This window comes from Miscanthus floridulus, chromosome 18, assembly GCF_019320115.1.
Source record: "Miscanthus floridulus cultivar M001 chromosome 18, ASM1932011v1, whole genome shotgun sequence".
Lineage (NCBI taxonomy): Eukaryota > Viridiplantae > Streptophyta > Magnoliopsida > Poales > Poaceae > Miscanthus > Miscanthus floridulus.
The window spans coordinates 68,966,993-69,039,081 of NC_089597.1; positions in this window are offsets into that span (position 1 = coordinate 68,966,993).

Here is a 72,089-nt window from a genome sequence, read left to right on the forward strand (position 1 = left end):
GCAAGATAGGTGCATGGTTTGTGCCGAGTGTACCATAGGCTCAGAAATCATTTTAGACGCACCTAATGGTAATCGAAGGTGATGAGGCTCAAGCGGAAGCTCGTTTTGGTCCGTTTGGAGGTGGTGCTAATCTTGACACAAGAGAGGTGCATGGTTTGCGCCAAACGTACCGTAGGATCAGAAATCATTTTGGACGCACCCGATGGTACACCTAGGTGACGTGGGTCATGTGGAATCTCGTTTCGGTCTGTTGGGAGCCAGTGTCGGTGCAAGATAGGTGCACGGATTGTGCGGAACATACCATAGGCTCGGAAATCATTTTGTACGCACCCGATGGTAATCCTAGGTGACATGGGTCAAGTGGAATCTCGTTTCGGTTTGTTGGGAGCCAGTGTCAGTGCAAGATAGGTGCACGGTTGGCGCCGAACATACCACAGGCTCGTAAATCGTTTTGGACACACCCGATGGTACACCTAGGTGCCGTGGGTCATGTGGAGTCTTGTTTCGGTCCGTTGGGAGCCAGTGTCGGTGCAAGATAGGTGCACAGTTTGCGCCGAACATACCATTGGCTCGGAAATCATTTTCGACGCACCCGATAGTACTCCTAGGTGACGTGGGTCATATGGAATCTTGTTTCGGTCTGTTGGGAGACAGTTTAGTGTCGGTGCAAGATAGGTGCACGGTTGGCGCCGAACATACCATAGGCTCGGAAATCATTTTGGACACGCCCGATGGTACTCCTAGGTGACGTGGGTCATGTGGAGTCTTGTTTCGGTCCGTTGGGAGCCAGTGTTAGTGCAAGATAGGTGCACGGTTTGCGCCGAACATACCATAGGCTCGGAAATAGTTTTGGACGCACCTAATGGTACTCCTAGGTGACGTGGGTCATGTGGAATCTTGTTTCGGTCTGTTGGGAGACAGTTTAGTGTCGGTGCAAGATAGGTGCACGGTTGGCGCCGAACATACCATAGGCTCGGAAATCGTTTTGGATGCACCCGATGGTACTCCTAGATGATGTGGGTCATGTGGAATCTCATTTCGGTCCGTTGGGAGCCAGTGTCGGTGCAAGATAGGTGCATGGTTGGTGCGGAACATACCATAGGCTCGTAAATCGTTTTGGACACACCCGATGGTACTCCTAGGTGACGTGGGTCATGTGGAGTCTTGTTTCGGTCCGTTGGGAGCTAGTGTCGGTGCAAGATGGGTGCATGGTTTGCGCCGAAAATACCATAGGCTTGGAAATCATTTTGGACGCACCTGATGGTACTCCTAGGTGACGTGGGTCATGTGGAATCTCGTTTCGGTCTATTGGGAGATAGTGTTAGTGTCGGTGCAAGATAGGTGCACGGTTGGCGCCGAACATACCATAGGCTCAGAAATCATTTTGGACACACCCGATGGCACTCCTAGGTGACGTGGGCAAGTGGAATCTTGTTTCGGTCTGTTGGGAGCCAGTGTCGGTGCAAGATAGGTGCACGGTTGGCACCGAACATACCATAGGCTCGCAAATCATTTTGGAAACACCCGATGGTACTCCTAGGTGATGTGGGTCATGTGGAGTCTTGTTTTGATCCATTGGGAGCCAATGTCGGTGCAAGATAGGTGCACGGTTTGCGCCGAATATACCATAGGCTCGGAAATCGTTTTGGATGCACCCGATGGTACTCCTAGGTGACGTGGGTCATGTGAATCTTGTTTCGGTCTGTTGGGAGACAGTGTTAGTGTCGGTGCAAGATAGGTGCACGGTTGGCGCCGAACATACCATAGGCTCAGAAATCATTTTGGACACACCCGATGGTACTCCTAGGTGACGTGGGCAAGTGGAATCTTGTTTCGGTCTGTTGGGAGCCAGTGTCGATGCAAGATGAGTGCACAGTTTGCGCCGAGTGTACCATAGGCTCAGAAATCATTTCAGACGCACCCAATGGTATTCGAAGGTGATGAGGCTCAAGCGGAAGCTCGTTTTGGTCCGTTTGGAGGTGGTGCTAATCTTGACGCAAGATAGGTGCATGGTTTGCGCCAAACGTACCATAGGATCGGAAATAGTTTTGGACGCACCCGATGGTACACCTAGGTGACGTGGGTCATGTGGAATCTCGTTTCGGTCTGTTGGGAGCCAGTGTCGGTGCAAGATAGGTGCACGGATTGTGCGGAACATACCATACGCTCAGAAATTGTTTTGGACGCACCCGATGGTACTCCTAGGTGACGTGGGTCATGTGGAATCTTGTTTTGGTCTGTTGGGAGCCAGTGTTGGTGCAAGATAGGTGCACGGTTTGTGCCGAGTGTACCATAGGCTCAGAAATCATATTAGACACACCCAATGGTACTCGAAGGTGATGAGGCTCAAGCGGAAGCTTGTTTTGGTCCGTTTGGAGGTGGTGCTAATCTTGACGCAAGATAGGTGCATGGTTTGCGCCAAACATACCGTAGGATCGGAAATCATTTTGGACGCACCCGATGGTACTCCTAGGTGACGTGGGTCAAGTGGAATCTCGTTTTGGTTTGTTGGGAGCCAGTGTCGGTGCAAGATAGGTGCACGGTTGGCGCCGAACATACCATAGGCTCCTAAATCATTTTGGACGCACCCAATGGTACTCCTAGGTGATGTGGGTCATGTGGAATCTTGTTTCGGTCTGTTGGGAGCCAGTGTCGGTGCAAGATAGGTGCACGGTTGGCGCCGAACATACCACAGGCTCGTAAATCGTTTTGGACACACCCGATGGTACTCCTAGGTGCCGTGGGTCATGTGGAGTCTTGTTTCGGTCCGTTGGGAGCCAGTGTCGGTGCAAGATAGGTGCACAGTTTGCGCCGAACATACCATTGGCTCGGAAATCATTTTCGACGCACCCGATGGTACTCCTAGGTGACGTGGGTCATGTGGAATCTTGTTTCGGTCTGTTGGGAGACAGTTTAGTGTCGGTGCAAGATAGGTGCACGGTTGGCGCCGAACATACCATAGGCTCGGAAATCATTTTGGACACGCCCGATGGTACTCCTAGGTGACGTGGGTCATGTGGAGTCTTGTTTCGGTCCGTTGGGAGCCAGTGTTAGTGCAAGATAGGTGCACGGTTTGCGCCGAACATACCATAGGCTCAGAAATTGTTTTGGACGCACCTAATGGTACTCCTAGGTGACGTGGGTCATGTGGAATCTTGTTTCGGTCTGTTGGGAGACAGTTTAGTGTCGGTGCAAGATAGGTGCACGGTTGGCGCCGAACATACCATAGGCTCGGAAATCGTTTTGGATGCACCCGATGGTACTCCTAGATGATGTGGGTCATGTGGAATCTCATTTCGGTCCGTTGGGAGCCAGTGTCGGTGCAAGATAGGTGCATGGTTGGTGCGGAACATACCATAGGCTCGTAAATCGTTTTGGACACACCCGATGGTACTCCTAGGTGACGTGGGTCATGTGGAGTCTTGTTTCGGTCCGTTGGGAGCTAGTGTCGGTGCAAGATGGGTGCACGGTTTGCGCCGAAAATACCATAGGCTTGGAAATCATTTTGGACGCACCCGATGGTACTCCTAGGTGACGTGGGTCATGTGGAATCTCGTTTCGGTCTGTTGGGAGATAGTGTTAGTGTCGGTGCAAGATAGGTGCACGGTTGGCGCCGAACATACCATAGGCTCAGAAATCATTTTGGACACACCCGATGGTACTCCTAGGTGACGTGGGCAAGTGGAATCTTGTTTCGGTCTGTTGGGAGCCAGTGTCGGTGCAAGATAGGTGCACGGTTGGCACCGAACATACCATAGGCTCGCAAATCATTTTGGAAACACCCGATGGTACTCCTAGGTGATGTGGGTCATGTGGAGTCTTGTTTAGATCCGTTGGGAGCCAATGTCGGTGCAAGATAGGTGCACGGTTTGCGCCGAATATACCATAGGCTCGGAAATCGTTTTGGATGCACCCGATGGTACTCCTAGGTGACGTGGGTCATGTGAATCTTGTTTCGGTCTGTTGGGAGACAGTGTTAGTGTCGGTGCAAGATAGGTGCACGGTTGGCGCCGAACATACCATAGGCTCAGAAATCATTTTGGACACACCCGATGGTACTCCTAGGTGACGTGGGCAAGTGGAATCTTGTTTCGGTCTGTTGGGAGCCAGTGTCGATGCAAGATGAGTGCACAGTTTGCGCCGAGTGTACCATAGGCTCAGAAATCATTTCAGACGCACCCAATGGTATTCAAAGGTGATGAGGCTCAAGCGGAAGCTCGTTTTGGTCCGTTTGGAGGTGGTGCTAATCTTGACGCAAGATAGGTGCATGGTTTGCGCCAAACGTACCATAGGATCGGAAATAGTTTTGGACGCACCCGATGGTACACCTAGGTGACGTGGGTCATGTGGAATCTCGTTTCGGTCTGTTGGGAGCCAGTGTCGGTGCAAGATAGGTGCACGGATTGTGCGGAACATACCATACGCTCAGAAATTGTTTTGGACGCACCCGATGGTACTCCTAGGTGACGTGGGTCATGTGGAATCTTGTTTTGGTCTGTTGGGAGCCAGTGTTGGTGCAAGATAGGTGCACGGTTTGTGCCGAGTGTACCATAGGCTCAGAAATCATTTTAGACACACCCAATGGTACTCGAAGGTGATGAGGCTCAAGCGGAAGCTTGTTTTGGTCCGTTTGGAGGTGGTGCTAATCTTGACGCAAGATAGGTGCATGGTTTGCGCCAAACATACCGTAGGATCGGAAATCATTTTGGACGCACCCGATGGTACTCCTAGGTGACGTGGGTCAAGTGGAATCTCGTTTTGGTTTGTTGGGAGCCAGTGTCGGTGCAAGATAGGTGCACGGTTGGCGCCGAACATACCATAGGCTCCTAAATCATTTTGGACGCACCCAATGGTACTCCTAGGTGATGTGGGTCATGTGGAATCTTGTTTCGGTCTGTTGGGAGCCAGTGTCGGTGCAAGATAGGTGCACGGTTGGCGCCGAACATACCACAGGCTCGTAAATCGTTTTGGACACACCCGATGGTACTCCTAGGTGCCGTGGGTCATGTGGAGTCTTGTTTCGGTCCGTTGGGAGCCAGTGTCGGTGCAAGATAGGTGCACAGTTTGCGCCGAACATACCATTGGCTCGGAAATCATTTTCGACGCACCCGATGGTACTCCTAGGTGACGTGGGTCATGTGGAATCTTGTTTCGGTCTGTTGGGAGACAGTTTAGTGTCGGTGCAAGATAGGTGCACGGTTGGCGCCGAACATACCATAGGCTCGGAAATCATTTTGGACACGCCCGATGGTACTCCTAGGTGACGTGGGTCATGTGGAGTCTTGTTTCGGTCCGTTGGGAGCCAGTGTTAGTGCAAGATAGGTGCACGGTTTGCGCCGAACATACCATAGGCTCAGAAATTGTTTTGGACGCACCTAATGGTACTCCTAGGTGACGTGGGTCATGTGGAATCTTGTTTCGGTCTGTTGGGAGACAGTTTAGTGTCGGTGCAAGATAGGTGCACGGTTGGCGCCGAACATACCATAGGCTCGGAAATCGTTTTGGATGCACCCGATGGTACTCCTAGATGATGTGGGTCATGTGGAATCTCATTTCGGTCCGTTGGGAGCCAGTGTCGGTGCAAGATAGGTGCATGGTTGGTGCGGAACATACCATAGGCTCGTAAATCGTTTTGGACACACCCGATGGTACTCCTAGGTGACGTGGGTCATGTGGAGTCTTGTTTCGGTCCGTTGGGAGCTAGTGTCGGTGCAAGATGGGTGCACGGTTTGCGCCGAAAATACCATAGGCTTTGAAATCATTTTGGACGCACCCGATGGTACTCCTAGGTGACGTGGGTCATGTGGAATCTCGTTTCGGTCTGTTGGGAGATAGTGTTAGTGTCGGTGCAAGATAGGTGCACGGTTGGCGCCGAACATACCATAGGCTCAGAAATCATTTTGGACACACCCGATGGTACTCCTAGGTGACGTGGGCAAGTGGAATCTTGTTTCGGTCTGTTGGGAGCCAGTGTCGGTGCAAGATAGGTGCACGGTTGGCACCGAACATACCATAGGCTCGCAAATCATTTTGGAAACACCCGATGGTACTCCTAGGTGATGTGGGTCATGTGGAGTCTTGTTTAGATCCGTTGGGAGCCAATGTCGGTGCAAGATAGGTGCACGGTTTGCGCCGAATATACCATAGGCTCGGAAATCGTTTTGGATGCACCCGATGGTACTCCTAGGTGACGTGGGTCATGTGAATCTTGTTTCGGTCTGTTGGGAGACAGTGTTAGTGTCGGTGCAAGATAGGTGCACGGTTGGCGCCGAACATACCATAGGCTCAGAAATCATTTTGGACACACCCGATGGTACTCCTAGGTGACGTGGGCAAGTGGAATCTTGTTTCGGTCTGTTGGGAGCCAGTGTCGATGCAAGATGAGTGCACAGTTTGCGCCGAGTGTACCATAGGCTCAGAAATCATTTCAGACGCACCCAATGGTATTCGAAGGTGATGAGGCTCAAGCGGAAGCTCGTTTTGGTCCGTTTGGAGGTGGTGCTAATCTTGACGCAAGATAGGTGCATGGTTTGTGCCAAACGTACCATAGGATCGGAAATAGTTTTGGACGCACCCGATGGTACACCTAGGTGACGTGGGTCATGTGGAATCTCGTTTCGGTCTGTTGGGAGCCAGTGTCGGTGCAAGATAGGTGCACGGATTGTGCGGAACAAACCATACGCTCAAAAATTGTTTTGGACACACCCGATGGTACTCCTAGGTGACGTGGGTCATGTGGAATCTTGTTTCGGTCTGTTGGGAGCCAGTATCGGTGCAAGATAGGTGCACGGTTTGTGCCGAGTGTACCATAGGCTCAGAAATCATTTTAGACACACCCAATGGTACTCGAAGGTGATGAGGCTCAAGCGGAAGCTTGTTTTGGTCCGTTTGGAGGTGGTGCTAATCTTGACGCAAGATAGGTGCATGGTTTGCGCCAAACATACCGTAGGATCGGAAATCATTTTGGACGCACCCGATGGTACTCCCAGGTGACGTGGGTCAAGTGGAATCTCGTTTCGGTTTGTTGGGAGCCAGTGTCGGTGTAAGATAGGTGCACATTTGGCGCCGAACATACCATAGGCTCGTAAATCGTTTTGGACGCACCCGATGGTACTCCTAGGTGATGTGGGTCATGTGGAATCTTGTTTCGGTCTGTTGGGAGCCAGTGTCGGTGCAAGATAGGTGCACAGTTTGCGCTGAACATACCATAGGCTCAGAAATCGTTTTGGACGCACCCGATGGTACTCCTAGGTGACGTGGGTCAAGTGGAATCTCGTTTCGGTCTGTTGGGAGCCAGTGTCGGTGCAAGATAGGTGCACGGTTTGCGCCGAACATACCATAGGCTCGGAAATCATTTTGGACGCACCCGATGGTACTCCTAGGTGATGTGGGTCATGTGGAATCTCGTTTCGGTCTATTGGGAGCCAGTGTCGGTGCAAGATAGGTGCATGGTTTGCGCCGAACATACCATAGGCTCGGAAATCATTTTGGACGCACCCGATGGTACTCCTAGGTGATGTGGGTCATGTGGAATCTCGTTTCGGTCTATTGGGAGCCAGTGTCGGTGCAAGATAGGTGCACGGTTTGCGCCGAACATACCATAGGCTCAGAAATCATTTTGGACGCACCCGATGGTACTCCTAGGTGACATGGGTCAACTGGAATCTCGTTTTGGTCTGTTGGGAGCCAGTGTCGGTGCAAGATAGGGGCACGGTTTGCGCGAAACATACCATAGGCTCGTAAATCATTTTGGATGCATCCGATGGTACTCCTAGGTGACGTGGGTCATGTGGAGTTTTGTTTTGGTCTGTTGGTAGCTAGTGTCGGTGCAAGATAGGTGCGATGGAACTCCAAGGTGATGTGGGTAATGTGGAATCTCTTTTCGGTTCATTTGGAGACAGTGTTGGTGTCGGTGCAAGATAGGTGCACGGTTTGCGCCGAGTGTACCATAGGCTCAGAAATCATTTTAGACGCACCCAATGGTACTCAAAGGTGATGAGGCTCAAGTGGAAGCTCGTTTTGGTCCGTTTGGAGGTGGTGCTAATCTTGACGCAAGATAGGGGCATGGTTTGCGCCAAACATACCGTAGGATCGGAAATCGTTTTGGATGCACCCGATGGTACTCCTAGGTGACGTGGGTCATGTGGAATCTCGTTTCGGTCTATTGGGAGCCAGTGTCGGTGCAAGATAGGTGCATGGTTTGTGCCGAGTGTACCATAGGCTCAGAAATCATTTTAGACGCACCCAATGGTAATCGAAGGTGATGAGGCTCAAGCGGAAGCTCGTTCTGGTCCGTTTGGAGGTGGTGCTAATCTTGACACAAGATAGGTGCATGGTTTGCGCCAAACGTACCGTAGGATCGGAAATCGTTTTGGACGCACCCGATGGTACACCTAGGTGACGTGGGTCATGTGGAATCTCATTTCGGTCTGTTGGGAGCCAGTGTCGGTGCAAGATAGGTGCACGGATTGTGCGGAACATACCATAGGCTCGGAAATCATTTTGGACGCACCCGATGGTAATCCTAGGTGACGTGGGTCAAGTGGAATCTCGTTTCGGTTTGTTGGGAGCCAGTGTCGGTGCAAGATAGGTGCATGGTTGGCGCCGAACATACCACAGGCTCGTAAATCGTTTTGGACACACCCGATGGTACTCCTAGGTGCCGTGGGTCATGTGGAGTCTTGTTTCGGTCCGTTGGGAGCCAGTGTCGGTGCAAGATAGGTGCACAGTTTGCGCCGAACATACCATTGGCTCAGAAATCATTTTGGACGCACCTGATGGTACTCCTAGGTGATGTGGGTCATGTGGAATCTTGTTTCGGTCTGTTGGGAGATAGTTTGGTGTTGGTGCAAGATAGGTGCACGGTTGGCGCCGGACATACCATAGGCTCGGAAATCGTTTTGGACACACCCGATGGTACTCCTAGGTGACGTGGGTCATGTGGAGTCTTGTTTCGGTCCATTGGGAGCCAGTGTTAGTGCAAGATAGGTGCACGGTTTGCGCCGAACATACCATAGGCTCGGAAATCGTTTTGGACGCACCTAATGGTACTCCTAGGTGACGTGGGTCATGTGGAATCTGGTTTCGGTCTGTTGGGAGACAGTTTAGTGTCGGTGCAAGATAGGTGCACGGTTGGCGCCGAACATACCATAGGCTCGAAAATCGTTTTGGATGCACCCGATGGTACTCCTAGATGATGTGGGTCATGTGGAATCTCATTTCGGTCTGTTGGGAGCCAGTGTCGGTGCAAGATAGGTGCATGGTTGGCGCGGAAGATACCATAGGCTCATAAATCATTTTGGACACACCCGATGGTACTCCTAGGTGACGTGGCCTAGTGGAATCTTGTTTCGGTCTGTTGGGAGCCAGTGTCAATGCAAGATAAGTGCACAGTTTGCGCCGAGTGTACCATAGGCTCAGAAATCATTTCAGACGCACCCAATGGTATTCGAAGGTGATGAGGCTCAAGCGGAAGCTCGTTTTGGTCCGTTTGGAGGTGGTGCTAATCTTGACGCAAGATAGGTGCATGGTTTGCGCCAAACGTACCGTAGGATCAGAAATCGTTTTGGACGCACCCGATGGTACACCTAGGTGACGTGGGTCATGTGGAATCTTGTTTCGGTCTGTTGGGAGCCAGTGTTAGTGCAAGATAGGTGCACGGATTGTGCGGAACATACCATAGGCTCGGAAATCATTTTGGACGCACCCGATGGTAATCCTAGGTGACGTGGGTCAAGTGGAATCTCGTTTCGGTTTGTTGGGAGCCAGTGTCGGTGCAAGATAGGTGCATGGTTGGCGCCGAACATACCACAGGCTCGTAAATCGTTTTGGACACACCCGATGGTACTCCTAGGTGCCGTGGGTCATGTGGAGTCTTGTTTCGGTCCGTTGGGAGCCAGTGTCGGTGCAAGATAGGTGCACAGTTTGCGCCGAACATACCATTGGCTCAGAAATCATTTTGGACGCACCTGATGGTACTCCTAGGTGACGTGGGTCATGTGGAATCTTGTTTCGGTCTGTTGGGAGACAGTTTGGTGTTGGTGCAAGATAGGTGCACGGTTGGCGCCGAACATACCATAGGCTCGGAAATCGTTTTGGACACACCCGATGGTACTCCTAGGTGACGTGGGTCATGTGGAGTCTTGTTTCGGTCCATTGGGAGCCAGTGTTAGTGCAAGATAGGTGCACGGTTTGCGCCGAACATACCATAGGCTCGGAAATCGTTTTGGACGCACCTAATGGTACTCCTAGGTGACGTGGGTCATGTGGAATCTGGTTTCGGTCTGTTGGGAGACAGTTTAGTGTCGGTGCAAGATAGGTGCACGGTTGGCGCCGAACATACCATAGGCTCGAAAATCATTTTGGATGCACCCGATGGTACTCCTAGATGAGGTGGGTCATGTGGAATCTCATTTCGGTCTGTTGGGAGCCAGTGTCGGTGCAAGATAGGTGCATGGTTGGCGCGGAAGATACCATAGGCTCATAAATCATTTTGGACACACCCGATGGTACTCCTAGGTGACGTGGGTCATGTGGAGTCTTGTTTCGGTCTGTTGGGAGCCAGTGTTGGTGCAAGATAGGTGCACGGTTTGTGCCGAGTGTACCATAGGCTCAGAAAATCATTTTAGACACACCCAATGGTACTCGAAGGTGATGAGGCTCAAGCGGAAGCTCGTTTTGGTCCATTTGGAGGTGGTGCTAATCTTGACGCAAGATAGGTGCACGGTTTGCGCCAAACATACCGTAGGATCAGAAATCGTTTTGGACGCACCTGATGGTACTCCTAGGTGACGTGAGTCAAGTGGAATCTCATTTCGGTTTGTTGGGAGCCAGTGTCGGTGCAAGATAGGTGCACGGTTGGCGCTGAACATACCATAGGCTCGCAAATCATTTTGGACACACCCGATGGTACACCTAGGAGACGTGGGTCATGTGGAGTCTTGTTTCGTTCCGTTGGGAGCCAGTGTCGGTGCAAGATAGGTGCACGGTTTGCGCCGAACATACCATAGGCTCGGAAATCATTTTGGACGCACCCGATGGTACTCCTAGGTGATGTGGGTCATGTGGTGTCTTGTTTTGGTCCGTTGGGAGCCAGTGTCAGTGCAAGATAGGTGCACGGTTGGCGCCGAACATACCATAGGCTCGGAAATCATTTTGGACGCACCCGATGGTTCTCCTAGATGACGTGGGTCATGTGGAATCTCGTTTCGGTCTGTTGGGAGCCAGTGTCGGTGCAAGATAGGTGCACGGTTTGTGCTAAACATACCATAGGCTCAGAAAAATCATTTTGGACGCACCCGATGTTACTCCTAGGTGACATGGGTCATGTGGAGTCTTGTTTTGGTCCATTGGCAGCTAGTGTCAGTGCAAGATAGGTGCGATGGAACTCCAAGTTGATGTGGGTAATGTGGAATCTCGTTTCGGTCTGTTGGGAGCCAGTGTCGGTGCAAGATAGGTGCACGGATTGTGCGGAACATACCATAGGCTCGGAAATCATTATGGACGCACCCGATGGTAATCCTAGGTGACGTGGGTCAAGTGGAATCTCGTTTCGGTTTGTTGGGAGCCAGTGTCGGTGCAAGATAGGTGCATGGTTGGCGCCGAACATACCACAGGCTCGTAAATCGTTTTGGACACACCCGATGGTACTCCTAGGTGCCGTGGGTCATGTGGAGTCTTGTTTCGGTCCGTTGGGAGCCAGTGTCGGTGCAAGATAGGTGCACAGTTTGCGCCGAACATACCATTGGCTCAGAAATCATTTTGGACGCACCTGATGGTACTCCTAGGTGACGTGGGTCATGTGGAATCTTGTTTCGGTCTGTTGGGAGACAGTTTGGTGTTGGTGCAAGATAGGTGCACGGTTGGCGCCGAACATACCATAGGCTCGGAAATCATTTTGGACACACCCGATGGTACTCCTAGGTGACATGGGTCATGTGGAGTCTTGTTTCGGTCCGTTGGGAGCCAGTGTTAGTGCAAGATAGGTGCACGGTTTGCGCCGAACATACCATAGGCTCAGAAATCATTTTGGACGCACCTAATGGTACTCCTAGGTGACGTGGGTCATGTGGAATTTGGTTTCGGTCTGTTGGGAGACAGTTTAGTGTCGGTGCAAGATAGGTGCACGGTTGGCGCCGAACATACCATAGGCTCGAAAATCATTTTGGATGCACCCGATGGTACTCCTAGATGATGTGGGTCATGTGGAATCTCATTTCGGTCTGTTGGGAGCCAGTGTCGGTGCAAGATAGGTGCATGGTTGGCGCGGAAGATACCATAGGCTCATAAATCATTTTGGACACACCCGATGGTACTCCTAGGTGACGTGGGTCATGTGGAGTCTTGTTTCGGTCCGTTGGGAGCCAGTGTCGGTGCAAGATGGGTGCACGGTTTGCGCCGAACATACCATAGGCTTGGAAATCATTTTGGACGCACCCGATGGTACTCCTAGGTGACGTGGGTCATGTGGAATCTCATTTCGGTCTGTTGGGAGATAGTGTTAGTGTCGGTGCAAGATAGGTGCATGGTTGGCGCCGAACATACCATAGGCTCAAAAATCATTTTGGACACACCCGATGGTACTCCTAGGTGATGTGGGCAAGTGGAATCTTGTTTCGGTCTGTTGGGAGCCAGTGTCGGTGCAAGATAGGTGCACGGTTGGCACCGAACATACCATAGGCTCGCAAATCATTTTGGAAACACCCGATGGTACTCCTAGGTGATGTGGGTCATGTGGAGTCTTGTTTCGATCCATTGGGAGCCAATGTCGGTGCAAGATAGGTGCACGGTTTGCGCCGAACATACCATAGGCTCGGAAATCATTTTGGATGCACCCGATGGTACTCCTAGGTGACGTGGGTCATGTGGAATCTCATTTCGGTCTGTTGGGAGACAGTGTTAGTGTCGGTGCAAGATAGGTGCACGGTTGGCGCCGAACATACCATAGGCTCAGAAATCATTTTGGACACACCCGATGGTACTCCTAGGTGACGTGGGCTAGTGGAATCTTGTTTCGGTCTGTTGGGAGCCAGTGTCGATGCAAGATAAGTGCACAGTTTGCGCCGAGTGTACCATAGGCTCAGAAATCATTTCAGACGCACCCAATGGTATTCGAAGGTGATGAGGCTCAAGCGGAAGCTCGTTTTGGTCCGTTTGGAGGTGGTGCTAATCTTGACGCAAGATAGGTGCATGGTTTGCGCCAAACGTACCGTAGGATCAGAAATCGTTTTGGACGCACCCGATGGTACACCTAGGTGACGTGGGTCATGTGGAATCTCGTTTCGGTCTGTTGGGAGCCAGTGTCAGTGCAAGATAGGTGCACGGATTGTGCGGAACATACCATAGGCTCGGAAATCATTTTGGACACACCTGATGGTAATCCTAGGTGACGTGGGTCAAGTGGAATCTCATTTCGGTTTGTTGGGAGCTAGTGTTGGTGCAAGATAGGTGCACGGTTGGCGCCGAACATACCACAGGCTCGTAAATCATTTTGGACACACCCGATGGTACTCCTAGGTGCCGTGGGTCATGTGGAGTCTTGTTTCAGTCCGTTGGGAGCCAGTGTCGGTGCAAGATAGGTGTACAGTTTGCGTCGAACATACCATTGGCTCGGAAATCATTTTGGACGCACCCGATGGTACTCCTAGGTGATGTGGGTCATGTGGAATCTTGTTTCGGTCTGTTGGGAGACAGTTTAGTGTCGGTGCAAGATAGGTGCACGGTTGGCGCCGAACATACCATAGGCTCGGAAATCATTTTGGATGCACCCGATGGTACTCCTAGATGATGTGGGTCATGTGGAATCTCATTTCGGTCCGTTGGGAGCCAGTGTCGGTGCAAGATAGGTGCATGGTTGGCGCGGAACATACCATAGGCTCGTAAATCGTTTTGGACACACCCGATGGTACTCCTAGGTGACGTGGGTCATGTGGAGTCTTGTTTTGGTCCGTTGGGGGCCAGTGTCTATGCAAGATAGGTGCGTTGGAACTCCAAGGTGACGTGGGTAATGTGGAATCTCTTTTCGGTTCATGTGGAGACAGTGTTGGTGTCGGTGCAAGATAGGTGCACGGTTTGCGCCAAGTGTACCATAGGCTCATAAATCATTTTAGACGTACCCAATGGAATCTTGTTTCGGTCTGTTGGGAGACAGTGTTAGTGTCGATGCAAGATAGGTGCACGGTTGGCGCCGAACATACCATAGGCTCAGAAATCATTTTGGACACACCCGATGGTACTCCTAGGTGACGTGGGCAAGTGGAATCTTGTTTCGGTCTGTTGGGAGCCAGTGTCGATGCAAGATAAGTGCACGGTTTGCGCCGAGTGTACCATAGGCTCAGAAATCATTTTAGACGCACCCAATGGTATTCGAAGGTGATGAGGCTCAAGCGGAAGCTCGTTTTGGTCCGTTTGGAGCTGGTGCTAATCTTGACGCAAGAGAGGTGCATGGTTTGCGCCAAACGTACCGTAGGATCAGAAATCATTTTGGATGCACCAGATGGTACTCCTAGGTGACGTGGGTCATGTGGAATCTCATTTCGGTCTGTTGGGAGCTAGTGTCGGTGCAAGATAGGTGCACGGATTGCGCCGAACATACCATAGGCTCGGAAATCATTTTGGACGCACCCGATTGTACTCCTAGGAGACATGGGTCAAGTGGAATCTTGTTTTGGTCTGTTGGGAGCCAGTGTCGGTGCAAGATAGGTGCACAGTTGGCGCCGAACATACCATAAGCTCGCAAATCATTTTGGACACACCCGATGGTACTCCGAGGTGACGTGGGTCATGTGGAGTCTCGTTTCGGTCCGTTGGGAGCCAATGTCGGTGCAAGATAGGTGCACGCTTTGCACCGAACATACCATACGCTCGGAAATTGTTTTGGACGCACCCGATGGTACTCCTAGGTGACGTGGGTCATGTGGAATCTTGTTTCGGTCTGTTGGGAGCCAGTGTTGGTGCAAGATAGGTGCACGGTTTGTGCCGAGTGTACCATAGGCTCAGAAAATCATTTTAGACACACCCAATGGTACTCGAAGGTGATGAGGCTCAAGCGGAAGCTCGTTTTGGTCCATTTGGAGGTGGTGCTAATCTTGACGCAAGATAGGTGCACGGTTTGCGCCAAACATACCGTAGGATCAGAAATCGTTTTGGACGCACCTGATGGTACTCCTAGGTGACGTGAGTCAAGTGGAATCTCATTTCGGTTTGTTGGGAGCCAGTGTCGGTGCAAGATAGGTGCACGGTTGGCGCCGAACATACCATAGGCTCGTAAATCATTTTGGAGGCACCCGATGGTACTCCAAGTTGACGTGGGTAATGTGGAATCTCGTTTCGGTCTGTTGGAAGCCAGTGTCGGTGCAAGATAGGTGCACGGTTTGTGCCAAACATACCATAGGCTCAGAAATCATTTTGGACGCACCCGATGGTACTCCTAGGTGATGTGGGTCATGTGGAATCTCGTTTCGGTCTATTGGGAGCCAGTGTCGGTGCAAGATAGGTGCACGGTTTGCGCCGAACATACCATAGGCTCACAAATCGTTTTGGACACACCCGATGGTACTCCTAGGTGACGAGGGTCATGTGGAGTCTCGTTTTAGTCCATTGGGAGCCAGTGTCGGTGCAAGATAGGTGCATGATTTGCGCCGAACATACCATACGCTCAGAAATCATTTTGGACGCTCCCGATGGTACTCCTAGGTGATGTGGGTCGTGTGGAATCTTGTTTCGGTCTGTTGGGAGCTAGTGTCGGTGCAAGATAGGTGCGATGGAACTCCAAGTTGATGTGGGTAATGTGGAATCTCTTTTCGGTTCATTTGGAGATAGTGTTGGTGTCGGTGCAAGATAGGTGCACGGTTTGCGTCGAGTATACCATAGGCTCAGAAATCATTTTAGACGCACCCAATGGTACTCGAAGTGATGAGGCTCAAGCGGAAGCTCATTTTGGTCCGTTTGGAGGTGGTGCTAATCTTGACGCAAGATAGGTGCATGGTTTGCGCCAAACGTACCGTAGGATCGGAAATCATTTTGGACGCACCCGATGGTACTCCTAGGTGACATGGGTCATGTGGAATCTTGTTTCGGTCTGTTGGGAGCTAGTGCGGGTGCAAGATAGGTGCACAGATTGCGCCAAACATACCATAGGCTCAGAAATCATTTTGGACGCATCCGATGGTACTCCTAGGCGACGTGGGTCAAGTGGAATCTCGTTTCGGTCTGTTGGGAGCCTGTGTCGATGCAAGATAGGGGCACGGTTTGTGCCGAACATACCATAGGCTCGTAAATCATTTTGGACGCACCCGATGGTACTCCTAGGTGACATGGGTCATGTGGAATCTTGTTTCGGTCTGTTGGGAGCTAGTGCGGGTGCAAGATAGGTGCACAGATTGCGCCAAACATACCATAGGCTCAGAAATCATTTTGGCGCATCCGATGGTACTCCTAGGCGACGTGGGTCAAGTGGAATCTCGTTTCGGTCTGTTGGGAGCCTGTGTCGATGCAAGATAGGGGCACGGTTTGTGCCGAACATACCATAGGCTCGTAAATCATTTTGGACGCACCCGATGGTACTCCTAGGTGACATGGGTCATGTGGAATCTTGTTTCGGTCTGTTGGGAGCTAGTGCGGGTGCAAGATAGGTGCACAGATTGCGCCAAACATACCATAGGCTCAGAAATCATTTTGGACGCATCCGATGGTACTCCTAGGCGACGTGGGTCAAGTGGAATCTCGTTTCAGTCTGTTGGGAGCCTGTGTCGATGCAAGATAGGGGCACGGTTTGTGCTGAACATACCATAGGCTCGTAAATCATTTTGGACGCACCCGATGGTACTCCTAGGTGACATGGGTCATGTGGAATCTTGTTTCGGTCTATTGGGAGCTAGTGCGGGTGCAAGATAGGTGCACAGATTGCGCCAAACATACCATAGGCTCAGAAATCATTTTGGACGCATCCGATGGTACTCCTAGGTGACGTGGGTCAAGTGGAATCTCGTTTCGGTCTGTTGGGAGCCAGTGTCGGTGCAAGATAGGTGCACGGTTGGCGCCGAACATACCATAGGCCCGGAAATCATTTTGGACACACCCGATGGTACTCCTAGGTGACGTGGGTCATGTGGAGTCTTGTTTCGGTCCGTAAGGAGCTAGTGTCGGTGCAAGATCGGTGCACGGTTTGCGCCGAACATACCATAGGCTTAGAAATCATTTTGGATGCACCCGATGGTACTCCTAGGTGATGTGGGTCATGTGGAGTCTTGTTTCGGTCCGTTAGGAGCCAGTGTCGGTGCAAGATAGGTGCACGGTTTGCGCCGAACATACCATAGGCTTAGAAATCATTTTGGACGCACCCGATGGTACTCCTAGGTGACGTGGGTCAAGTGGAATCTTGTTTTGGTCTGTTGGGAGCCAGTGTCGGGGCAAGATAGGTGCACGGTTGGTGCCGAACATACCATAGGCCCGGAAATCGTTTTGCACACGCCCAATGGTACTCCTAGGTGACGTGGGTCATGTGGAGTCTTGTTTCAGTCCATTAGGAGCCAGTGTCGGTGCAAGATAGGTGCACGGTTTGCACCGAACATACCATAGGCTCAGAAATCGTTTTGGACACACCCGATGGCACTCCTAGGTGATGTGGGTCAATTGGAATCTCGTTTCGGTCTGTTGGGAGCCAGTGTCGGTGCAAGATAGGTGCACGGTTGGCGCCGAACATACCATAGGCCCGGAAATCGTTTTGGACACACCCGATGGTACTCCTAGGTTACGTGGGTCATGTGGAGTCTTGTTTCGGTCCGTTAGGAGCCAGTGTCGGTGCAAGATAGGTGCACGGTTTGCGCCGAACATACCATAGGCTCAGAAATCGTTTTGGACGCACCCGATGGTACTCCTAGGTGACGTGGGTCAAGTGGAATCTCGTTTCGGTCTGTTGGGAGCCAGTGTCGGTGCAAGATAGGTGCACGGTTGGCGCCGAACATACCATAGGCTCGCAAATCATTTTGGACACACCCGATGGTACTTCTAGGTGACGTGGGTCATGTGGAGTCTTGTTTCGGTCCGTTGGGAGCCAGTGTCGATGCAAGATAGGTGCACGGTTTGCGCCGAACATACCATAGGCTCGGAAATCATTTTGGACACACCCGATGGTACTCCTAGCTGACGTGGGTCATGTGGTGTCTGGTTTTGGTCTGTTGGGAGCCAGTGTCGGTGCAAGATAGGTGCACGGTTGGCGCCGAACATACCATAGGCTCAAAAATCATTTTGGACGCACCCGATGGTACTCCTAGGTGACGTGGGTCAAGTGGAATCTCATTTCGGTCTGTTGGGAGACAGTGTTACTGTCGGTGCAAGATAGGTGCACGGTTGGTGCCGAACATACCATAGGCTCGGAAATCATTTTGGACGCACCCAATGGTACTCCTAGATGACGTGGGTCATGTGGAATCTCGTTTCAGTCTGTTGGGAGCCAGTGTCGGTGCAAGATAGGTGCACGGTTTGTGCCAAACATACCATAGGCTTAGAAATCATTTTGGACGCACCTGATGGTACTCCTAGGTCACGTGGGTCAAGTGGAATCTCATTTCGGTCTGTTGGGAGACAGTGTCAGTGCAAGATAGGTGCACGGTTTGCGCCGAACATACCATAGGCTCGGAAATCGTTTTGGACGCACTCGATGGTACTCCTAGGTGATGTGGGTGATGTGGAATCTCATTTCGGTCTGTTGGGAGCTAGTGTCGGTGCAAGATAGGTGCACGGTTGGCGCTGAACATACCATAGGCTCGCAAATCGTTTTGGACACACCCGATGGTACACCTAGGAGACGTGGGTCATGTGGAGTCTTGTTTTGTTCCGTTGGGAGCCAGTGTCGGTGCAAGATAGGTGCACGGTTTGCGCCGAACATACCATAGGCTCGGAAATCATTTTGGACGCACCCGATGGTACTCCTAGGTGATGTGGGTCATGTGGTGTCTTGTTTTGGTCCGTTGGGAGCCAATGTCAGTGCAAGATAGGTGCACGGTTGGCGCCGAACATACCATAGGCTCGGAAATCATTTTGGACGCACCCGATGGTTCTCCTAGATGACGTGGGTCATGTGGAATCTCGTTTCGGTCTGTTGGGAGCCAGTGTCGGTGCAAGATAGGTGCACGGTTTGTGCTGAACATACCATAGGCTCAGAAATCATTTTGGACGCACCCGATGTTACTCCTAGGTGACATGGGTCATGTGGAGTCTTGTTTTGGTCCATTGGCAGCTAGTGTCAGTGCAAGATAGGTGCGATGGAACTCCAAGTTGATGTGGGTAATGTGGAATCTCGTTTCGGTCTATTGGGAGCCAGTGTCGGTGCAAGATAGGTGCACGGTTTGTGCCGAACATACCATAGGCTCGGAAATCGTTTTGGACGCACCCGATGGTACTCCTAGGTGATGTGGGTCATGTGGAATCTCGTTTTGTTCTGTTGGGAGCCAGTGCCGGCGCAAGATAGGTGCACGGTTTGCACCGAACATACCATAGGCTCAGAAATCATTTTGGACGCACCCGATGGTACTCCTAGGTGACGTGGGTCAAGTGGAATCTCGTTTTGGTCTGTTGGGAGCCTGTGTCAATGCAAGATAGGGGCACGGTTTGCGCCGAACATACCATAGGCTCGTAAATCATTTTGGACGCACCCGATGGTACTCCTAGGTGACGTGGGTCATGTGGAGTCTTGTTTTGGTCTGTTGGCAGCTAGTGTCGGTGCAAGATAGGTGTGATGGAACTCCAAGGTGATATGGGTAATGTGGAATCTCTTTTCGGTTCATTTGGAGACAGTGTTGGTGTCGGTGCAAGATAGGTGCACGGTTTGCGCCGAGTGTACTATAGGCTCAGAAATCATTTTAGACGCACCCAATGGTACTCGAAGGTGAAGAGGCTCAAGCGGAAGCTCATTTTGGTCTGTTTGGAGGTGGTGCTAATCTTGACGCAAGATAGGTGCATGGTTTGCGCCAAACGTACCGTAGGATCGAAAATCGTTTTGGACGCACCCGATGGTACTCCTAGGTGACATGGGTCATGTGGAATCTCGTTTCGGTCCATTGGGAGCCAGTGTCGGTGCAAGATAGGTGCATAGATTGCGCCGAACATACCATAGGCTCAGAAATCATTTTGGACGCATCCGATGGTACTCCTAGGTGATGTGGGTCAAGTGGAATCTCGTTTCGGTCTGTTGGGAGCCAGTGTCGGTGCAAGATAGGTGCACAGTTTGCGCCGAATATACCATAGGCCCGGAAATCGTTTAGGACACACCCGATGGTACTCCTAGGTGACATGGGTCATGTGGAGTCTTTTTTCGGTCCGTTAGGATCCAGTGTCGGTGCAAGATAGGTGCACGGTTTGCGCCAAACATACCATAGGCTTAGAAATCGTTTTGGACGCACCCGATGGTACTCCTAGGTGACGTGGGTCAAGTGGAATCTCGTTTCGGTCTGTTGGGAGCCAGTGTCGGTGCAAGATAGGTGCACGGTTGGCGCCGAACATACCATAGGCTCGCAAATCATTTTGGACACACCCGATGGTACTCCTAGGTGACGTGGGTCATGTGGAGTCTTGTTTCATTCCGTTGGGAGCTAGTGTTGGTGCAAGATAGGTGCACGGTTTGCGCCGAACATACCATAGGCTCGGAAATCATTTTGGACGCATCCGATGGTACTCCTAGGTGACGTGGGTCAAGTGCAATCTCGTTTGTTTTGGTGTGTTGGCAGCTAGTGTCGGTGCAAGATAGGTGCAATGGAACTCCAAGGTGATGTGGGTAATGTGGAATCTCTTTTCGGTTCATTTGGAGACAGTGTTGGTGTCGGTGCAAGATAGGTGCACGGTTTGCGCCAAGTGTACCATAGGCTCAGAAATCATTTTAGACGCACCCAATGGTACTCAAAGCTGATGAGGCTCAAGTGGAAGCTCGTTTTGGTCCGTTTGGAGGTGGTGCTAATCTTGACGCAAGATAGGGGCATGGTTTGCGCCAAACATATTGTAGGATCGGAAATCGTTTTGGATGCACCCGATGGTACTCCTAGGTGACGTGGGTCATGTGGAATCTCATTTCGGTCTATTGGGAGCCAGTGTCGGTGCAAGATAGGTGCATGGTTTGTGCCGAGTGTACCATAGACTCAGAAATCATTTTAGACGCACCCAATGGTAATCGAAGGTGATGAGGCTCAAGCGGAAGCTCGTTTTGGTCCGTTTGGAGGCGGTGCTAATCTTGACACAAGATAGGTGCATGGTTTGCGCCAAACGTACCGTAGGATCGGAAATCGTTTTGGACGCACCCGATGGTACACCTAGGTGACATGGGTCATGTGGAATCTCATTTCGGTCTGTTGGGAGCCAGTGTCGGTGCAAGATAGGTGCACGGATTGTGCGGAACATACCATAGGCTCGGAAATCATTTTGGACGCACCCGATGGTAATCCTAGGTGACGTGGGTCAAGTGGAATCTCGTTTCGGTTTGTTGGGAGCCAGTGTCGGTGCAAGATAGGTGCATGGTTGGTGCCGAACATACCACAGGCTCGTAAATCGTTTTGGACACACCCGATGGTACTCCTAGGTGCCGTGGGTCATGTGGAGTCTTGTTTCGGTCCGTTGGGAGCGAGTGTCGGTGCAAGATAGGTGCACAGTTTGCACCGAACATACCATTGGCTCAGAAATCATTTTGGACGCACCTGATGGTACTCCTAGGTGACGTGGGTCATGTGGAATCTTGTTTCGGTCTGTTGGGAGACAGTTTGGTGTTGGTGCAAGATAGGTGCACGGTTGGCGCCGAACATACCATAGGCTCGGAAATCGTTTTGGACACACCCGATGGTACTCCTAGGTGACGTGGGTCATGTGGAGTCTTGTTTCGGTCCATTGGGAGCCAGTGTTAGTGCAAGATAGGTGCACGGTTTGCGCCGAACATACCATAGGCTCGGAAATCGTTTGGGACGCACCTAATGGTACTCCTAGGTGACGTGGGTCATGTGGAATCTTGTTTCGGTCTGTTGGGAGACAGTTTAGTGTCGGTGCAAGACAGGTGCACGGTTGGCGCCGAACATACCATAGGCTCGAAAATCATTTTGGATACACCCGATGGTACTCCTAGATGATGTGGGTCATGTGGAATCTCATTTCGGTCCGTTGGGAGCCAGTGTCGGTGCAAGATAGGTGCATGGTTGGCGCGGAAGATACCATAGGCTCATAAATCATTTTGGACACACCCGATGGTACTCCTAGGTGACGTGGGTCATGTGGAGTCTTGTTTCGGTCCGTTGGGAGCCAGTGTCGGTGCAAGATGGGTGCACGGTTTGCGCTGAACATACCATAGGCTTGGAAATCATTTTGGACGCACCCGATGGTACTCCTAGGTGACGTGGGTCATGTGGAATCTCATTTCGGTCTGTTGGGAGATAGTGTTAGTGTCGGTGCAAGATAGGTGCATGGTTGGCGCCGAACATACCATAGGCTCAGAAATCATTTTGGACACACCCGATGGTACTCCTAGGTGACGTGGGCAAGTGGAATCTTGTTTCGGTCTGTTGGGAGCCAGTGTCGGTGCAACATTGGTGCACGGTTGGCACCGAACATACCATAGGCTCGCAAATCATTTTGGAAACACCCGATGGTACTCCTAGGTGATGTGGGTCATGTGGAGTCTTGTTTTGATCCGTTGGGAGCCAATGTCGGTGCAAGATAGGTGCACGGTTTGCGCCGAACATACCATAGGCTCGGAAATCGTTTTGGATGCACCCGATGGGTACTCCTAGGTGACGTGGGTCATGTGAATCTTATTTCGGTCTGTTGGGAGACAGTGTTAGTGTCGGTGCAAGATAGGTGCACGGTTGGCGCCGAACATACCATAGGCTTAGAAATCATTTTGGACACACCCGATGGTACTCCTAGGTGACGTGGGCTAGTGGAATCTTGTTTCGGTCTGTTGGGAGCCAGTGTCGATGCAAGATAAGTGCACAGTTTGCGCCGAGTGTACCATAGGCTCAGAAATCATTTCAGACGCACCCAATGGTATTCGAAGGTGATGAGGCTCAAGCGGAAGCTCGTTTTGGTCCGTTTGGAGGTTGTGCTAATCTTGACGCAAGATAGGTGCATGGTTTGCGCCAAACGTACCGTAGGATCAGAAATCGTTTTGGACGCACCCGATGGTACACCTAGGTGACGTGGGTCAAGTGGAATCTCGTTTCGGTTTGTTGGGAGCCAGTGTCGGTGCAAGATAGGTGCATGGTTGGCGCCGAACATACCACAGGCTCGTAAATCATTTTGGACACACCTGATGGTACTCCTAGGTGCCGTGGGTCATGTGGAGTCTTGTTTCAGTCCGTTGGGAGCCAGTGTCGGTGCAAGATAGGTGCACAGTTTGCGTCGAACATACCATTGGCTCGGAAATCATTTTGGACGCACTCGATGGTACTCCTAGGTGACGTGGGTCATGTGGAATCTTGTTTCGGTCTGTTGGGAGACAGTTTAGTGTCGGTGCAAGATAGGTGCACGGTTGGCGCCGAATATACCATAGGCTCGGAAATCGTTTTGGATGCACCCAATGGTACTCCTAGATGATGTGGGTCATGTGGAATCTCATTTTGGTCCGTTGGGAGCCAGTGTCGGTGCAAGATAGGTGCATGGTTGGCGCGGAACATACCATAGGCTCGTAAATTGTTTTGGACACACCCGATGGTACTCCTAGGTGATGTGGGTCATGTGGAGTCTTGTTTTGGTCCGTTGGGGGCCAGTGTCTGTGCAAGATAGGTGCGTTGGAACTCCAAGGTGACGTGGGTAATGTGGAATCTCTTTTCGGTTCATGTGGAGACAGTGTTGGTGTCGGTGCAAGATAGGTGCACGGTTTGCGCCAAGTGTACCATAGGCTCATAAATCATTTTAGACGTACCCAATGGAATCTTGTTTCAGTCTATTGGGAGACAGTGTTAGTGTCGGTGCAAGATAGGTGCACGGTTGGCGCCGAACATACCATAGTCTCAGAAATCATTTTGGACACACCCGATGGTACTCCTAGGTGACGTGGGCAAGTGGAATCTTGTTTCGGTCTGTTGGGAGCCAGTGTCGATGCAAGATAAGTGCACGGTTTGCGCCGAGTGTACCATAGGCTCAGAAATCATTTTAGACGCACCCAATGGTATTCGAAGGTGATGAGGCTCAAGCGGAAGCTCGTTTTGGTCCGTTTGGAGCTGGTGCTAATCTTGACGCAAGAGAGGTGCATGGTTTGCGCCAAACGTACCGTAGGATCAGAAATCATTTTGGATGCACCAGATGGTACTCCTAGGTGACGTGGGTCATGTGGAATCTCATTTCGGTCTGTTGGGAGCTAGTGTCGGTGCAAGATAGGTGCACGGATTGCGCCGAACATACCATAGGCTTGGAAATCATTTTGGACGCACCCGATTGTACTCCTAGGAGACATGGGTCAAGTGGAATCTTGTTTTGGTCTGTTGGGAGCCAGTGTCGGTGCAAGATAGGTGCACAGTTGGCGCCGAACATACCATAAGCTCGCAAATCATTTTGGACACACCCGATGGTACTCCGAGGTGACGTGGGTCATTTGGAGTCTCGTTTCGGTCTGTTGGGAGCCAATGTCGGTGCAAGATAGGTGCACGGTTTGCGCCGAACATACCATACGCTCGGAAATCGTTTTGGACGCACCCGATGGTACTCCTAGGTGACGTGGGTCATGTGGAATCTCGTTTTGGTCTGTTGGGAGCCAGTGTTGGTGCAAGATAGGTGCACGGTTTGTGCCGAGTGTACCATAGGCTCAGAAAATCATTTTAGACACACCCAATGGTACTCTAAGGTGATGAGGCTCAAGCGGAAGCTCGTTTTGGTCCATTTGGAGGTGGTGCTAATCTTGACGCAAGATAGGTGCACGGTTTGCGCCAAACATACCGTAGGATCAGAAATCATTTTGGATGCACCTGATGGTACTCCTAGGTGATGTGGGTCCTGTGGAATCTCGTTTTGGTCTGTTGGGAGCCAGTGTCGGTGCAAGATAGGTGCACGGATTGCGCTGAACATACCATAGGCTCGGAAATCATTTTGAATGCACCCGATGGTACTCCTAGGTGACGTGAGTCAAGTGGAATCTCATTTCGGTTTGTTGGGAGCCAGTGTCGGTGCAAGATAGGTGCACGGTTGGCGCCGAACATACCATAGGCTCGTAAATCATTTTGGAGGCACCCGATGGTACTCCAAGTTGACGTGGGTAATGTGGAATCTCGTTTCGGTCTGTTGGAAGCCAGTGTCGGTGCAAGATAGGTGCACGGTTTGTGCCAAACATACCATAGGCTCAGAAATCATTTTGGACGCACCCGATGGTACTCCTAGGTGATGTGGGTCATGTGGAATCTCGTTTCGGTCTATTGGGAGCCAGTGTCGGTGCAAGATAGGTGCACGGTTTGCGCCGAACATACCATAGGCTCGCAAATCGTTTTGGACACACCCGATGGTACTCCTAGGTGACGAGGGTCATGTGGAGTCTCGTTTCAGTCCATTGGGAGCCAGTGTCGGTGCAAGATAGGTGCATGATTTGCGCCGAACATACCATATGCTCAGAAATCGTTTTGGACGCACCCGATGGTACTCCTAGGTGATGTGGGTCGTGTGGAATCTTGTTTCGGTCTGTTGGGAGCTAGTGTCGGTGCAAGATAGGTGCGATGGAACTCCAAGTTGATGTGGGTAATGTGGAATCTCTTTTCGGTTCATTTGGAGATAGTGTTGGTGTCGGTGCAAGATAGGTGCACGGTTTGCGTCGAGTATACCATAGGCTCAGAAATCATTTTAGACGCACCCAATGGTACTCGAAGTGATGAGGCTCAAGCGGAAGCTCATTTTGGTCCGTTTGGAGGTGGTGCTAATCTTGACGCAAGATAGGTGCATGGTTTGCGCCAAACGTACCGTAGGATCGGAAATAATTTTGGACGCACCCGATGGTACTCCTAGGTGACATGGGTCATGTGGAATCTTGTTTCGGTCTGTTGGGAGCTAGTGCGGGTGCAAGATAGGTGCACAGATTGCGCCAAACATACCATAGGCTCAGAAATCATTTTAGACGCATCCAATGGTACTCCTAGGTGACGTGGGTCAAGTGGAATCTCATTTCGGTCTGTTGGGAGCCTGTGTCGTTGCAAGATAAGGGCACGGTTTGCGCCAAACATACCATAGGCTCGTAAATCATTTTGGACGCACCCGATGGTACTCCTAGGTGACATGGGTCATGTGGAATCTTGTTTCGGTCTGTTGGGAGCTAGTGTGGGTGCAAGATAGGTGCACAGATTGCGCCAAACATACCATAGGCTCAGAAATCATTTTGGACGCATCCGATGGTACTCCTAGGTGACGTGGGTCAAGTGGAATCTCGTTTCGGTCTGTTGGGAGCCAGTGTCGGTGCAAGATAGGTGCACGGTTGGCGCCGAACATACCATAGGCCCGGAAATCATTTTGGACACACCCGATGGTACTCCTAGGTGACGTGGGTCATGTGGAGTCTTGTTTTGGTCAGTAAGGAGCCAGTGTCAGTGCAAGATCGGTGCACGGTTTGCGCCGAACATACCATAGGCTTAGAAATCATTTTGGACGCACCCGATGGTACTCCTAGGTGATGTGGGTCATGTGGAATCTCGTTTCGGTCTGTTGGGAGCCAGTGTCGGTGCAAGATAGGTGCACGGTTTGCGCCGAACATACCATAGGCTCAGAAATCATTTTGGACGCACCCGATGGTGCTCCTAGGTGACGTGGGTCAAGTGGAATCTCGTTTCGGTCTGTTGGGAGCCAGTGTCGGTGCAAGATAGGTGCACGGTTGGCGCCGAACATACCATAGGCTCGCAAATCATTTTGGACACACCCGATGGTACTTCTAGGTGACGTGGGTCATGTGGAGTCTTGTTTCGGTCCGTTGGGAGCCAGTGTCGATGCAAGATAGGTGCACGGTTTGCGCCGAACATACCATAGGCTCAGAAATCATTTTGGACACACCCGATGGTACTCCTAGGTGACGTGGGTCATGTGGCGTCTTGTTTTGGTCTGTTGGGAGCCAGTGTCGGTGCAAGATAGGTGCACGGTTGGCGCCGAACATACCATAGGCTCAAAAATCATTTTGGACGCACCCGATGGTACTCCTAGGTGACGTGGGTCAAGTGGAATCTCGTTTCGGTCTGTTGGGAGACAGTGTTACTGTCGGTGCAAGATAGGTGCATGGTTGGCGCCGAACATACCATAGGCTCGGAAATCATTTTGGACGCACCCGATGGTACTCCTAGATGACGTGGGTCATGTGGAATCTCGTTTCAGTCTGTTGGGAGCCAGTGTCGGTGCAAGATAGTTGCACGGTTTGTGCCAAACATACCATAGGCTCAGAAATCATTTTGGACGCACCTGATGGTACTCCTAGGTCACGTGGGTAAAGTGGAATCTCATTTCGGTCTGTTGGGAGACAGTGTCGGTGCAAGATAGGTGCACGGTTTGCGCCGAACATACCATAGGCTCGGAAATTGTTTTGGACGCACCTGATGGTACTCCTAGGTGATGTGGGTCATGTGGAATCTCATTTCGGTCTGTTGGGAGCTAGTGTCGGTGCAAGATAGGTGCACGGTTGGCGCCGAACATACCATAGGCTCACAAATCGTTTTGGACACACCCGATGGTACACCTAGGAGACGTGGGTCATGTGGAGTCTTGTTTCGTTCCGTTGGGAGCCAGTGTCCGTGCAAGATAGGTGCACGGTTGGCGCCGAACATACCATAGGCTCAGAAATCATTTTGGACGCACCCGATGGTTCTCCTAGATGACGTGGGTCATGTGGAATCTCATTTCGGTCTGTTGGGAGCCAGTGTCGGTGCAAGATAGGTGCACGGTTTGTGCTGAACATACCATAGGCTCAGAAATCATTTTGGACGCACCCAATGGTACTCCTAGGTGACATGGGTCATGTGGAGTCATGTTTTGGTCCATTGGCAGCTAGTGTCAGTGCAAGATAGGTGCGATGGAACTCCAAGTTGATGTGGGTAATGTGGAATCTCGTTTCGGTCTGTTGGGAGCCAGTGTCGGTGCAAGATAGGTGCACGGTTTGTGCCGAACATACCATAGGCTCGGAAATCGTTTTGGACGCACCCGATGGTACTCCTAGGTGATGTGGGTCATGTGGAATCTCGTTTCGTTCTGTTGGGAGCCAGTGCCGACGCAAGATAGGTGCACGGTTTGCGCCGAACATACCATAGGCTCAAAAATCATTTTGGATGCACCCGATGGTACTCCTAGGTGACGTGGGTCAAGTGGAATCTCGTTTTGGTCTGTTGGGAGCCTGTGTCGATGCAAGATAGGGGCCTGGTTTGCGCCGAACATACCATAGGCTCGTAAATCATTTTGGACGCACCCGATGGTACTCCTAGGTGACGTGGGTCATGTGGAGTCTGGTTTTGGTCTGTTGGCAGCTAGTGTCGGTGCAAGATAGGTGTGATGGAACTCCAAGGTGATATGGGTAATGTGGAATCTCTTTTCGGTTCGTTTGGAGACAGTGTTGGTGTCGGTGCAAGATAGGTGCACGGTTTGCGCCGAGTGTACTATAGGCTTAGAAATCATTTTAGACGCACCCAATGGTACTCGAAGGTGATGAGGCTTAAGCGGAAGCTCATTTTGGTCCGTTCGGAGGTGGTGCTAATCTTGACGCAAGATAGGTGCATGGTTTGCGCCAAACGTACCGTAGGATCGAAAATCGTTTTGGACGCACCCGATGGTACTCCTAGGTGACATGGGTCATGTGGAATCTCGTTTCGGTCCATTGGGAGCCAGTGTCGGTGCAAGATAGGTGCATAGATTGCGCCGAACATACCATAGGCTCAGAAATCATTTTGGACGCATCCGATGGTACTCCTAGGTGACGTGGGTCAAGTGGAATCTCGTTTCGGTCTGTTGGGAGCCAGTGTCGGTGCAAGATAGGTGCACGGTTGGCGCCGAATATACCATAGGCCCAGAAATCGTTTTGGACACACCCGATGGTACTCCTAGGTGACATGGGTCATGTGGAGTCTTTTTTCGGTCCGTTAGGATCCAGTGTCGGTGCAAGATAGGTGCACGGTTTGCGCCGAACATACCATAGGCTTAGAAATCGTTTTGGACGCACCCGATGGTACTCCTAGGTGACGTGGGTCATGTGGTGTCTTGTTTTGGTCTGTTGGGAGCCAGTGTCGGTGCAAGATAGGTGCACGGTTGGCGTCGAACATACCATAGGGTCGCAAATAGTTTTGGACACACCCAATGGTACTCCTAGGTGACGTGGGTCATGTGGAGTCTTGTTTCGGTCCATTGGGAGCCAGTGTCGGTGCAAGATAGGTGCACGGTTTGCGCCGAACATACCATAGGCTCGGAAATCATTTTGGACGCACCCGATGGTACTCCTAGGTGATGTGGGTCATGTGGTGTCTTGTTTTGGTCCGTTAGGAGCCAGTGTCGGTGCAAGATAGGTGCACGGTTTGGGCCAAACATACCATAGGCTCAGAAATCATTTTGGACACACCCGATGGTACTCCTAGGTGACGTGGGTCAATTGGAATCTCGTTTTGGTCTGTTGGGAGCCAGTGTCGGTGCAAGATAGGTGCACGGTTGGCGCCGAACATACCATAGGCCCGGAAATCGTATTGGACACACCCGATGGTACTCCTAGGTGACATGGGTCATGTGGAGTCTTGTTTCGGTCCGTTAGGAGCCAGTGTCGGTGCAAGATAGGTGCACGGTTTGCGCCGAACATACCATAGGCTCAGAAATCGTTTTGGACGCACTCGATGGTACTCCTAGGTGACGTGGGTCAGGTGGAATCTCGTTTCGGTCTGTTGGGAGCCAGTGTCGGTGCAAGATAGGTGCACGGTTGGCGCCAAACATACCATAGGCTCGCAAATCATTTTGGACACACCCGATGGTACTCCTAGGTGATGTGGGTCATGTGGAGTCTTGTTTCGGTCCGTTGGGAGCCAGTGTCGATGCAAGATAGGTGCACGGTTTGCGCCGAACATACCATAGGCTCGGAAATCATTTTGGACGCACCCGATGGTACTCCTAGGTGACGTGGGTCATGTGGTGTCTTGTTTTGGTCTGTTGGGAGCTAGTGTCGGTGCAAGATAGGTGCACGGTTGGCGCCGAACATACCATAGGCTCAAAAATCATTTTGGACGCACCCGATGGTACTCCTAGGTGACGTGGGTCAGGTGGAATCTCGTTTCGGTCTGTTGGGAGACAGTGTTACTGTCGGTGCAAGATAGGTGCACGGTTGGCGCCGAACATACCATAGGCTCGGAAATCATTTTGGACGCACCCGATGGTACTCCTAGATGACGTGGGTCATGTGGAATCTCGTTTCAGTCTGTTGGGAGCCAGTGTCGGTGCAAGATAGTTGCACGGTTTGTGCCAAACATACCATAGGCTCAGAAATCATTTTGGACGCACCTGATGGTACTCCTAGGTCACGTGGGTCAAGTGGAATCTCATTTCGGTCTGTTGGGAGACAGTGTCGGTGCAAGATAGGTGCACGGTTTGCGCCGAACATACCATAGGCTCGGAAATTGTTTTGGACGCACCTGATGGTACTCCTAGGTGATGTGGGTCATGTGGAATCTCGTTTCGGTCTGTTGGGAGCTAGTGTCGGTGCAAGATAGGTGCACGGTTGGCGCCGAACATACCATAGGCTCGCAAATCGTTTTGGACACACCCGATGGTACACCTAGGAGACGTGGGTCATGTGGAGTCTTGTTTCGTTCCGTTGGGAGCCAGTGTCCGTGCAAGATAGGTGCACGGTTGGCGCCGAACATACCATAGGCTCAGAAATCATTTTGGACGCACCCGATGGTTCTCCTAGATGACGTGGGTCATGTGGAATCTCATTTCGGTCTGTTGGGAGCCAGTGTCGGTGCAAGATAGGTGCACGGTTTGTGCTGAACATACCATAGGCTCAGAAATCATTTTGGACGCACCCAATGGTACTCCTAGGTGACATGGGTCATGTGGAGTCTTGTTTTGGTCCATTGGCAGCTAGTGTCAGTGCAAGATAGGTGCGATGGAACTCCAAGTTGATGTGGGTAATGTGGAATCTCGTTTCGGTCTGTTGGGAGCCAGTGTCGGTGCAAGATAGGTGCACGGTTTGTGCCGAACATACCATAGGCTCGGAAATCGTTTTGGACGCACCCGATGGTACTCCTAGGTGATGTGGGTCATGTGGAATCTCGTTTCGTTCTGTTGGGAGCCAGTGCCGACGCAAGATAGGTGCACGGTTTGCGCCGAACATACCATAGGCTCAGAAATCATTTTGGATGCACCCGATGGTACTCCTAGGTGACGTGGGTCAAGTGGAATCTCGTTTTGGTCTGTTGGGAGCCTGTGTCGATGCAAGATAGGGGCCTGGTTTGCGCCGAACATACCATAGGCTCGTAAATCATTTTGGACGCACCCGATGGTACTCCTAGGTGACGTGGGTCATGTGGAGTCTGGTTTTGGTCTGTTGGCAGCTAGTGTCGGTGCAAGATAGGTGTGATGGAACTCCAAGGTGATATGGGTAATGTGGAATCTCTTTTCGGTTCGTTTGGAGACAGTGTTGGTGTCGGTGCAAGATAGGTGCACGGTTTGCGCCGAGTGTACTATAGGCTTAGAAATCATTTTAGACGCACCCAATGGTACTCGAAGGTGATGAGGCTTAAGCGGAAGCTCATTTTGGTCCGTTCGGAGGTGGTGCTAATCTTGACGCAAGATAGGTGCATGGTTTGCGCCAAACGTACCGTAGGATCGAAAATCGTTTTGGACGCACCCGATGGTACTCCTAGGTGACATGGGTCATGTGGAATCTCGTTTCGGTCCATTGGGAGCCAGTGTCGGTGCAAGATAGGTGCATAGATTGCGCCGAACATACCATAGGCTCAGAAATCATTTTGGACGCATCCGATGGTACTCCTAGGTGACGTGGGTCAAGTGGAATCTCGTTTCGGTCTGTTGGGAGCCAGTGTCGGTGCAAGATAGGTGCACGGTTGGCGCCGAATATACCATAGGCCCAGAAATCGTTTTGGACACACCCGATGGTACTCCTAGGTGACATGGGTCATGTGGAGTCTTTTTTCGGTCCGTTAGGATCCAGTGTCGGTGCAAGATAGGTGCACGGTTTGCGCCGAACATACCATAGGCTTAGAAATCGTTTTGGACGCACCCGATGGTACTCCTAGGTGACGTGGGTCATGTGGTGTCTTGTTTTGGTCTGTTGGGAGCCAGTGTCGGTGCAAGATAGGTGCACGGTTGGCGTCGAACATACCATAGGGTCGCAAATAGTTTTGGACACACCCAATGGTACTCCTAGGTGACGTGGGTCATGTGGAGTCTTGTTTCGGTCCATTGGGAGCCAGTGTCGGTGCAAGATAGGTGCACGGTTTGCGCCGAACATACCATAGGCTCGGAAATCATTTTGGACGCACCCGATGGTACTCCTAGGTGATGTGGGTCATGTGGTGTCTTGTTTTGGTCCGTTAGGAGCCAGTGTCGGTGCAAGATAGGTGCACGGTTTGGGCCAAACATACCATAGGCTCAGAAATCATTTTGGACACACCCGATGGTACTCCTAGGTGACGTGGGTCAATTGGAATCTCGTTTTGGTCTGTTGGGAGCCAGTGTCGGTGCAAGATAGGTGCACGGTTGGCGCCGAACATACCATAGGCCCGGAAATCGTATTGGACACACCCGATGGTACTCCTAGGTGACATGGGTCATGTGGAGTCTTGTTTCGGTCCGTTAGGAGCCAGTGTCGGTGCAAGATAGGTGCACGGTTTGCGCCGAACATACCATAGGCTCAGAAATCGTTTTGGACGCACTCGATGGTACTCCTAGGTGACGTGGGTCAGGTGGAATCTCGTTTCGGTCTGTTGGGAGCCAGTGTCGGTGCAAGATAGGTGCACGGTTGGCGCCAAACATACCATAGGCTCGCAAATCATTTTGGACACACCCGATGGTACTCCTAGGTGATGTGGGTCATGTGGAGTCTTGTTTCGGTCCGTTGGGAGCCAGTGTCGATGCAAGATAGGTGCACGGTTTGCGCCGAACATACCATAGGCTCGGAAATCATTTTGGACGCACCCGATGGTACTCCTAGGTGACGTGGGTCATGTGGTGTCTTGTTTTGGTCTGTTGGGAGCTAGTGTCGGTGCAAGATAGGTGCACGGTTGGCGCCGAACATACCATAGGCTCAAAAATCATTTTGGACGCACCCGATGGTACTCCTAGGTGACGTGGGTCAGGTGGAATCTCGTTTCGGTCTGTTGGGAGACAGTGTTACTGTCGGTGCAAGATAGGTGCACGGTTGGCGCCGAACATACCATAGGCTCGGAAATCATTTTGGACGCACCCGATGGTACTCCTAGATGACGTGGGTCATGTGGAATCTCGTTTCAGTCTGTTGGGAGCCAGTGTCGGTGCAAGATAGTTGCACGGTTTGTGCCAAACATACCATAGGCTCAGAAATCATTTTGGACGCACCTGATGGTACTCCTAGGTCACGTGGGTCAAGTGGAATCTCATTTCGGTCTGTTGGGAGACAGTGTCGGTGCAACATAGGTGCACGGTTTGCGCCGAACATACCATAGGCTCGGAAATTGTTTTGGACGCACCTGATGGTACTCCTAGGTGATGTGGGTCATGTGGAATCTCGTTTCGGTCTGTTGGGAGCTAGTGTCGGTGCAAGATAGGTGCACGGTTGGCGCCGAACATACCATAGGCTCGCAAATCGTTTTGGACACACCCGATGGTACACCTAGGAGACGTGGGTCATGTGGAGTCTTGTTTCGTTCCGTTGGGAGCCAGTGTCCGTGCAAGATAGGTGCACGGTTGGCGCCGAACATACCATAGGCTCAGAAATCATTTTGGACGCACCCGATGGTTCTCCTAGATGACGTGGGTCATGTGGAATCTCATTTCGGTCTGTTGGGAGCCAGTGTCGGTGCAAGATAGGTGCACGGTTTGTGCTGAACATACCATAGGCTCAGAAATCATTTTGGACGCACCCAATGGTACTCCTAGGTGACATGGGTCATGTGGAGTCTTGTTTTGGTCCATTGGCAGCTAGTGTCAGTGCAAGATAGGTGCGATGGAACTCCAAGTTGATGTGGGTAATGTGGAATCTCGTTTCGGTCTGTTGGGAGCCAGTGTCGGTGCAAGATAGGTGCACGGTTTGTGCCGAACATACCATAGGCTCGGAAATCGTTTTGGACGCACCCGATGGTACTCCTAGGTGATGTGGGTCATGTGGAATCTCGTTTCGTTCTGTTGGGAGCCAGTGCCGACGCAAGATAGGTGCACGGTTTGCGCCGAACATACCATAGGCTCAGAAATCATTTTGGATGCACCCGATGGTACTCCTAGGTGACGTGGGTCAAGTGGAATCTCGTTTTGGTCTGTTGGGAGCCTGTGTCGATGCAAGATAGGGGCCTGGTTTGCGCCGAACATACCATAGGCTCGTAAATCATTTTGGACGCACCCGATGGTACTCCTAGGTGACGTGGGTCATGTGGAGTCTGGTTTTGGTCTGTTGGCAGCTAGTGTCGGTGCAAGATAGGTGTGATGGAACTCCAAGGTGATATGGGTAATGTGGAATCTCTTTTCGGTTCGTTTGGAGACAGTGTTGGTGTCGGTGCAAGATAGGTGCACGGTTTGCGCCGAGTGTACTATAGGCTTAGAAATCATTTTAGACGCACCCAATGGTACTCGAAGGTGATGAGGCTTAAGCGGAAGCTCATTTTGGTCCGTTCGGAGGTGGTGCTAATCTTGACGCAAGATAGGTGCATGGTTTGCGCCAAACGTACCGTAGGATCGAAAATCGTTTTGGACGCACCCGATGGTACTCCTAGGTGACATGGGTCATGTGGAATCTCGTTTCGGTCCATTGGGAGCCAGTGTCGGTGCAAGATAGGTGCATAGATTGCGCCGAACATACCATAGGCTCAGAAATCATTTTGGACGCATCCGATGGTACTCCTAGGTGACGTGGGTCAAGTGGAATCTCGTTTCGGTCTGTTGGGAGCCAGTGTCGGTGCAAGATAGGTGCACGGTTGGCGCCGAATATACCATAGGCCCAGAAATCGTTTTGGACACACCCGATGGTACTCCTAGGTGACATGGGTCATGTGGAGTCTTTTTTCGGTCCGTTAGGATCCAGTGTCGGTGCAAGATAGGTGCACGGTTTGCGCCGAACATACCATAGGCTTAGAAATCGTTTTGGACGCACCCGATGGTACTCCTAGGTGACGTGGGTCATGTGGTGTCTTGTTTTGGTCTGTTGGGAGCCAGTGTCGGTGCAAGATAGGTGCACGGTTGGCGTCGAACATACCATAGGGTCGCAAATAGTTTTGGACACACCCAATGGTACTCCTAGGTGACGTGGGTCATGTGGAGTCTTGTTTCGGTCCATTGGGAGCCAGTGTCGGTGCAAGATAGGTGCACGGTTTGCGCCGAACATACCATAGGCTCGGAAATCATTTTGGACACACCCGATGGTACTCCTAGGTGATGTGGGTCATGTGGTGTCTTGTTTTGGTCCGTTAGGAGCCAGTGTCGGTGCAAGATAGGTGCACGGTTTGGGCCAAACATACCATAGGCTCAGAAATCATTTTGGACACACCCGATGGTACTCCTAGGTGACGTGGGTCAATTGGAATCTCGTTTTGGTCTGTTGGGAGCCAGTGTCGATGCAAGATAGGTGCACGGTTGGCGCCGAACATACCATAGGCCCGGAAATCGTATTGGACACACCCGATGGTACTCCTAGGTGACGTGGGTCATGTGGAGTCTTGTTTCGGTCCGTTAGGAGCCAGTGTCGGTGCAAGATAGGTGCACGGTTTGCGCCGAACATACCATAGGCTCAGAAATCGTTTTGGACGCACTCGATGGTACTCCTAGGTGACGTGGGTCAGGTGGAATCTCGTTTCGGTCTGTTGGGAGCCAGTGTCGGTGCAAGATAGGTGCACGGTTGGCGCCGAACATACCATAGGCTCGCAAATCATTTTGGACACACCCGATGGTACTCCTAGGTGATGTGGGTCATGTGGAGTCTTGTTTCGGTCCGTTGGGAGCCAGTGTCGATGCAAGATAGGTGCACGGTTTGCGCCGAACATACCATAGGCTCGGAAATCATTTTGGACGCACCCGATGGTACTCCTAGATGACGTGGGTCATGTGGAATCTCGTTTCAGTCTGTTGGGAGCCAGTGTCGGTGCAAGATAGTTGCACGGTTTGTGCCAAACATATCATAGGCTCAGAAATCATTTTGGACGCACCTGATGGTACTCCTAGGTCACGTGGGTCAAGTGGAATCTCATTTCGGTCTGTTGGGAGACAATGTCGGTGCAAGATAGGTGCACGGTTTGCGCCGAACATACCATAGGCTCGGAAATCGTTTTGGACGCACCCGATGGTACTCCTAGGTGATGTGGGTCATGTGGAATCTCGTTTCGGTCTGTTGGGAGCTAGTGTCGGTGCAAGATAGGTGCACGGTTGGCGCCGAACATACCATAGGCTCGCAAATCGTTTTGGACACACCCGATGGTACACCTAGGAGACGTGGGTCATGTGGAGTCTTGTTTCGTTCCGTTGGGAGCCAGTGTCGGTGCAAGATAGGTGCACGGTTTGTGCCAAACATACCATAGGCTCGGAAATCATTTTGGACGCACCCGATGGTACTCCTAGGTGACGAGGGTCATGTGGAGTCTCGTTTCAGTCCATTGGGAGCCAGTGTCGGTGCAAGATAGGTGCATGATTTGCGCCGAACATACCATATGCTCAGAAATCGTTTTGGACGCACCCGATGGTACTCCTAGGTGATGTGGGTCGTGTGGAATCTTGTTTCGGTCTGTTGGGAGCTAGTGTCGGTGCAAGATAGGTGCGATGGAACTCCAAGTTGATGTGGGTAATGTGGAATCTCTTTTCGGTTCATTTGGAGATAGTGTTGGTGTCGGTGCAAGATAGGTGCACGGTTTGCGTCGAGTATACCATAGGCTCAGAAATCATTTTAGACGCACCCAATGGTACTCGAAGTGATGAGGCTCAAGCGGAAGCTCATTTTGGTCCGTTTGGAGGTGGTGCTAATCTTGACGCAAGATAGGTGCATGGTTTGCGCCAAACGTACCGTAGGATCGGAAATCATTTTGGACGCACCCGATGGTACTCCTAGGTGACATGGGTCATGTGGAATCTTGTTTCGGTCTGTTGGGAGCTAGTGCGGGTGCAAGATAGGTGCACAGATTGCGCCAAACATACCATAGGCTCAGAAATCATTTTAGACGCATCCGATGGTACTCCTAGGTGACGTGGGTCAAGTGGAATCTCATTTCGGTCTGTTGGGAGCCTGTGTCGATGCAAGATAGGGGCACGGTTTGCCCCAAACATACCATAGGCTCGTAAATCATTTTGGACGCACCCGATGGTACTCCTAGGTGACATGGGTCATGTGGAATCTTGTTTCGGTCTGTTGGGAGCTAGTGCGGGTGCAAGATAGGTGCACAGATTGCGCCAAACATACCATAGACTCAGAAATCATTTTGGACGCATCCGATGGTACTCGTAGGTGACGTGGGTCAAGTGGAATCTCGTTTCGGTCTGTTGGGAGCCAGTGTCGGTGCAAGATAGGTGCACGGTTGGCGCCGAACATACCATAGGCCCAGAAATCATTTTGGACACACCCGATGGTACTCCTAGGTGACGTGGGTCATGTGGAGTCTTGTTTTGGTCAGTAAGGAGCCAGTGTCAGTGCAAGATCGGTGCACGGTTTGCGCCGAACATACCATAGGCTTAGAAATCATTTTGGACGCACCCGATGGTACTCCTAGGTGATGTGGGTCATGTGGAATCTCGTTTCGGTCTGTTGGGAGCCAGTGTCGGTGCAAGATAGGTGCACGGTTTGCGCCGAACATACCATAGGCTCAGAAATTATTTTGGACGCACCCGATGGTGCTCCTAGGAGACGTGGGTCAAGTGGAATCTCGTTTCGGTCTGTTGGGAGCCAGTGTCGGTGCAAGATAGGTGCACGGTTGGCGCCGAACATACCATAGGCTCGCAAATCATTTTGGACACACCCGATGGTACTTCTAGGTGACGTGGGTCATGTGGAGTCTTGTTTTGGTCCGTTGGGAGCCAGTGTTGATGCAAGATAGGTGCACGGTTTGCGCCGAACATACCATAGGCTCAGAAATCATTTTGGACACACCCGATGGTACTCCTAGGTGACGTGGGTCATGTGGCGTCTTGTTTTGGTCTGTTGGGAGCCAGTGTCGGTGCAAGATAGGTGCACGGTTGGCGCCGAACATACCATAGGCTCAAAAATCATTTTGGACGCACCCGATGGTACTCCTAGGTGACGTGGGTCAAGTGGAATCTCGTTTCGGTCTGTTGGGAGACAGTGTTACTGTCGGTGCAAGATAGGTGCATGGTTGGCGCCGAACATACCATAGGCTCGGAAATCATTTTGGACGCACCCGATGGTACTCCAAGATGACGTGGGTCATGTGGAATCTCGTTTCAGTCTGTTGGGAGCCAGTGTCGGTGCAAGATAGTTGCACGGTTTGTGCCAAACATACCATAGGCTCAGAAATCATTTTGGACGCACCTGATGGTACTCCTAGGTCACGTGGGTCAAGTGGAATCTCATTTCGGTCTGTTGGGAGACAGTGTCGGTGCAAGATAGGTGCACGGTTTGCGCCGAACATACCATAGGCTCGGAAATTGTTTTGGACGCACCTGATGGTACTCCTAGGTGATGTGGGTCATGTGGAATCTCGTTTCGGTCTGTTGGGAGCTAGTGTCGGTGCAAGATAGGTGCGATGGAACTCCAAGTTGATGTGGGTAATGTGGAATCTCGTTTCGGTCTGTTGGGAGCCAGTGTCGGTGCAAGATAGGTGCACGGTTTGCGCCGAACATACCATAGGCTCGGAAATCGTTTTGGACGCACCCGATGGTACTCCTAGGTGATGTGGGTCATGTGGAATCTCGTTTCGGTCTGTTGGGAGCTAGTGTCGGTGCAAGATAGGTGCACGGTTGGCGCCGAACATACCATAGGCTCGCAAATCATTTTGGACACACCCGATGGTACACCTAGGAGACGTGGGTCATGTGGAGTCTTGTTTCGTTCCGTTGGGAGCCAGTGTCGGTGCAAGATAGGTGCACGGTTTGTGCCAAACATACCATAGGCTCGGAAATCATTTTGGACGCACCCGATGGTACTCCTAGGTGACGAGGGTCATGTGGAGTCTCGTTTCAGTCCATTGGGAGCCAGTGTCGGTGCAAGATAGGTGCATGATTTGCGCCGAACATACCATATGCTCAGAAATCGTTTTGGACGCACCCGATGGTACTCCTAGGTGATGTGGGTCGTGTGGAATCTTGTTTCGGTCTGTTGGGAGCTAGTGTCGGTGCAAGATAGGTGCGATGGAACTCCAAGTTGATGTGGGTAATGTGGAATCTCTTTTCGGTTCATTTGGAGATAGTGTTGGTGTCGGTGCAAGATAGGTGCACGGTTTGCGTCGAGTATACCATAGGCTCAGAAATCATTTTAGACGCACCCAATGGTACTCGAAGTGATGAGGCTCAAGCGGAAGCTCATTTTGGTCCGTTTGGAGGTGGTGCTAATCTTGACGCAAGATAGGTGCATGGTTTGCGCCAAACGTACCGTAGGATCGGAAATCATTTTGGACGCACCCGATGGTACTCCTAGGTGACATGGGTCATGTGGAATCTTGTTTCGGTCTGTTGGGAGCTAGTGCGGGTGCAAGATAGGTGCACAGATTGCGCCAAACATACCATAGGCTCAGAAATCATTTTAGACGCATCCGATGGTACTCCTAGGTGACGTGGGTCAAGTGGAATCTCATTTCGGTCTGTTGGGAGCCTGTGTCGATGCAAGATAGGGGCACGGTTTGCGCCAAACATACCATAGGCTCGTAAATCATTTTGGACGGACCCGATGGTACTCCTAGGTGACATGGGTCATGTGGAATCTTGTTTCGGTCTGTTGGGAGCTAGTGCGGGTGCAAGACAGGTGCACAGATTGCGCCAAACATACCATAGACTCAGAAATCATTTTGGACGCATCCGATGGTACTCGTAGGTGACGTGGGTCAAGTGGAATCTCGTTTCGGTCTGTTGGGAGCCAGTGTCGGTGCAAGATAGGTGCACGGTAGGCGCCGAACATACCATAGGCCCGGAAATCATTTTGGACACACCCGATGGTACTCCTAGGTGACGTGGGTCATGTGGAGTCTTGTTTTGGTCAGTAAGGAGCCAGTGTCAGTGCAAGATCGGTGCACGGTTTGCGCCGAACATACCATAGGCTTAGAAATCATTTTGGACGCACCCGATGGTACTCCTAGGTGATGTGGGTCATGTGGAATCTCGTTTCGGTCTGTTGGGAGCCAGTGTCGGTGCAAGATAGGTGCACGGTTTGCGCCGAACATACCATAGGCTCAGAAATTATTTTGGACGCACCCGATGGTGCTCCTAGGTGACGTGGGTCAAGTGGAATCTCGTTTCGGTCTGTTGGGAGCCAGTGTCGGTGCAAGATAGGTGCACGGTTGGCGCCGAACATACCATAGGCTCGCAAATCATTTTGGACACACCCGATGGTACTTCTAGGTGACGTGGGTCATGTGGAGTCTTGTTTCGGTCCGTTGGGAGCCAGTGTTGATGCAAGATAGGTGCACGGTTTGCGCCGAACATACCATAGGCTCAGAAATCATTTTGGACACACCCGATGGTACTCCTAGGTGGCGTGGGTCATGTGGCGTCTTGTTTTGGTCTGTTGGGAGCCAGTGTCGGTGCAAGATAGGTGCACGGTTGGCACCGAACATACCATAGGCTCAAAAATCATTTTGGACGCACCCGATGGTACTCCTAGGTGACGTGGGTCAAGTGGAATCTCGTTTCGGTCTGTTGGGAGACAGTGTTACTGTCGGTGCAAGATAGGTGCATGGTTGGCGCCGAACATACCATAGGCTCGGAAATCATTTTGGACGCACCCGATGGTACTCCTAGATGACGTGGGTCATGTGGAATCTTGTTTCAGTCTGTTGGGAGCCAGTGTCGGTGCAAGATAGTTGCACGGTTTGTGCCAAACATACCATAGGCTCAGAAATCATTTTGGACGCACCTGATGGTACTCCTAGGTCACGTGGGTCAAGTGGAATCTCATTTCGGTCTGTTGGGAGACAGTGTCGGTGCAAGATAGGTGCACGGTTTGCGCCGAACATACCATAGGCTCGGAAATTGTTTTGGACGCACCTGATGGTACTCCTAGGTGATGTGGGTCATGTGGAATCTCGTTTCGGTCTGTTGGGAGCTAGTGTCGGTGCAAGATAGGTGCACGGTTGGCCCCGAACATACCATAGGCTCGCAAATCGTTTTGGACACACCCGATGGTACACCTAGGAGACGTGGGTCATGTGGAGTCTTGTTTCGTTCCGTTGGGAGCCAGTGTCCGTGCAAGATAGGTGCACGGTTGGCGCCGAACATACCATAGGCTCGGAAATCATTTTGGACGCACCCGATGGTTCTCCTAGATGACGTGGGTCATGTGGAATCTCATTTCGGTCTGTTGGGAGCCAGTGTCGGTGCAAGATAGGTGCACGGTTTGTGCTGAACATACCATAGGCTCAGAAATCATTTTGGACGCACCCAATGGTACTCCTAGGTGACATGGGTCATGTGGAGTCTTGTTTTGGTCCATTGGCAGCTAGTGTCAGTGCAAGATAGGTGCGATGGAACTCCAAGTTGATGTGGGTAATGTGGAATCTCGTTTCGGTCTGTTGGGAGCCAGTGTCGGTGCAAGATAGGTGCACGGTTTGTGCCGAACATACCATAGGCTCGGAAATCGTTTTGGACGCACCCGATGGTACTCCTAGGTGATGTGGGTCAAGTGGAATCTCGTTTCGTTCTGTTGGGAGCCAGTGCCGGCGCAAGATAGGTGCACGGTTTGCGCCGAACATACCATAGGCTCAGAAATCATTTTGGATGCACCCGATGGTACTCCTAGGTGACGTGGGTCAAGTGGAATCTCGTTTTGGTCTGTTGGGAGCCTGTGTCGATGCAAGATAGGGGCACGGTTTGCGCCGAACATACCATAGGCTCGTAAATCATTTTGGACACACCCGATGGTACTCCTAGGTGACGTGGGTCATGTGGAGTCTTGTTTTGGTCTGTTGGCAGCTAGTGTCGGTGCAAGATAGGTGTGATGGAACTCCAAGGTGATATGGGTAATGTGGAATCTCTTTTCGGTTCGTTTGGAGACAGTGTTGGTGTCGGTGCAAGATAGGTGCACGGTTTGCGCCGAGTGTACTATAGGCTTAGAAATCATTTTAGACGCACCCAATGGTACTCGAAGGTGATGAGGCTTAAGCGGAAGCTCATTTTGGTCCGTTCGGAGGTGGTGCTAATCTTGACGCAAGATAGGTGCATGGTTTGCGCCAAACGTACCGTAGGATCGAAAATCGTTTTGGACGCACCCGATGGTACTCCTAGGTGACATGGGTCATGTGGACTCTCGTTTCGGTCCATTGGGAGCCAGTGTCGGTGCAAGATAGGTGCATAGATTGCGTCGAACATACCATAGGCTCAGAAATCATTTTGGACGCATCCGATGGTACTCCTAGGTGACGTGGGTCAAGTGGAATCTCGTTTCGGTCTGTTGGGAGCCAGTGTCGGTGCAAGATAGGTGCACGGTTGGCGCCGAATATACCATAGGCCCAGAAATCGTTTTGGACACACCCGATGGTACTCCTAGGTGACATGGGTCATGTGGAGTCTTTTTTTGGTCCGTTAGGATCCAGTGTCGGTGCAAGATAGGTGCACGGTTTGCGCCGAACATACCATAGGCTTAGAAATCGTTTTGGACGCACCCGATGGTACTCCTAGGTGACGTGGGTCATGTGGTGTCTTGTTTTGGTCTGTTGGGAGCCAGTGTCGGTGCAAGATAGGTGCACGGTTGGCGTCGAACATACCATAGGGTCGCAAATAGTTTTGGACACACCCGATGGTACTCCTAGGTGACGTGGGTCATGTGGAGTCTTGTTTCGGTCCGTTGGGAGCCAGTGTCGGTGCAAGATAGGTGCACGGTTTGCGCCGAACATACCATAGGCTCGGAAATCATTTTGGACGCACCCGATGGTACTCCTAGGTGATGTGGGTCATGTGGTGTCTTGTTTTGGTCCGTTAGGAGCCAGTGTCGGTGCAAGATAGGTGCACGGTTTGGGCCAAACATACCATAGGCTCAGAAATCATTTTGGACACACCCGATGGTACTCCTAGGTGACGTGGGTCAATTGGAATCTCGTTTTGGTCTGTTGGGAGCCAGTGTCGGTGCAAGATAGGTGCACGGTTGGCGCCGAACATACCATAGGCCCGGAAATCGTATTGGACACACCCGATGGTACTCCTAGGTGACGTGGGTCATGTGGAGTCTTGTTTCGGTCCGTTAGGAGCCAGTGTCGGTGCAAGATAGGTGCACGGTTTGCGCCGAACAAACCATAGGCTCAGAAATCGTTTTGGACGCACTCGATGGTACTCCTAGGTGACGTGGGTCAGGTGGAATCTTGTTTTGGTCTGTTGGGAGCCAGTGTCGGTGCAAGATAGGTGCACGGTTGGCGCCGAACATACCATAGGCTCGCAAATCATTTTGGACACACCCGATGGTACTCCTAGGTGATGTGGGTCATGTGGAGTCTTGTTTCGGTCCGTTGGGAGCCAGTGTCGATGCAAGATAGGTGCACGGTTTGCGCCGAACATACCATAGGCTCGGAAATCATTTTGGACGCACCCGATGGTACTCCTAGGTGACGTGGGTCATGTGGTGTCTTGTTTTGGTCTGTTGGGAGCCAGTGTCGGTGCAAGATAGGTGCACGGTTGGCGCCGAACATACCATAGGCTCAAAAATCATTTTGGACGCACCCGATGGTACTCCTAGGTGACGTGGGTCAGGTGGAATCTCGTTTCGGTCTGTTGGGAGACAGTGTTACTGTCGGTGCAAGATAGGTGCACGGTTGGCGCCGAACATACCATAGGCTCGGAAATCATTTTGGACGCACCCGATGGTACTCCTAGATGACGTGGGTCATGTGGAATCTCGTTTCAGTCTGTTGGGAGCCAGTGTCGGTGCAAGATAGTTGCACGGTTTGTGCCAAACATACCATAGGCTCAGAAATCATTTTGGACGCACCTGATGGTACTCCTAGGTCACGTGGGTCAAGTGGAATCTCATTTCGGTCTGTTGGAAGACAGTGTCGGTGCAAGATAGGTGCACGGTTTGCGCCGGACATACCATAGGCTCGGAAATCATTTTGGACGCACCCGATGGTACTCCTAGGTGATGTGGGTCATGTGGAATCTTGTTTCGGTCTGTTGGGAGCTAGTGTCGGTGCAAGATAGGTGCACGGTTGGCGCCGAACATACCATAGGCTCGCAAATCATTTTGGACACACCCGATGGTACACCTAGGAGACGTGGGTCATGTGGAGTCTTGTTTCGTTCCGTTGGGAGCCAGTGTCGGTGCAAGATAGGTGCACGGTTTGTGCCAAACATACCATAGGCTCGGAAATCATTTTGGACGCACCCGATGGTACTCCTAGGTGACGTGGGTCTTGTGGTGTCTTGTTTTGGTCCGTTGGGAGCCAATGTCAGTGCAAGATAGGTGCACGGTTGGCGCCGAACATACCATAGGCTCGGAAATCATTTTGGACGCACCCGATGGTTCTCCTAGATGACGTGGGTCATGTGGAATCTCGTTTCGGTCTGTTCGGAGCCAGTGTCGGTGCAAGATAGGTGCACGGTTTGTGCCGAACATACCATAGGCTCAGAAATCATTTTGGACGCACCCGATGGTACTCCTAGGTGACGTGGGTCATGTGGAGTCTTGTTTTGGTCCATTGGCAGCTAGTGTCAGTGCAAGATAGGTGCGATGGAACTCCAAGTTGATGTGGGTAATGTGGAATCTCGTTTCGGTCTGTTGGGAGCCAGTGTCGGTGCAAGATAGGTGCACGGTTTGTGCCAAACATACCATAGGCTCGGAAATCGTTTTGGACGCACCCGATGGTACTCCTAGGTGATGTGGGTCATGTGGAATCTCGTTTCGTTCTGTTGGGAGCCAGTGCCGGCGCAAGATAGGTGCACGGTTTGCGCCGAACATACCATAGGCTCAGAAATCGTTTTGGACGCACCCGATGGTTCTCCTAGGTGATGTGGGTCAAGTGGAATCTCGTTTTGGTCTGTTGGGAGCCTGTGTCGATGCAAGATAGGGGCACGGTTTGTGCCGAACATACCATAGGCTCGTAAATCATTTTGGACGCACCCGATGGTTCTCCTAGGTGACGTGGGTCATGTGGAGTCTTGTTTTGGTCTGTTGGCAGCTAGTGTCGGTGCAAGATAGGTGTGATGGAACTCCAAGGTGATGTGGGTAATGTGGAATCTCTTTTTGGTTCGTTTGGAGACAGTGTTGGTGTCGGTGCAAGATAGGTGCACGGTTTGCGCCGAGTGTACTATAGGCTCAGAAATCATTTTAGACGCACCCAATGGTACTCGAAGGTGATGAGGCTCAAGCGGAAGCTCATTTTGGTCCATTTGGAGGTGGTGCTAATCTTGACGCAAGATAGGTGCATGGTTTGCGCCAAACGTACCGTAGGATCGAAAATCGTTTTGGACGCACCCGATGGTACTCCTAGGTGACATGGGTCATGTGGAATCTCGTTTCGGTCCATTGGGAGCCAGTGTCGGTGCAAGATAGGTGCATAGATTGCGCCGAACATACCATAGGCTCAGAAATCATTTTGGACGCATCCGATGGTACTCCTAGGTGACGTGGGTCAAGTGGAATCTCGTTTCGGTCTGTTGGGAGCCAGTGTCGGTGCAAGATAGGTGCACGGTTGGCACCAAATATACCATAGGCCCGGAAATCGTTTAGGACACACCCGATGGTACTCCTAGGTGACGTGGGTCATGTGGAGTCTTTTTTCGGTCCGTTAGGATCCAGTGTCGGTGCAAGATAGGTGCACGGTTTGCGCCGAACATACCATAGGCTTAGAAATCGTTTTGGACGCACCCGATGGTACTTCTAGGTGACGTGGGTCAAGTGGAATCTCGTTTCGGTCTGTTGGGAGCCAGTGTCGGTGCAAGATAGGTGCACGGTTGGCGCCGAACATACCATAGGCTCGCAAATCATTTTGGACACACCCGATGGTACTCCTAGGTGACCTGGGTCATGTGGAGTCTTGTTTCATTCCGTTGGGAGCTAGTGTTGGTGCAAGATAGGTGCACGGTTTGCGCCGAACATACCATAGGCTCGGAAATCATTTTGGACGCATCCGATGGTACTCCTAGGTGACGTGGGTCAAGTGCAATCTCGTTTCGGTCTGTTGGGAGCCAGTGTCGGTGCAAGATAGGTGCACGGTTGGCGTCGAACATACCATAGGCTCGCAAATCGTTTTGGACACACCCGATGGTACTCCTAGGTGATGTGGGTCATGTGGAGTCTTGTTTCGGTCCGTTGGGAGCCAGTGTCGGTGCAAGATAGGTGCACGGTTTGCGCCGAACATACCATAGGCTCGGAAATCATTTTGGACGCACCCGATGGTACTCCTAGGTAATGTGGGTCATGTGGTGTCTTGTTTTGGTCCGTTAGGAGCCAGTGTCGGTGCAAGATAGGTGCACAGTTGGTGCCGAACATACCATAGGCTCATAAATCATTTTGGACGCACCCGATGGTACTCCTAGGTGACATGGGACAAGTGGAATCTCATTTCGGTCTGTTGGGAGCCAGTGTCGGTGCAAGATAGGTGCACGGTTTGCGCCGAACATACCATAGGCTCAGAAATCATTTTGGACGCACCCGATGGTACTCCTAGGTGACGTGGGTCATGTGGAGTCTTGTTTTGGTCCATTGGCAGCTAGTGTCAGTGCAAGATAGGTGCGATGGAACTCCAAGTTGATGTGGGTAATGTGGAATCTCGTTTCGGTCTGTTGGGAGCCAGTGTCGGTGCAAGATAGGTGCACGGTTTGTGCCAAACATACCATAGGCTCGGAAATCATTTTGGACGCACCCGATGGTACTCCTAGGTGATGTGGGTCATGTGGAATCTCGTTTCGTTCTGTTGGGAGCCAGTGCCGGCGCAAGATAGGTGCATGGTTTGCGCCGAACATACCATAGGCTCAGAAATCGTTTTGGACGCACCCGATGGCACTCCTAGGTGATGTGGGTCAAGTGGAATCTCGTTTTGGTCTGTTGGGAGCCTGTGTCGATGCAAGATAGGGGCTCGGTTTGTGCCGAACATACCATAGGCTCGTAAATCATTTTGGACGCACCCGATGGTTCTCCTAGGTGACGTGGGTCATGTGGAGTCTTGTTTTGGTTTGTTGGCAGCTAGTGTCAGTGCAAGATAGGTGTGATGGAACTCCAAGGTGATGTGGGTAATGTGGAATCTCTTTTCGGTTCGTTTGGAGACAGTGTTGGTGTCGGTGCAAGATAGGTGCACGGTTTGCGCCGAGTGTACTATAGGCTCAGAAATCATTTTAGACGCACCCAATGGTACTCGAAGGTGATGAGGCTCAAGCGGAAGCTCATTTTGGTCCATTTGGAGGTGGTGCTAATCTTGACGCAAGATAGGTGCATGGTTTGCGCCAAACGTACCGTAGGATCGAAAATCGTTTTGGACGCACCCGATGGTACTCCTAGGTGACATGGGTCATGTGGAATCTCGTTTCGGTCCATTGGGAGCCAGTGTCGGTGCAAGATAGGTGCATAGATTGCGCCGAACATACCATAGGCTCAGAAATCATTTTGGACGCATCCGATGGTACTCCTAGATGACGTGGGTCAAGTGGAATCTCGTTTCGGTCTGTTGGGAGCCAGTGTCGGTGCAAGATAGGTGCACGGTTGGCACCAAATATACCATAGGCCCGGAAATCAATTAGGACACACCCGATGGTACTCCTAGGTGACGTGGGTCATGTGGAGTCTTTTTTCGGTCCGTTAGGATCTAGTGTCGGTGCAAGATAGGTGCACGGTTTGCGCCGAACATACCATAGGCTTAGAAATCGTTTTGGACGCAGCCGATGGTACTTCTAGGTGACGTGGGTCAAGTGGAATCTCGTTTCGGTCTGTTGGGAGCCAGTGTCGGTGCAAGATAGGTGCACGGTTGGCGCCGAACATACCATAGGCTCGCAAATCGTTTTGGACACACCCGATGGTACTCCTAGGTGACCTGGGTCATGTGGAGTCTTGTTTCATTCCGTTGGGAGCTAGTGTTGGTGCAAGATAGGTGCACGGTTTGCGCCGAACATACCATAGGCTCGGAAATCATTTTGGACGCATCCGATGGTACTCCTAGGTGACGTGGGTCAAGTGCAATCTCGTTTCGGTCTGTTGGGAGCCAGTGTCGGTGCAAGATAGGTGCACGGTTGGCGTCGAACATACCATAGGCTCGCAAATCGTTTTGGACACACCCGATGGTACTCCTAGGTGATGTGGGTCATGTGGAGTCTTGTTTCGGTCCGTTGGGAGCCAGTGTCGGTGCAAGATAGGTGCACGGTTTGCGCCGAACATACCATAGGCTCGGAAATCATTTTGGACGCACCCGATGGTACTCCTAGGTAATGTGGGTCATGTGGTGTCTTGTTTTGGTCCGTTAGGAGCCAGTGTCGGTGCAAGATAGGTGCACAGTTGGTGCCGAACATACCATAGGCTCATAAATCATTTTGGACGCACCCGATGGTACTCCTAGGTGACATGGGACAAGTGGAATCTCATTTCGGTCTGTTAGGAGCCAGTGTCGGTGCAAGATAGGTGCACGGTTTGCGCCGAACATACCATAGGCTCAGAAATTGTTTTGGATGCACCCGATGGTACTCCTAGGTGATGTGGGTCAAGTGGAATCTCATTTTGGTCTGTTGGGAGCCAGTGTCGGTGCAAGATAGGTGCACGGTTGGCGCCAAACATACCATAGGCCCGGATATCGTTTTGGACACACCCGATGGTACTCCTAGGTGACGTGGGTCACGTGGAGTCTTGTTTCGGTCCGTTAGGAGCCAGTGTCGGTGCAAGATAGGTGCACGGTTTGCGCTGAACATACCATTAGCTCAGAAATTGTTTTGGACGCACCCGATGGTACTCCTAGGTGATGTGGGTCAAGAGGAATCTCGTTTCGGTCTATTGGGAGCTAATGTCGGTGCAAGATAGGTGCACGGTTGGCGCCGAACATACCATAGGCTCACAAATCGTTTTGGACACACCCGATGGTACTCCTAGGTGACGTGGGTCATGTGGAGTCTTGTTTCGGTCCATTGGGAGCCAGTGTCGATGCAAGATAGGTGCACGGTTTGCGCCGAACATACCATAGGCTCGGAAATCATTTTGGATGCACCCGATGGTACTCCTAGGTGATGTGGGTCATGTGGTGTCTTGTTTTGGTCTGTTGGGAGCCAGTGTCGGTGCAAGATAGGTGCACGGTTGGCGCCGAACATACCATAGGCTCAGAAATCATTTTGGACGCACCCGATGGTACTCCTAGGTGACGTGGGTCAAGTGGAATCTCGTTTCGGTCTGTTGGGAGACAGTGTTACTGTCGGTGCAAGATAGGTGCACGGTTGGCGCCGAACATACCATAGGCTCGGAAATCATTTTGGACGCACCCGATGGTACTCCTAGATGACGTGGGTCATGTGGAATCTCGTTTCAGTCTGTTGGGAGCCAGTGTTGGTGCAAGATAGGTGCACGTTTGTGCCAAATATACCATAGGCTCAGAAATCATTTTGGACGCACCCGATGGTACTCCAAGGTGATGTGGGTCAAGTGGAATCTCGTTTCGGTCTGTTGGGAGACAGTGTCGGTGCAAGATAGGTGCACGGTTTGCGCTGAACATACCATAGGCTCAGAAATCATTTTGGACGCACCCGATGGTACTCCTAGGTGATGTGGGTCATGTGGAATCTCGTTTCGGTCTGTTGGGAGCCAGTGTCGGTGAGAGATTGGTGCATGGTTGGCGCCGAACATACCATAGGCTCGCAAATCATTTTGGACACACCCGATGGTACACCTAGGTGACGTGGGTCATGTGGAGTCTTGTTTCGTTCCGTTGGGAGCCAGTGTCGGTGCAAGATAGGTGCACAGTTTACGCCGAACATACCATAGGCTCGAAAATCATTTTGGACGCACCCGATGGTACTCCTAGGTGACGTGGGTCATGTGGTGTCTTATTTTGGTCCATTGGGAGCCAGTGTCGGTGCAAGATAGGTGCATGGTTGGCGCTGAACATACCATAGGCTCGGAAATCATTTTGGACGCACCCAATGGTTCTCCTAGATGACGTGGGTCATGTGGAACCTCGTTTCGGTCTGTTGGGAGCCAGTGTCCGGCAAGATAGGTGCACGGTTTGTGCCGAACATACCATAGGCTCAGAAATCATTTTGGACACACCCGATGGTACTCCTAGGTGACGTGGGTCAAGTGGAATCTCATTTCGGTCTATTGGGAGATAGTGTCGGTGCAAGATAGCTGCACGGTTTGCGCCGAACGTACCGTAGGCTCGTAAATCATTTTGGACACACCCGATGGTACTCCTAGGTGACGTGGGTCATGTGGAGTCTTGTTTTGGTCCATTGGCAGCTAGTGTCAGTGCAAGATAGGTGCGATGGAACTCCAAGTTGACGTGGGTAATGTGGAATCTCGTTTTGGTCTGTTAGGAGCCAGTGTCGGTGCAAGATAGGTGCACGGCTTGTGCTGAACATACCATAGGCTCGAAAATCGTTTTGGACGCACCCGATGGTACTCCTAGGTGATGTGGGTCATGTGGAATCTTGTTTCGGTCCGTTAGGATCCACTGTCGGTGCAAGATAGGTGCACGGATTGCGCCGAACATACCATAGGCTCAGAAATCATTTTGGACGCATCCGATGGTACTCCTAGGTGACGTGGGTCAAGTGGAATCTCGTTTCGGTCTGTTGGGAGCCAGTGTCGGTGCAAGATAGGTGCACGGTTGGCGCCGAATATACCATAGGCCCATAAATCGTTTTGGACACACCCGATGGTACTCCTAGGTGACATGGGTCATGTGGAGTCTTTTTTCGGTCCGTTAGGATCCAGTGTCGGTGCAAGATAGGTGCACGGTTTGCGCCGAACATACCATAGGCTTAGAAATCGTTTTGGACGCACCCGATGGTACTCCTAGGTGACCTGGGTCATGTGGTGTCTTGTTTTGGTCTGTTGGGAGCCAGTGTCGGTGCAAGATAGGTGCACGGTTGGCGTCGAACATACCATAGGGTCGCAAATAGTTTTGGACACACCCGATGGTACTCCTAGGTGACGTGGGTCATGTGGAGCCTTGTTTCGGTCCGTTGGGAGCCAGTGTCGGTGCAAGATAGGTGCACGGTTTGCGCCAAACATACCATAGGCTCAGAAATCATTTTGGACGCACCTGATGGTACTCCTAGGTGATGTGGGTCATGTGGTGTCTTGTTTTGGTCCGTTAGGAGCCAGTGTTGGTGCAAGATAGGTGCACGGTTTGGGCCAAACATACCATAGGCTCAGAAATCATTTTGGACACACCCGATGGTACTCCTAGGTGACGTGGGTCAATTGGAATCTCGTTTTGGTCTGTTGGGAGCCAGTGTCGGTGCAAGATAGGTGCACGGTTGGCGCCGAACATACCATAGGCCCGGAAATCATTTTGGACACACCCGATGGTACTCCTAGGTGACGTGGGTCATGTGGAGTCTTGTTTCGGTCCGTTAGGAGCCAGTGTCGGTGCAAGATAGGTGCACGGTTTGCGCCGAACATACCATAGGCTCAGAAATTGTTTTGGACGCACTCGATGGTACTCCTAGGTGACGTGGGTCAGGTGGAATCTCGTTTCGGTCTGTTGGGAGCCAGTGTCGGTGCAAGATAGGTGCACGGTTGGCGCCGAACATACCATAGGCTCGCAAATCATTTTGGACACACCCGATGGTACTCCTAGGTGATGTGGGTCATGTGGAGTCTTGTTTCGGTCCGTTGGGAGCCAGTGTCGATGCAAGATAGGTGCACGGTTTGCGCCGAACATACCATAGGCTCAGAAATCATTTTGGACGCACCCGATGGTACTCCTAGGTGACGTGGGTCATGTGGTGTCTTGTTTTGGTCTGTTGGGAGCCAGTGTCGGTGCAAGATAGGTGCACGGTTGGCGCCGAACATACCATAGGCTCAAAAATCATTTTGGACGCACCCGATGGTACTCCTAGGTGACGTGGGTCAAGTGGAATCTCGTTTCGGTCTGTTGGGAGACAGTGTTACTGTCGGTGCAAGATAGGTGCACGGTTGGCGCCGAACATACCATAGGCTCGGAAATCATTTTGGACGCACCTGATGGTACTCCTAGGTCACGTGGGTCAAGTGGAATCTCATTTCGGTCTGTTGGGAGACAGTGTCGGTGCAAGATAGGTGCACGGTTTGCGCCGAACATACCATAGGCTCGGAAATCGTTTTGGACGCACCCGATGGTACTCCTAGGTGATGTGGGTCATGTGGAATCTCGTTTCGGTCTGTTGGGAGCTAGTGTCGGTGCAAGATAGGTGCACGGTTGGCGCCGAACATACCATAGGCTCGCAAATCATTTTGGACACACCCGATGGTACACCTAGGAGACGTGGGTCATGTGGAGTCTTGTTTCGTTCCGTTGGGAGCCAGTGTCGGTGCAAGATAGGTGCACGGTTTGCGCCAAACATACCATAGGCTCGGAAATCATTTTGGACGCACCCGATGGTACTCCTAGGTGACGTGGGTCTTGTGGTGTCTTGTTTTGGTCCGTTGGGAGCCAATGTCAGTGCAAGATAGGTGCACGGTTTGTGCCGAACATACCATAGGCTCGGAAATCATTTTGGACGCACCCGATGGTACTCCTAGATGACGTGGGTCATGTGGAATCTCGTTTCAGTCTGTTGGGAGCCAGTGTCGGTGCAAGATAGTTGCACTGTTTGTGCCAAACATACCATAGGCTCAGAAATCATTTTGGACGCACCTGATGGTACTCCTAGGTCACGTGGGTCAAGTGGAATCTCATTTCGGTCTGTTGGGAGACAGTGTCGGTGCAAGATAGGTGCACGGTTTGCGCCGAACATACCATAGGCTCGGAAATCGTTTTGGACGCACCCGATGGTACTCCTAGGTGATGTGGGTCATGTGGAATCTCGTTTCGGTCTATTGGGAGCTAGTGTCGGTGCAAGATAGGTGCACGGTTGGCGCCGAACATACCATAGGCTCGCAAATCGTTTTGGACACACCCGATGGTACACCTAGGAGACGTGGGTCATGTGGAGTCTTGTTTCGTTCCGTTGGGAGCCAGTGTCGGTGCAAGATAGGTGCACGGTTTGCGCCAAACATACCATAGGCTCGGAAATCATTTTGGACGCACCCGATGGTACTCCTAGGTGACGTGGGACTTGTGGTGTCTTGTTTTGGTCCGTTGGGAGCCAATGTCAGTGCAAGATAGGTGCACGGTTGGCGCCGAACATACCATAGGCTCGGAAATCATTTTGGACGCACCCGATGGTTCTCCTAGATGACGTGGGTCATGTGGAATCTCGTTTCGGTCTGTTCGGAGCCAGTGTCGGTGCAAGATAGGTGCACGGTTTGTGCCGAACATACCATAGGCTCAGAAATCATTTTGGACGCACCCGATGGTACTCCTAGGTGACGTGGGTCATGTGGAGTCTTGTTTTGGTCCATTGGCAGCTAGTGTCAGTGCAAGATAGGTGCGATGGAACTCCAAGTTGATGTGGGTAATGTGGAATCTCGTTTCGGTCTGTTGGGAGCCGGTGTCGGTGCAAGATAGGTGCACGATTTGTGCCAAACATACCATAGGCTCGGAAATCATTTTGGACGCACCTGATGGTACTCCTAGATGACGTGGGTCTTGTGGAATCTCGTTTTAGTCTGTTGGGAGCCAGTGTCGGTGCAAGATAGGTGCACGGTTTGTGCCAAATATACCATAGGCTCAGAAATCGTTTTGGACGCACCCGATGGTACTCCTAGGTGATGTGGGTCAAGTGGAATCTCGTTTTGGTCTGTTGGGAGCCTGTGTCGATGCAAGATAGGGGCACGGTTTGTGCCGAACATACCATAGGCTCGTAAATCATTTTGGACGCACCCGATGGTTCTCCTAGGTGACGTGGGTCATGTGGAGTCTTGTTTTGGTCTGTTGGCAGCTAGTGTCGGTGCAAGATAGGTGTGATGGAACTCCAAGGTGATGTGGGTAATGTGGAATCTCTTTTCGGTTCGTTTGGAGACAGTGTTGGTGTCGGTGCAAGATAGGTGCACGGTTTGCGCCGAGTGTACTATAGGCTCAGAAATCATTTTAGACGCACCCAATGGTACTCGAAGGTGATGAGGCTCAAGCAGAAGTTCATTTTGGTCCATTTGGAGGTGGTGCTAATCTTGACGCAAGATAGGTGCATGGTTTGCGCCAAACGTACCGTAGGATCAAAAATCGTTTTGGACGCACCCGATGGTACTCCTAGGTGACATGGGTCATGTGGAATCTCGTTTCGGTCCATTGGGAGCCAGTGTCGGTGCAAGATAGGTGCATAGATTGCGCCGAACATACCATAGGCTCAGAAATCATTTTGGACGCATCCGATGGTACTCCTAGGTGACGTGGGTCAAGTGGAATCTCGTTTCGGTCTGTTGGGAGCCAGTGTCGGTGCAAGATAGGTGCACGGTTGGCACCAAATATACCATAGGCCCGGAAATCGTTTAGGACACACCCGATGGTACTCCTAGGTGACATGGGTCATGTGGAGTCTTTTTTCGGTCCGTTAGGATCCAGTGTCGGTGCAAGATAGGTGCACGGTTTGCGCCGAACATACCATAGGCTTAGAAATCGTTTTGGACGCACCCGATGGTACTTCTAGGTGACGTGGGTCAAGTGGAATCTCGTTTTGGTCTGTTGGGAGCCAGTGTCAGTGCAAGATAGGTGCGATGGAACTCCAAGTTGATGTGGGTAATGTGGAATCTCGTTTCGGTCTATTGGGAGCCAGTGTCGGTGCAAGATAGGTGCACGGTTTGTGCCGAACATACCATAGGCTCGGAAATCGTTTTGGACGCACCCGATGGTACTCCTAGGTGATGTGGGTCATGTGGAATCTCGTTTTGTTCTGTTGGGAGCCAGTGCCGGCGCAAGATAGGTGCACGGTTTGCACCGAACATACCATAGGCTCAGAAATCATTTTGGACGCACCCGATGGTACTCCTAGGTGACGTGGGTCAAGTGGAATCTCGTTTTGGTCTGTTGGGAGCCTGTGTCAATGCAAGATAGGGGCACGGTTTGCGCCGAACATACCATAGGCTCGTAAATCATTTTGGACGCACCCGATGGTACTCCTAGGTAATGTGGGTCATGTGGTGTCTTGTTTTGGTCCGTTAGGAGCCAGTGTCGGTGCAAGATAGGTGCACAGTTGGCGCCGAACATACCATAGGCTCATAAATCATTTTGGACGCACCCGATGGTACTCCTAGGTGACGTGGGACAAGTGGAATCTCATTTCGATCTGTTGGGAGCCAGTGTCGGTGCAAGATAGGTGCACGGTTTGCGCCGAACATACCATAGGCTCAGAAATTGTTTTGGACGCACCCGATGGTACTCCTAGGTGACGTGGGTCAAGTGGAATCTCGTTTCGGTCTGTTGGGAGCCAGTGTCGGTGCAAGATAGGTGCACGGTTGGCGCCAAACATACCATAGGCCCGGATATCGTTTTGGACACACCCGATGGTACTCCTAGGTGACGTGGGTCACGTGGAGTCTTGTTTCGGTCCGTTAGGAGCCAGTGTCGGTGCAAGATAGGTGCACAGTTTGCGCCGAACATACCATTAGCTCAGAAATCGTTTTGGACGCACCCGATGGTACTCCTAGGTGATGTGGGTCAAGAGGAATCTCGTTTCGGTCTATTGGGAGCTAATGTCGGTGCAAGATAGGTGCACGGTTGGCGCCGAACATACCATAGGCTCACAAATCGTTTTGGACACACCCGATGGTACTCCTAGGTGACGTGGGTCATGTGGAGTCTTGTTTCGGTCCATTGGGAGCCAGTGTCGATGCAAGATAGGTGCACGGTTTGCGCCGAACATACCATAGGCTCGGAAATCATTTTGGATGCACCCGATGGTACTCCTAGGTGACGTGGGTCATGTGGTGTCTTGTTTTGGTCTATTGGGAGCCAGTGTCGGTGCAAGATAGGTGCACGGTTGGCGCCGAACATACCATAGGCTCAGAAATCATTTTGGACGCACCCGATGGTACTCCTAGGTGACGTGGGTCAAGTGGAATCTCGATTCGGTCTGTTGGGAGACAGTGTTACTGTCGGTGCAAGATAGGTGCACGGTTGGCACCGAACATACCATAGGCTCGGAAATCATTTTGGACGCACCCGATGGTACTCCTAGATGATGTGGGTCATGTGGAATCTCGTTTCAGTCTGTTGGGAGCCAGTGTTGGTGCAAGATAGGTGCACGTTTGTGCCAAATATACCATAGGCTCAGAAATCATTTTGGACGCACCCGATGGTACTCCTAGGTGACGTGGGTCAAGTGGAATCTCGTTTCGGTCTGTTGGGAGATAGTGTCGGTGCAAGATAGGTGCACGGTTTGCGCTGAACATACCATAGGCTCAGAAATCATTTTGGACGCACCCGATGGTACTCCTAGGTGATGTGGGTCATGTGGAATCTTGTTTCGGTCTGTTGGGAGCCAGTGTCGGTGCAAGATTGGTGCATGGTTGGCGCCGAACATACCATAGGCTCGCAAATCATTTTGGACACACCCGATGGTACACCTAGGTGACGTGGGTCATGTGGAGTCTTGTTTCGTTCCGTTGGGAGCCAGTGTCGGTGCAAGATAGGTGCACGGTTTGCGCCGAACATACCATAGGCTCGAAAATCATTTTGGACGCACCCGATGGTACTCCTAGGTGACGTGGGTCATGTGGTGTCTTATTTTGGTCCATTGGGAGCCAGTGTCGGTGCAAGATAGGTGCATGGTTGGCGCTGAACATACCATAGGCTCGGAAATCATTTTGGACGCACCCAATGGTTCTCCTAGATGACGTGGGTCATGTGGAACCTCGTTTCGGTCTATTGGGAGCCAGTGTCCGTGCAAGATAGGTGCACGGTTTGTGCCGAACATACCATAGGCTCAGAAATCATTTTGGACACACCCGATGGTACTCCTAGGTGACGTGGGTCAAGTGGAATCTCATTTCGGTCTATTGGGAGATAGTGTCGGTGCAAGATAGCTGCACGGTTTGCGCCGAACGTACTGTAGGCTCGTAAATCATTTTGGACGCACCCGATGGTACTCCTAGGTGACGTGGGTCATGTGGAGTCTTGTTTTGGTCCATTGGCAGCTAGTGTCAGTGCAAGATAGGTGCGATGGAACTCCAAGTTGACGTGGGTAATGTGGAATCTCGTTTCGGTCTGTTAGGAGCCAGTGTCGGTGCAAGATAGGTGCACGGCTTGTGCTGAACATACCATAGGCTCGAAAATCGTTTTGGACGCACCTGATGGTACTCCTAGGTGATGTGGGTCATGTGGAATCTTGTTTCGGTCCGTTAGGATCCAGTGTCGGTGCAAGATAGGTGCACGGATTGCGCCGAACATACCATAGGCTCAGAAATCATTTTGGACGCACCCAATGGTACTCTTAGATGATGTGGGTCATGTGGAATCTTGTTTCGATCTATTGGGAGACAGTGTTGGTGCAAGATAGCTGCACGGTTTGCGCCGAACGTACCGTAGGCTCGTAAATCATTTTGGACGCACCCGATGGTACTCCTAGGTGACGTGGGTCATGTGGAGTCTTGTTTTGGTCCATTGGCAGCTAGTGTCAGTGCAAGATAGGTGCGATGGAACTCCAAGTTGACGTGGGTAATGTGGAATCTCGTTTCGGTCTGTTGGGAGCCAGTGTCAGTGCAAGATAGGTGCACGGCTTGTGCTAAACATACCATAGGCTTGAGAAATCGTTTTGGACACACCCGATGGTACTCCTAGGTGATGTGGGTCATGTGGAATCTCGTTTCGGTTTGTTGGGAGCCAGTGTCGGTGCAAGATAGGTGCACGGCTTGCGCCGAACATACCATAGGCTCAGAAATTGTTTTGGACGCACCCGATGGTGCTCCTAGGTGACGTGGGTCAAGTGGAATCTCGTTTCGGTCTGTTGGGAGCCTGTGTCGGTGCAAGATAGGTGCACGGTTGGCGCCGAACATACCATAGGCTCGCAAATCGTTTTGGACACACCCGATGGTACTCCTAGGTGACGTGGGTCATGTGGAGTCTTGTTTCATTCCGTTGGGAGCCAGTGTTGGTGCAAGATAGGTGTGATGGAACTCCAAGGTGATGTGGGCAATGTGGAATCTCTTTTCGGTTCATTTGGAGACAGTGTTGGTGTCGGTGCAAGATAGGTGCACGGTTTGCGCCGAGTGTACCATAGGCTCAGAAATCATTTTAGACGCACCCAATGGTACTCGAAGGTGATGAGGCTCAAGCGGAAGCTCATTTTGGTCCGTTTGGAGGTGGTGCTAATCTTGACGCAAGATAGGTGTATGGTTTGCGCCAAACGCACCGTAGGATCGGAAATCGTTTTGGACGCAACCGATGGTACTCCTAGGTGACGTGGGTCATGTGGAATCTCGTTTTGGTCTGTTGGGAGCCAGTGTCGGTGCAAGATAGGTGCACAGATTGCGCCGAACATACCCTAGGCTCAGAAATCATTTTGGACGCATCCGATGGTACTCCTAGGTGACATGGGTCAAGTGCAATCTCGTTTCGGTCTGTTGGGAGCCAGTGTCGGTGCAAGAAGGGTGCACGGTTGGCGCCGAACATACCATAGGCCCGGAAATTGTTTTGGACACACCTGATGGTACTCCTAGGTGACGTGGGTCATGTGGAGTCTTGTTTCGGTCCGTTAGGAGCCAGTGTCGGTGCAAGATAGGTGCACAGTTTGCGCCGAACATACCATAGGCTCATAAAACGTTTTGGACGCACCCGATGGTACTCCTAGGTGACGTGGGTCATGTGGAATCTCGTTTCGGTCTGTTGGGAGCCCGTGTCGGTGCAAGATAGATGCACGGTTGGCGCCGAACATACCATAGGCTCGCAAATCGTTTTGGACACACCCGATGGTACTCCTAGGTGACGTGGGTCATGTGGAGTCTTGTTTTGTTCCGTTGGGAGCCAGTGTCGGTGCAAGATAGGTGCATGGTTTGCGCCAAACATACCATAGGCTCGGAAATCATTTTGGACGCACCCGATGGTACTCCTAGGTGACGTGGGCCATGTGGTGTCTTGTTTTGGTCCGTTGGGAGCCAGTGTCGGTGCAAGATAGGTGGATGGTTGGCGCCGAACATACCATAGGCTTAGAAATCATTTTGGAGGAACCCGATGGTACTCCTAGGTGACGTGGGTCAAGTGGAATCTCGTTTCAGTCTATTGGGAGGCAGTGTTAGTGTCGGTGCAAGATAGGTGCACGATTGGCGCCAAACATACCATAGGCTCAGAAATCATTTTGGACGCACCCGATGGTACTCTTAGATGATGTGGGTCATGTGGAATCTTGTTTCGATCTATTGGGAGACAGTGTCGGTGCAAGATAGCTGCACGGTTTGCGCCGAACGTACCATAGGCTCGTAAATCATTTTGGACGCACCTGATGGTACTCCTAGGTGACGTGGGTCATGTGGAGTCTTGTTTTGGTCCATTGGCAGCTAGTGTCGGTGCAAGATAGGTGCGATGGAACTCCAAGTTGACGTGGGTAATGTGGAATCTCGTTTTGGTCTGTTGGGAGCCAGTGTCGGTGCAAGATAGGTGCACGGCTTGTGCCGAACATACAATAGGCTTGGAAATCGTTTTGGACGCACCCGATGGTACTCCTAGGTGATGTGGGTCATGTGGAATCTCGTTTCGGTCTATTGGGAGCCAGTGTCGATGCAAGATAGGTGCACGGTTTGCGCCGAACATACCATAGGCTCAGAAATCATTTTGGACGCACCCGATGGTACTCCTAGGTGACGTGGGTCAAGTGGAATCTTGTTTCGGTCTGTTGGGAGCCAGTGTCGGTGCAAGATAGGGGCACAGTTTGTGCCGAACATACCATAGGCTCATAAATCATTTTGGACGTATCCGATGGTACTCCTAGGTGACGTGGGTCATGTGGAGTCTTGTTTTGGTCTGTTGGCAGCTAGTGTCGGTGCAAGATAGGTGCGATGGAACTCCAAGGTGATGTGGGTAATGTGGAATCTCTTTTCGGTTCATTTGGAGACAGTGTTGGTGTCGGTGCAAGATAGGTGCACGGTTTGCGCCGAGTGTACCATAGGCTCAGAAATCATTTTAGACGCACCCAATGGTACTCGAAGGTGATGAGGCTTAAGCGGAAGCTCATTTTGGTCCGTTTGGAGGTGGTGCTAATCTGGACGCAAGATAGGTGCATGGTTTGCGCCAAACGCACCGTAGGATCGGAAATCGTTTTGGACGCACCCGATGGTACTCCTAGGTGACGTGGGTCATGTGGAATCTCGTTTTGGTCTGTTGGGAGCCAGTGTCGGTGCAAGATAGGTGCACAGATTGCGCCGAACATACCCTAGGCTCAGAAATCATTTTGGACGCATCCGATGGTACTCCTAGGTGACATGGGTCAAGTGCAATCTCGTTTCGGTCTGTTGGGAGCCAGTGTCGGTGCAAGAAGGGTGCACGGTTGGCGCCGAACATACCATAGGCCCGGAAATTGTTTTGGACACACCTGATGGTACTCCTAGGTGACGTGGGTCATGTGGAGTCTTGTTTCGGTCCGTTAGGAGCCAGTGTCGGTGCAAGATAGGTGCACGGTTTGCGCCGAACATACCATAGGCTCAGAAATCGTTTTGGACGCACCCGATGGTACTCCTAGGTGACGTGGGTCATGTGGAATCTCGTTTTGGTCTGTTGGGAGCCCGTGTCGGTGCAAGATAGATGCACGGTTGGCGCCGAACATACCATAGGCTCGCAAATCGTTTTGGACACACCCGATGGTACTCCTAGGTGACGTGGGTCATGTGGAGTCTTGTTTTGTTCCGTTGGGAGCCAGTGTCGGTGCAAGATAGGTGCATGGTTTGCGCCAAACATACCATAGGCTCGGAAATCATTTTGGACGCACCCGATGGTACTCCTAGGTGACGTGGGCCATGTGGTGTCTTGTTTTGGTCCGTTGGGAGCCAGTGTCGGTGCAAGATATGTGGATGGTTGGCGCCGAACATACCATAGGCTTAGAAATCATTTTGGAGGAACCCGACGGTACTCCTAGGTGACGTGGGTCAAGTGGAATCTCGTTTCAGTCTATTGGGAGGCAGTGTTAGTGTCGGTGCAAGATAGGTGCCCGGTTGGCGCCAAACATACCATAGGCTCGGAAATCATTTTGGACGCACCCGATGGTACTCTTAGATGATGTGGGTCATGTGGAATCTTGTTTTGATCTATTGGGAGACAGTGTCGGTGCAAGATAGCTACACGGTTTGCGCCGAACGTACCATAGGCTCGTAAATCATTTTGGACGCACCCGATGGTACTCCTAGGTGACGTGGGTCATGTGGAGTCTTGTTTTGGTCCATTGGCAGCTAGTGTCGGTGCAAGATAGGTGCGATGGAACTCCAAGTTGACGTGGGTAATGTGGAATCTCGTTTCGGTCTGTTGGGAGCCAGTGTCGGTGCAAGATAGGTGCACGGCTTGTGCCAAACATACAATAGGCTTGGAAATCGTTTTGGACGCACCCGATGGTACTCCTAGGTGATGTGGGTCATGTGGAATCTCGTTTCGGTCTATTGGGAGCCAGTGTCGATGCAAGATAGGTGCACGGTTTGCGTCGAACATACCATAGGCTCAGAAATCATTTTGGACGCACCCGATGGTACTCCTAGGTGACGTGGGTCAAGTGGAATCTTGTTTCGGTCTGTTGGGAGCCAGTGTCGGTGCAAGATAGGGGCACAGTTTGTGCCGAACGTACCATAGGCTCATAAATCATTTTGGACGTATCCGATGGTACTCCTAGGTGACGTGGGTCATGTGGAGTCTTGTTTTGGTCTATTGGCAGCTAGTGTCGGTGCAAGATAGGTGCGATGGAACTCCTAGGTGATGTGGGTAATGTGGAATCTCTTTTCGGTTCATTTGGAGACAGTGTTGGTGTCGGTGCAAGATAGGGGCACGGTTTGCGCCGAGTGTACCATAGGCTCAGAAATCATTTTAGACGCACCCAATGGTACTCGAAGGTGATGAGGCTTAAGCGGAAGCTCATTTTGGTCCGTTTGGAGGTGGTGCTAATCTTGACGCAAGATAGGTGCATGGTTTGCGCCAAACGCACCGTAGGATCGGAAATCGTTTTGGACGCACCCGATGGTACTCCTAGGTGACGTGGGTCATGTGGAATCTCGTTTCGGTCTGTTGGGAGCCAGTGTCGGTGCAAGATAGGTGCACAGATTGCGTCGAACATACCCTAGGCTCAGAAATCATTTTGGACGCATCCGATGGTACTCCTAGGTGACATGGGTCAAGTGCAATCTCGTTTCGGTCTGTTGGGAGCCAGTGTCGGTGCAAGAAGGGTGCACGGTTGGCGCCGAACATACCATAGGCCCGGAAATTGTTTTGGACACACCTGATGGTACTCCTAGGTGACGTGGGTCATGTGGAGTCTTGTTTCGGTCCGTTAGGAGCCTGTGTCGGTGCAAGATAGGTGCACGGTTTGCGCCGAACATACCATAGGCTCAGAAATCGTTTTGGACGCACCCGATGGTACTCCTAGGTGACGTGGGTCATGTGGTGTCTTGTTTTGGTCTGTTGGGAGCCAGTGTCGGTGCAAGATAGGTGCACGGTTGGCGCCGAACATACCATAGGCTCAGAAATCATTATGGACGCACCCGATGGTACTCCTAGGTGATGTGGGTCAAGTGGAATCTAGTTTCGGTCTGTTGGGAGACAGTGTTACTGTCGGTGCAAGATAGGTGCACGGTTGGCGCCGAACATACCATAGGCTCAGAAATCATTTTGGACGCACCTGATGGTACTCCTAGATGACGTGGGTCTTGTGGAATCTCGTTTTAGTCTGTTGGGAGCCAGTGTCGGTGCAAGATAGGTGCACGGTTTGTGCCAAATATACCATAGGCTCAGAAATCATTTTGGACGCACCCGATGGTACTCCTAGGTGACGTGGGTCAAGTGGAATCTCATTTCGGTCTGTTGGGAGACAGTGTCGGTGCAAGATAGGTGCACGGTTTGCACCGAACATACCATAGGCTCGGAAATCATTTTGGACGCACCCGATGGTACTCCTAGGTGATGTGGGTCATGTGGAATCTTGTTTCGGTCTGTTGGGAGCCAGTGTCGGTGCAAGATTGGTGCACGGTTGGCGCCGAACATACCATAGGCTCGCAAATCATTTTGGACACACCCGATGGTACACCTAGGTGATGTGGGTCATGTGGAGTCTTGTTTCGTTCCATTGGGAGCCAGTGTCGGTGCAAGATAGGTGCACGGTTTGCGCTGAACATACCATAGGCTCGGAAATCATTTTGGACGCACCCAATGGTACTCCTAGGTGACGTGGGTCATGTGGTGTCTTGTTTTGGTCCGTTGGGAGCCAGTGTCGGTGCAAGATAGGTGCATGGTTGGCGCCGAACATACCATAGGCTCAGAAATCATTTTGGACGCACCCGATGGTTCTCCTAGATGACGTGGGTCATGTGGAATCTCGTTTCGGTCTGTTGGGAGCCAGTGTCCGTGCAAGATAGGTGCATGGTTTGTGCCGAACATACCATAGGCTCAGAAATCATTTTGGACGCACCCGATGGTACTCCTAGGTGACGTGGGTCAAGTGGAATCTCATTTCGGTCTATTGGGAGATAGTGTCGGTGCAAGATAGCTGCACGGTTTGCGCCGAACGTACCGTAGGCTCGTAAATCATTTTGGACGCACCCGATGGTACTCCTAGGTGACGTGGGTCATGTGGAGTCTTGTTTTGGTCCATTGGCAGCTAGTGTCAGTGCAAGATAGGTGCGATGGAACTCCAAGTTGACGTGGGTAATGTGGAATCTCGTTTTGGTCTGTTGTTAGCCAGTGTCAGTGCAAGATAGGTGCACGGTTGGCGCCGAACATACCATAGGCTCAGAAATCATTATGGACGCACCCGATGGTACTCCTAGGTGACGTGGGTCAAGTGGAATCTAGTTTCGGTCTGTTGGGAGACAGTGTTACTGTCGGTGCAAGATAGGTGCACGGTTGGCGCCGAACATACCATAGGCTCGGAAATCATTTTGGACGCACCTGATGGTACTCCTAGATGACGTGGGTCTTGTGGAATCTCGTTTTAGTCTGTTGGGAGCCAGTGTCGGTGCAAGATAGGTGCACGGTTTGTGCCAAATATACCATAGGCTCAGAAATCGTTTTGGACGCACCCGATGGTACTCCTAGGTGACGTGGGTCAAGTGGAATCTCATTTCGGTCTGTTGGGAGACAGTGTCGGTGCAAGATAGGTGCACAGTTTGCACCAAACATACCATAGGCTCGGAAATCATTTTGGTCGCACCCGATGGTACTCCTAGGTGATGTGGGTCATGTGGAATCTTGTTTTGGTCTGTTGGGAGCCAGTGTCGGTGCAAGATTGGTGCACGGTTGGCGCCGAACATACCATAGGCTCGCAAATCATTTTGGACACACCCGATGGTACACCTAGGTGACGTGGGTCATGTGGAGTCTTGTTTCGTTCCATTGGGAGCCAGTGTCGGTGCAAGATAGGTGCACGGTTTGCGCTGAACATACCATAGGCTCGGAAATCATTTTGGACGCACCCAATGGTACTCCTAGGTGACGTGGGTCATGTGGTGTCTTGTTTTGGTCCGTTGGGAGCCAGTGTCGGTGCAAGATAGGTGCATGGTTGGCGCCGAACATACCATAGGCTCAGAAATCATTTTGGACGCACCCGATGGTTCTCCTAGATGACGTGGGTCATGTGGAATCTCGTTTCGGTCTGTTGGGAGCCAGTGTCCGTGCAAGATAGGTGCATGGTTTGTGCCGAACATACCATAGGCTCAGAAATCATTTTGGACGCACCCGATGGTACTCCTAGGTGACGTGGGTCAAGTGGAATCTCATTTCGGTCTATTGGGAGATAGTGTCGGTGCAAGATAGCTGCACGGTTTGCGCCGAACGTACCGTAGGCTCGTAAATCATTTTGGACGCACCCGATGGTACTCCTAGGTGACGTGGGTCATGTGGAGTCTTGTTTTGGTCCATTGGCAGCTAGTGTCGGTGCAAGATAGGTGCGATGGAACTCCAAGTTGACGTGGGTAATGTGGAATCTCGTTTTGGTCTGTTGTTAGCCAGTGTCAGTGCAAGATAGGTGCACGGTTGGCGCCGAACATACCATAGGCTCAGAAATCATTATGGACGCACCCGATGGTACTCCTAGGTGACGTGGGTCAAGTGGAATCTAGTTTCGGTCTGTTGGGAGACAGTGTTACTGTCGGTGCAAGATAGGTGCACGGTTGGCGCCGAACATACCATAGGCTCGGAAATCATTTTGGACGCACCTGATGGTACTCCTAGATGACGTGGGTCTTGTGGAATCTCGTTTTAGTCTGTTGGGAGCCAGTGTCGGTGCAAGATAGGTGCACGGTTTGTGCCAAATATACCATAGGCTCAGAAATCGTTTTGGACGCACCCGATGGTACTCCTAGGTGACGTGGGTCAAGTGGAATCTCATTTCGGTCTGTTGGGAGCCAATGTCGGTGCAAGATAGGTGCACAGATTGCGCCGAACATACCCTAGGCTCAGAAATCATTTTGGACGCATCCGATGGTACTCCTAGGTGATGTGGGTCAAGTGCAATCTCGTTTCGGTCTGTTGGGAGCCAGTGTCGGTGGAAGATTGGTGCACGGTTGGCGCCGAACATACCATAGGCTCGCAAATCATTTTGGACACACCCGATGGTACACCTAGGTGACGTGGGTCATGTGGAGTCTTGTTTCGTTCCATTGGGAGCCAGTGTCGGTGCAAGATAGGTGCACGGTTTGCGCTGAACATACCATAGGCTCGGAAATCATTTTGGACGCACCCAATGGTACTCCTAGGTGACGTGGGTCATGTGGTGTCTTGTTTTGGTCCGTTGGGAGCCAGTGTCGGTGCAAGATAGGTGCATGGTTGGCGCCGAACATACCATAGGCTCAGAAATCATTTTGGACGCACCCGATGGTTCTCCTAGATGACGTGGGTCATGTGGAATCTCGTTTCGGTCTGTTGGGAGCCAGTGTCCGTGCAAGATAGGTGCATGGTTTGTGCCGAACATACCATAGGCTCAGAAATCATTTTGGACACACCCGATGGTACTCCTAGGTGACGTGGGTCAAGTGGAATCTCATTTCGGTCTATTGGGAGATAGTGTCGGTGCAAGATAGCTGCACGGTTTGCGCCGAACGTACCGTAGGCTCGTAAATCATTTTGGACGCACCCGATGGTACTCCTAGGTGACGTGGGTCATGTGGAGTCTTGTTTTGGTCCATTGGCAGCTAGTGTCAGTGCAAGATAGGTGCGATGGAACTCCAAGTTGACGTGGGTAATGTGGAATCTCGTTTTGGTCTGTTGTTAGCCAGTGTCAGTGCAAGATAGGTGCACGGTTGGCGCCGAACATACCATAGGCTCAGAAATCATTATGGACGCACCCGATGGTACTCCTAGGTGACGTGGGTCAAGTGGAATCTAGTTTCGGTCTGTTGGGAGACAGTGTTACTGTCGGTGCAAGATAGGTGCACGGTTGGCGCCGAACATACCATAGGCTCGGAAATCATTTTGGACGCACCTGATGGTACTCCTAGATGACGTGGGTCTTGTGGAATCTCGTTTTAGTCTGTTGGGAGCCAGTGTCGGTGCAAGATAGGTGCACGGTTTGTGCCAAATATACCATAGGCTCAGAAATCGTTTTGGACGCACCCGATGGTACTCCTAGGTGACGTGGGTCAAGTGGAATCTCATTTCGGTCTGTTGGGAGACAGTGTCGGTGCAAGATAGGTGCACAGTTTGCACCAAACATACCATAGGCTCGGAAATCATTTTGGTCGCACCCGATGGTACTCCTAGGTGATGTGGGTCATGTGGAATCTCGTTTCGGTCTATTGGGAGGCAGTGTTAGTGTCGGTGCAAGATAGGTGCCCGGTTGGCGCCAAACATACCATAGGCTCGGAAATCATTTTGGACGCACCCGATGGTACTCTTAGATGATGTGGGTCATGTGGAATCTTGTTTTGATCTATTGGGAGACAGTGTCGGTGCAAGATAGCTACACGGTTTGCGCCGAACGTACCATAGGCTCGTAAATCATTTTGGACGCACCCGATGGTACTCCTAGGTGACGTGGGTCATGTGGAGTCTTGTTTTGGTCCATTGGCAGCTAGTGTCGGTGCAAGATAGGTGCGATGGAACTCCAAGTTGACGTGGGTAATGTGGAATCTCGTTTCGGTCTGTTGGGAGCCAGTGTCGGTGCAAGATAGGTGCACGGCTTGTGCCAAACATACAATAGGCTTGGAAATCGTTTTGGACGCACCCGATGGTACTCCTAGGTGATGTGGGTCATGTGGAATCTCGTTTCGGTCTATTGGGAGCCAGTGTCGATGCAAGATAGGTGCACGGTTTGCGTCGAACATACCATAGGCTCAGAAATCATTTTGGACGCACCCGATGGTACTCCTAGGTGACGTGGGTCAAGTGGAATCTTGTTTCGGTCTGTTGGGAGCCAGTGTCGGTGCAAGATAGGGGCACAGTTTGTGCCGAACATACCATAGGCTCATAAATCATTTTGGACGTATCCGATGGTACTCCTAGGTGACGTGGGTCATGTGGAGTCTTGTTTTGGTCTATTGGCAGCTAGTGTCGGTGCAAGATAGGTGCGATGGAACTCCTAGGTGATGTGGGTAATGTGGAATCTCTTTTCGGTTCATTTGGAGACAGTGTTGGTGTCGGTGCAAGATAGGGGCACGGTTTGCGCCGAGTGTACCATAGGCTCAGAAATCATTTTAGACGCACCCAATGGTACTCGAAGGTGATGAGGCTTAAGCGGAAGCTCATTTTGGTCCGTTTGGAGGTGGTGCTAATCTTGACGCAAGATAGGTGCATGGTTTGCGCCAAACGCACCGTAGGATCGGAAATCGTTTTGGACGCACCCGATGGTACTCCTAGGTGACGTGGGTCATGTGGAATCTCGTTTCGGTCTGTTGGGAGCCAGTGTCGGTGCAAGATAGGTGCACAGATTGCGTCGAACATACCCTAGGCTCAGAAATCATTTTGGACGCATCCGATGGTACTCCTAGGTGACATGGGTCAAGTGCAATCTCGTTTCGGTCTGTTGGGAGCCAGTGTCGGTGCAAGAAGGGTGCACGGTTGGCGCCGAACATACCATAGGCCCGGAAATTGTTTTGGACACACCTGATGGTACTCCTAGGTGACGTGGGTCATGTGGAGTCTTGTTTCGGTCCGTTAGGAGCCTGTGTCGGTGCAAGATAGGTGCACGGTTTGCGCCGAACATACCATAGGCTCAGAAATCGTTTTGGACGCACCCGATGGTACTCCTAGGTGACGTGGGTCATGTGGTGTCTTGTTTTGGTCTGTTGGGAGCCAGTGTCGGTGCAAGATAGGTGCACGGTTGGCGCCGAACATACCATAGGCTCAGAAATCATTATGGACGCACCCGATGGTACTCCTAGGTGACGTGGGTCAAGTGGAATCTAGTTTCGGTCTGTTGGGAGACAGTGTTACTGTCGGTGCAAGATAGGTGCACGGTTGGCGCCGAACATACCATAGGCTCGGAAATCATTTTGGACGCACCTGATGGTACTCCTAGATGACGTGGGTCTTGTGGAATCTCGTTTTAGTCTGTTGGGAGCCAGTGTCGGTGCAAGATAGGTGCACGGTTTGTGCCAAATATACCATAGGCTCAGAAATCGTTTTGGACGCACCCGATGGTACTCCTAGGTGACGTGGGTCAAGTGGAATCTCATTTCGGTCTGTTGGGAGACAGTGTCGGTGCAAGATAGGTGCACGGTTTGCACCGAACATACCATAGGCTCGGAAATCATTTTGGACGCACCCGATGGTACTCCTAGGTGATGTGGGTCATGTGGAATCTTGTTTCGGTCTGTTGGGAGCCAGTGTCGGTGCAAGATTGGTGCACGGTTGGCGCCGAACATACCATAGGCTCGCAAATAATTTTGGACACACCCGATGGTACACCTAGGTGACGTGGGTCATGTGGAGTCTTGTTTCGTTCCATTGGGAGCCAGTGTCGGTGCAAGATAGGTGCACGGTTTGCGCTGAACATACCATAGGCTCGGAAATCATTTTGGACGCACCCAATGGTACTCCTAGGTGACGTGGGTCATGTGGTGTCTTGTTTTGGTCCGTTGGGAGCCAGTGTCGGTGCAAGATAGGTGCATGGTTGGCGCCGAACATACCATAGGCTCAGAAATCATTTTGGACGCACCCGATGGTTCTCCTAGATGACGTGGGTCATGTGGAATCTCGTTTCGGTCTGTTGGGAGCCAGTGTCCGTGCAAGATAGGTGCATGGTTTGTGCCGAACATACCATAGGCTCAGAAATCATTTTGGACGCACCCGATGGTACTCCTAGGTGACGTGGGTCAAGTGGAATCTCATTTCGGTCTATTGGGAGATAGTGTCGGTGCAAGATAGCTGCACGGTTTGCGCCGAACGTACCGTAGGCTCGTAAATCATTTTGGACGCACCCGATGGTACTCCTAGGTGACGTGGGTCATGTGGAGTCTTGTTTTGGTCCATTGGCAGCTAGTGTCAGTGCAAGATAGGTGCGATGGAACTCCAAGTTGACGTGGGTAATGTGGAATCTCGTTTTGGTCTGTTGTTAGCCAGTGTCAGTGCAAGATAGGTGCACGGTTGGCGCCGAACATACCATAGGCTCAGAAATCATTATGGACGCACCCGATGGTACTCCTAGGTGACGTGGGTCAAGTGGAATCTAGTTTCGGTCTGTTGGGAGACAGTGTTACTGTCGGTGCAAGATAGGTGCACGGTTGGCGCCGAACATACCATAGGCTCGGAAATCATTTTGGACGCACCTGATGGTACTCCTAGATGACGTGGGTCTTGTGGAATCTCGTTTTAGTCTGTTGGGAGCCAGTGTCGGTGCAAGATAGGTGCACGGTTTGTGCCAAATATACCATAGGCTCAGAAATCATTTTGGACGCACCCGATGGTACTCCTAGGTGACGTGGGTCAAGTGGAATCTCATTTCGGTCTGTTGGGAGACAGTGTCGGTGCAAGATAGGTGCACAGTTTGCACCAAACATACCATAGGCTCGGAAATCATTTTGGTCGCACCCGATGGTACTCCTAGGTGATGTGGGTCATGTGGAATCTTGTTTTGGTCTGTTGGGAGCCAGTGTCGGTGCAAGATTGGTGCACGGTTGGCGCCGAACATACCATAGGCTCGCAAATCATTTTGGACACACCCGATGGTACACCTAGGTGACGTGGGTCATGTGGAGTCTTGTTTCGTTCCATTGGGAGCCAGTGTCGGTGCAAGATAGGTGCACGGTTTGCGCTGAACATACCATAGGCTCGGAAATCATTTTGGACGCACCCAATGGTACTCTTAGGTGACGTGGGTCATGTGGTGTCTTGTTTTGGTCCGTTGGGAGCCAGTGTCGGTGCAAGATAGGTGCATGGTTGGCGCCGAACATACCATAGGCTCAGAAATCATTTTGGACGCACCCGATGGTTCTCCTAGATGACGTGGGTCATGTGGAATCTCGTTTCGGTCTGTTGGGAGCCAGTGTCCGTGCAAGATAGGTGCATGGTTTGTGCCGAACATACCATAGGCTCAGAAATCATTTTGGACGCACCCGATGGTACTCCTAGGTGACGTGGGTCAAGTGGAATCTCATTTCGGTCTATTGGGAGATAGTGTCGGTGCAAGATAGCTACACGGTTTGCGCCGAACGTACCGTAGGCTCGTAAATCATTTTGGACGCACCCGATGGTACTCCTAGGTGACGTGGGTCATGTGGAGTCTTGTTTTGGTCCATTGGCAGCTAGTGTCGGTGCAAGATAGGTGCGATGGAACTCCAAGTTGACGTGGGTAATGTGGAATCTCGTTTTGGTCTGTTGTTAGCCAGTGTCAGTGCAAGATAGGTGCACGGTTGGCGCCGAACATATCATAGGCTCAGAAATCATTATGGACGCACCCAATGGTACTCCTAGGTGACGTGGGTCAAGTGGAATCTAGTTTCGGTCTGTTGGGAGACAGTGTTACTGTCGGTGCAAGATAGGTGCACGGTTGGCGCCGAACATACCATAGGCTCGGAAATCATTTTGGACGCACCTGATGGTACTCCTAGATGACGTGGGTCTTGTGGAATCTCGTTTTAGTCTGTTGGGAGCCAGTGTCGGTGCAAGATAGGTGCACGGTTTGTGCCAAATATACCATAGGCTCAGAAATCGTTTTGGACGCACCCGATGGTACTCCTAGGTGACGTGGGTCAAGTGGAATCTCATTTCGGTCTGTTGGGAGCCAATGTCGGTGCAAGATAGGTGCACAGATTGCGCCGAACATACCCTAGGCTCAGAAATCATTTTGGACGCATCCGATGGTACTCCTAGGTGATGTGGGTCAAGTGCAATCTCGTTTCGGTCTGTTGGGAGCCAGTGTCGGTGGAAGATTGGTGCACGGTTGGCGCCGAACATACCATAGGCTCGCAAATCATTTTGGACACACCCGATGGTACACCTAGGTGATGTGGGTCATGTGGAGTCTTGTTTCGTTCCATTGGGAGCCAGTGTCGGTGCAAGATAGGTGCACGGTTTGCGCTGAACATACCATAGGCTCGGAAATCATTTTGGACGCACCCAATGGTACTCCTAGGTGACGTGGGTCATGTGGTGTCTTGTTTTGGTCCGTTGGGAGCCAGTGTCGGTGCAAGATAGGTGCATGGTTGGCGCCGAACATACCATAGGCTCAGAAATCATTTTGGACGCACCCGATGGTTCTCC